General features: G+C 36.7%; 5 protein-coding genes and 1 long non-coding RNA gene across 10 annotated transcripts in view; 2 read left to right on the top strand and 4 right to left on the bottom strand.

The window, feature by feature from the left end:
- LOC113323706 overlaps window positions 1-1,302 on the bottom strand; it is a 3,241-nt gene extending 1,939 nt beyond the window's left edge. The window contains exons 1-3 of one of the 3 annotated variants that reach the window (XR_003347780.1): window positions 823-1,302; window positions 258-439; window positions 1-176 (exon numbers count right to left, since the gene is read on the bottom strand). The exon at window positions 1-176 is cut by the window's left edge and continues 1,432 nt beyond it. This is a non-coding gene — a long non-coding RNA (uncharacterized LOC113323706). The remainder of the gene's footprint in view (window positions 177-257; window positions 440-822) is intronic. The other 2 variants (XR_003347779.1, XR_003347781.1) reach the window with 2 other exon arrangements.
- A 25,451-nt stretch (window positions 1,303-26,753) lies between these two features.
- Window positions 26,754-27,377, top strand: LOC113324115. Its single transcript, XM_026572451.1, has one exon. The coding sequence runs from the start codon at window positions 26,754-26,756 to the stop codon at window positions 27,375-27,377; it is 624 nt and encodes a 207-aa protein (XP_026428236.1).
- An 11,299-nt stretch (window positions 27,378-38,676) lies between these two features.
- On the top strand, window positions 38,677-43,408 carry LOC113321213. Its single transcript, XM_026569090.1, has 8 exons — window positions 38,677-38,845; window positions 39,265-39,459; window positions 39,555-39,949; window positions 40,040-40,267; window positions 40,353-40,577; window positions 41,047-41,226; window positions 41,385-41,576; window positions 42,310-43,408. Exons 2-8 carry the CDS (start codon window positions 39,279-39,281, stop codon window positions 43,018-43,020), a joined length of 2,112 nt encoding a protein of 703 aa, XP_026424875.1. The 5' UTR covers window positions 38,677-38,845; window positions 39,265-39,278; the 3' UTR covers window positions 43,021-43,408.
- Window positions 43,409-43,513: 105 nt separating this feature from the next.
- Window positions 43,514-46,769, bottom strand: LOC113324114 (B3 domain-containing transcription factor VRN1-like). Its single transcript, XM_026572450.1, has 8 exons — window positions 46,752-46,769; window positions 46,449-46,529; window positions 45,354-45,696; window positions 45,040-45,203; window positions 44,660-44,775; window positions 44,427-44,520; window positions 43,898-44,290; window positions 43,514-43,738 (listed from the first exon to the last, which is right to left on the bottom strand). Exons 1-8 carry the CDS (start codon window positions 46,767-46,769, stop codon window positions 43,514-43,516), a joined length of 1,434 nt encoding a protein of 477 aa, XP_026428235.1.
- A 5,877-nt stretch (window positions 46,770-52,646) lies between these two features.
- Window positions 52,647-57,143, bottom strand: LOC113321368 (B3 domain-containing transcription factor VRN1-like). Of its 3 annotated transcripts, none has more exons than XM_026569276.1 (6): window positions 56,611-57,143; window positions 55,411-56,456; window positions 54,777-55,212; window positions 54,528-54,691; window positions 53,787-54,188; window positions 52,647-53,600 (listed from the first exon to the last, which is right to left on the bottom strand). In XM_026569276.1, exons 2-6 carry the CDS (start codon window positions 55,459-55,461, stop codon window positions 53,196-53,198), a joined length of 1,458 nt encoding a protein of 485 aa, XP_026425061.1. In that variant the 5' UTR covers window positions 55,462-56,456; window positions 56,611-57,143; the 3' UTR covers window positions 52,647-53,195. The 3 variants fall into 3 exon arrangements, with proteins under 3 accessions (XP_026425061.1, XP_026425063.1, XP_026425062.1); XM_026569278.1 differs by lacking the exon at window positions 56,611-57,143 and having other exon boundaries at window positions 52,647-53,050; window positions 53,465-53,600; window positions 55,411-56,520; XM_026569277.1 differs by lacking the exon at window positions 56,611-57,143 and having other exon boundaries at window positions 53,826-54,188; window positions 55,411-56,520.
- LOC113324113 (B3 domain-containing transcription factor VRN1-like) lies at window positions 56,190-57,895 on the bottom strand. The gene is made up of 4 exons (XM_026572449.1): window positions 57,845-57,895; window positions 57,144-57,359; window positions 56,611-57,003; window positions 56,190-56,456 (listed from the first exon to the last, which is right to left on the bottom strand). The coding sequence occupies exons 1-4, from the start codon at window positions 57,893-57,895 to the stop codon at window positions 56,190-56,192; spliced, it is 927 nt and encodes a 308-aa protein (XP_026428234.1).
- Between the last annotated feature and the right edge of the window lie 14,194 nt (window positions 57,896-72,089).

Genomic DNA, 72,089 nt, shown 5'->3' with positions numbered 1-72,089 from the left:
TTATTAAGATGAGTTCGGGAAGTATAAGCTACAATCCAATAAGCTGGCAATTCAGTTCCATATTTACCAGAATCTAGGATGCCAATGATCACATCATCTTTAGATTCAATTTCTGTCAGTTGGTCATACTGTGGAATAGGAATTTCCAGGAATGAGTAGTATGAATTTGGTTAATCCTACATTCAAAAGAAAGTAATGAATTAGTAAATACAACGACTCTGCATTAGGTATAAAAATTGAGTACAAATCGAGATTACCATGAAGCTTCTGTCCTACGGTATAGATGATGTGAATGAAGTGTTAATGGTGAACGGAAAGTTAAGATGATCTAAAATGCTCCTCGTTGAACTTTTATCAAGCAGCTAAAGTGCAGGGATTGTCTTGGTCCAGAGATGTCCTCTGCTGATTGTTTCCAACCCCTTTTAAAGCCAATATTTGCCTGCAAACACATCACATGAAGACTCAATGAAGTGATTGTTGAACTCTGCTTCTTCTTGTATGTTTAAATGAAGTGCTTGTTCAGAGCTCAATGGCTATCAAACATTAAAAAAACAACAAAAACAAAGGCAAGGTTTTGTTTCAATTTCAAAAATTTACTAAAAAGATGGTTTTATTTTAGGATTTGAAGACAAACAAAGATATCAACAGATTTGGGTTTGTGAGTAACCACCGAAGTTGATGTTTCGGCTTTGCGGAAAACCCATGTTGTAAAATTCCTTCATTACAGTACCACAATTTGCAGAATGAAGAAAACATGAGAAAATCAAAAAAAATAAAAAAAAATAAAAAATAAAAAAATTATAACAACAATGAGGTTTATACAATTATACATGAGGAGATCTTCTTCTTGGGTCTTCATCACCACCAGAAATAGCAGCAATAAGAGTACATGATGTCGTCGATGATGGATCTATATCTTCAGATCGAATTAAATAATACGAATCAAATCTAATCTAATCAAATAATGACAATCCCAAGTAAAAACTAAATCAAAGTTAAAAATTAGTTCAGTGATCTCTAGTTCAATATCTTCTTCTTCCCATTAATCAAACTAGATTTTTGAATTACAATAAAAAGTGTTTGCTTTTCATTTCTGCTGATTCACGAGTTTTGATTTTGAGATGCGGTTATGAATAAGCTTCGATTTGTGAGATTGAGGTTCGATTGAATTTGAGATGGGATTATGAATAATCTTCGATTTCCGAGATTGAGATAGAAATTCGATATGTGAGAGAGGGGTTTCATTAGGAAACTGAGAGAGAACTGAGGCTGTGAGAAAGAGAGAAGTGATGGAAGAGGCAGACCGGTAGAAACAATGTAGATAGGATTTCTTTCTAGAAACTCATAGAAACAATTTTCTAACGCAGACTTAACTGAAGTGGGACCATAAGAACAAGTTCCCCCAACAGTCTTAGTGTAGGTCCACGTGGAAGTATATACATTTCCTAAACTTCCCCCATGTATTAGGACTGCTATGAAGGCTAGATTTGCTTTTCGGTGAAAAAAGACTATCTTGGGAAGCCCAATATATAAAGAAAGTCTGGGAAAGTCTGAATTATAAATCTTAAGCAGACTTAAAAAACTCATTTTCCACTAGTGTATGGCTAAGATGAATAAGGTTGATATGAGAGTAATTATATGGCCAACCTCGGTTAATTATTTGTGAACCAACATGGTGTACACGTTTGGGTACGGCTACATAAACCTAAATGAGGGTACATTTCATTTGTGTGTAACAAGCTAAGTTAGATCTAACGGTTGAAAGATATTATCTTGGTTGAATCAGGTTTTTCATCTAACGGTGAATATTGAATGCTTTGTTACCAAGGCAACTTAGATTGCAAACCCTGGTTTGAAAACTATATAAAGGAGAACTCTAGTAACTGGGAAACCTAATCCCCACACCTCTTGTGTGCTACTAGTTGCATAACTAGAGTCGATTCTCCTTTAACCTTAGGTTTCTTCTCGAGACCCTGTAGGTTAACGACTTGAAGACTTCATTGGGATTCTGAAGCCATACCCAACTATTCTCTTTATGGTTGTGTGATTTGATCTTGTTGTTTCTATCGTGATTGAGTGCAATTGTAAAATTGGCTTGAGGTGATTGATAATACTAGGTTGTTCCACAATAATAATCCCAAACACCTTCATCTCATCGTTTGTGATTTCACAATAACTTGTTTCTCTAGTCGATTAAGTTTATTGTGAGGTGATTGATAATACTACGCTGTTCTTCGGGAATATAAGTCCGGTTTATCAATTGGTTCCTATTCACCTTGATTTATCAAAACATGGAACAAAAACTCTTGGGTATATCTGTGGGAGACAGATTTATTCAATCCTATAGACTTTTCTGTGTGAAACAGATTTGTTTATCAAGTCTTCGACTTTGGTTCGTATCAACTCTTAGTTGTGGGTGAGATCAGCTAAGGGAATCAAGTGCGTAGTATCCTGATGGGATCAGAGATGTAAGGAGCACAACTGTACCTTGAATCAGTGTGAGATTGATTAGGGTTCAACTACAGTCCAGTCCGAAGTTAATCGGTAGTAGGCTAGTGTCTGTAGCGGCTTAATACAGTATGGTGTTCAATCTGGACTAGGTCCCGGGGTTTTTCTGCATTTGCGTTTTCCTCGTTAACAAAATTATGGTGTCTGTGTTATTTCTTTTCTGCATTATATTTTGTTATATAATTGAAATATCACAGGTTGTGCGTTAAGATCAATCGATTAGAATATCCAACCTTGGATTGTTGATTTACATTTATTGACACTTGAACATTGGTCTTTGGTACCGTTCAAGTAATTCCTCTTATATTCAATCGGGCTCGCAGATTTCTATTTGTTGATTGCAGAATGAATTAAGAGTTAGAAATATTAAACTCTTTGATATACTTTATTCTAGATTGAGTCTGACTGTCTAGTTGATTCTCTAGAAAGTATATTGGAGTAAGTCCTTTCAGATTTCCAAACGAATTGTTGGGTGTGGTTGTTAGGCCCCCGCATTTTCAAGACTCTTCTATGAAAAACAACCCTTCAACCTTTGTGGAGTCTGGAGGTCCAAGTAACACCAATGTCACATATATAATATATTCATGTGAAAATACAATCGATCCAGCTAACATCTTGGATTATCTCTCTTTGAATAATCTTAATAGGGAAAGTTTCTTGTTCAATAACACATCGAATGTAGGCGTGGATCTGGAGCCCAATCTTCTCAGAACTTATATGGAGATGGCTGAATTTGATGTTACTTGTGATAATTACAACGCTCATAACACATATCCATATTGTGCCCATCCAACTAGAGCTTTCAAGGAACCAATTCAAATTCCCATTCGTCATTTTGAACAAAACCAATCTGGTCAAAAAAATTCCAGTTAAAATGATCAATCCACACAAAACACTCATCTTGTCATCGATGATCAAAATCAATCACCTAATGCCTATCCTTCTTATCATGGGAAAGTGTATGAGCAGAAGTATTCTCAAATAATCATGGGAAAATCTTCAAGTGCTGGCGACCAGTACTACTCATTACTTATATTGAATCAAGTACTACACTCTCAATTCATAGTTTAAATTTATAAGAAAATATAATTCTGTTAATATACTCTAACTTCCCTCCCTAGTAATTCTAAAATTTCAACCATGAAAATACTAACTTGGAATGTGCAAGGTTTTGCTTCTAAGGATACTACAGATTTTTCATCTGATATTATTAAGAAATACAATCCAGATATTATTTTTCTTGTTTAAACAAAAACTAGTGAAGCTAGAGCTTATTGTTATCCAAATTCCTTGTTCATTAGCTTAATAGGTTTGTTTGGAGGTCTCATTTTGCTACGGAAGCAAGGTTTCCCATGTGATATAACTTGTTCTCAGGATAACATGATTCGCTTATTGGTTAATTCTAATCCTTCAAAGTAAGAATGGTTACTCTCTTGTGTGTATGGCTCCACTTATGAAAAACTCCAATGGGATTATATCAAGGATCTCAGTGAAAATGTTTTTCAATCTTGGATTGTAATAGGAGACCTTAATGTTCACCTCAAGAATAAGGGACAACCTTCTGATTAATCTTCTATAAATAACTGGATTTTCAATATAAATAGATGCAACTGGTCTCATGGAATTGGGGTTTGTAGACAACAACTACACTTGGACAAATAGATCTAATAGCAAAGGCGCTTAAAAAGAACTAGATTAGATTTGGCTCTGCATAATGATCAATGGAAAATTGAGTATCTAGATTCCAAGGTCTATCACTTGCCTTTTCTAGGATCAAATCAGTGTCTATTCTTCTAGTGACAGAAGCTGATTGCACAATACTTAGGAATTCCTGGAAACTTTACAGATATTGGTTAAAAGACTCATCGTGCTCACAGTTTATCTCTATCTATTTGATATCATCTTCAGATGGTCACTTAGATCAAAACATTAAACACAAGTTTGCTTACATAATTAAGGAAAAAATATATCCAGATGGAGAAGAGAACATTTTGGTCATATTGAGCAACATATTAATCAGTTGAAGAATCATTTATATTTTCTTCAACCTCAGCCAAATAGTTATCAAACTAGCCTTCAAATCTAAGACATCATTGATAAAACTGCATCATTGGAAGAAAGAAAAATAGAAGTTGAATTTTGGCAACAAAAATCAGGAGACCATTGGATTAAAGATGTTGATAATAATACATCTTATTTTCATGATTTCACTAATAGGAGAAGAGAGAGAAATCACATCACAGCTTTAAGATATTCGAATGGTCAATGGTATCACATTAAAACATAATTATTTAGCTTCCTCACTAAACATTTTTAGGATGTAGCACCACTACTAATCCCTTAATTAATGGTACCTTCTTCAACCACATTCAAAATGTTATTTCCTCGAAAAATAATGAAGCACTTTTTAAGGTTCCAGATAGAGAGGAAATTTACGATATGGTTCAGAGTCTGCCGAGCTGGAAGTCACCGGGACCTGATGGTTTTGTGGCTGGTTTCCTTCAATCTCAATAGGAACCAATGGGTGATGATATTACTAATATGGCTTAAAACTTCTTTGAAGCAAGAAAACTACCACCTAATATAAATAATACTTCAATTTGTTTGATACCTAAAACTCAATACTCAGCTTCTCCTAATGATTACAGACCAATTGATTATGTAATATTACTTATAAAATTATATCTAAATTGTTGGTTAGTAAGATGCAGCCTTTCATGGATAAAATCATCTCTCCAACTCAGGCACCATATGTTCCTAAGAGATATATAAATGATAATATCATAATATCTCATGAATTAATACATTCAATGAAAAGATCTAAGAAGAAAACATGAAGTATTTCCTTAAAACTAGATATGTCAAAAGCGTTTGTCTAGAATGAAATTTTCTTGACAAAATGTTTCAATCTTTGGGTTTCTGTGTTGAATGGAAACAACTGATTCACCAGTGCATCTCAACCAATACAATATTGAAAATGTGGGGATACCAAAATACACCACCAAATTTTTCTTAGGCAACCTGTATGACCAAACTTAAATACAATTCTGAGAGTTCAACTTAATGAATATCAATCAAAGAATACTATTAGAGTTATATCTCTTTCTCCCACAATCAGAAAGTTTACAGAGACACGTTCGTGAACCTAATTTGTGTGTGAGAGTACTTGGACGATTCCAAAGATCAATATCCAAAAATCAATCAAGTCGTATCCAACAAACAAGGATGGATGTATCTACTTTGATTGATTAACGTACGATATGTGATATTTCAACTATAAAGATAAACAATATAATTAATGCAGAAAAAGAAATAGGGTTATTTGGTTTTTGGTACTTAGGTTTTGACCCAAACCTGAGTTTGGTCTAACATTTATTCGGCCTTTGCGTTTGGTCTAAAGACCCACATTGACCCACGTTGACTTCGTCAAGTGATGATGTGTTTAACTTTTGACTTAATTAATTTTTAATGGACCCCTCGAATAATTGTGTACTCACTAACAGGGCCCCCAAAAATGAGTTATTTTCTCTTCTCCTTCTCTCTATTTTCTGCTGCTGTTCTTGGCAATCATCATCAACTACAGTACTCAAATCTCATACAATGGCAACCGATAACACCCCGCAATCTTCTCAGAAAATAACATAGCTGAATCACATGAAGTGAAATTCAAACATCAATAAACAATATCTTCTCGGAGCCTCAAACACAACCATCCAGTATAGACTAGCATCACAAGAACCAATTGGAGCACCAACGGCATCTCCTTCTTGAACTGAACCTGAAATCCCTGTCCTATCATACATCTAAATCCATTCTTTAGCAGCATTAACTCTTTATCTTCTTCTAATCACAGCCAAATACAACACCCTTGATTTTCATCTCCTCAATCCCATACCCTAACTCTCCATGAATCGATCAAACCCATTCAAAAAGTTCTTCTTCACCAACAATTCAACATAAAACCCTTCTCAGACTTCGCATAAACTACATCTTGTTTTTCACCACAGATTCATTGAAACCTTCAAAATACTCTCTTCTCTGCAGCATCATCTCCATCAAATCCAACACAATCTCACGAATCAGACAATATCAGAATATTCATCTCCATAGACCCATCTTATGTCTGCATCTTCTTCTAGAGTTTAAACAACTCAAACCCCAAAATCCATCGTATTCAGAAAACAAACCCCAAATTCCCAAAAAAAATTCAATTGTTAACATCATGAACAGATAATAAACCTCAAATTCCGAAACTGTTAACCCTTATTTCAATCAGAAAACCCTGATTCTATCGCTGATGGTTGATAAATCGATGGAGGAAAATGAAACTTGAGGAGATTTTGATGGAGGAGATGCTATAAAGTTCTTCATCTCTCCATTTCGTTGAAAACTAATCCTATTCCATCCCTAATTCTCTGTATCAAGTACTTTTATTGTTAAGGATCTTCTGCACTTACTTTGGAAGACCTAGAATCAGAAGAAGATGAAGGTGAATGGTTTCACCGAATCCGTTCAATCCAATGGCCAGATCTGTTGATAAAAATAGTTGGGGGTGTAATAAGAAAATAATTTATAATTCGAGGGTCCATAAAAGAAAATAATTAAGTCAAAAGTGAAACACATCATCACTTGACAGAGTCAACGCTGGTCAATTTTGGTCTTTAGACCAAACGCAAAGGCCGGACAAATGTTAGACCAAACCCAGGTTTGGGTCAAAACCTGAGTACCAAAAACCAAATAACCCAAATAAATAACACAGATACTATAAATTTTGATAACGAGGGAACCGTAAATGTAGAAAAATCCCGGGACCTAATCCAGATTGAACACCAAACTGTATTAAACCGTTATAGACACTAGCCTACGACCAATTAACTTCGGACTAGAATGTAGTTGACACCGAATTAAACCCTCACATCAATTCGGTTACAGTTTTGTTCCTTACGCCTATTGAATCCCAACAGGACTCCGCGCAATTGATTCCCTTAAATGACGTCCTTTACAACCTAAGAGTTGATTCAACTCAATTGAAGACTTTAAACCAATCTGCCTCTCGCAGATAAGCCTACATGTGTGATTTCCTTTTTGATCGTAGATCAAGGTGAGACTGGAAATCGATTGCAATAGATAAAGTCTAGGTAACCTCAAAATCTGGACTTATGCTTCCCAAAGAGCAGCTTAGATTATTACACCTCAAAATTATTAAACTTGTGGAATCAACAAAGTCTGAGACGAAGAGAACTTTGTGACTTCTATCTATCTTAATTGATGGAGTAATCTCAAAAAACAATCAAGATCATGATACTCGAACTATCAAGATAAAAGATAGATAGACCTGGCTTCACGAATCCATATGAAGTCTTTTTAGTCACTAAACCCTAAAAAGGTTTTAGGAAGAGGACGACTCTAGTTTACAACTAGGACACACAAAGATAGTGTCGGGATTCAAAGACCCAATTGTTTGAGGTTCCCCTTTTATAGGCTTTCAAAGCATAGGTTGCTTTAAGTTTAAGATAATATATCTTTGGAACCAAGCAAACAATATACACCCTTAAGTGAATATTTGAAATGGATTAACATAACAACATATACACTCTGGTTAGGATGATTCGTAACCGAACCGTGTACAAAGACATTCTTCATGGACGGTTAGCCGAAACTAGCCGATTGAACTATAAGCTTAATCATTTTCATTGAAACTTAAGACTTTTAAATTTGAATCCCAAACATAAGTTATAATATGATCATTCATGTCCATATAGTGTTCTTAGAGATTTGTTCAAATGCTAATTATCTCACAGAAATAATTTTATGTGCATCTGAAAATATTCGACAGGGTAAGTACGTGTACCAGATACATGTACTTCAACCTTACTCGTGACTATATTTGTCATGATACATGTAGGGGTATGTGTACCCTTAATACAAATATAAGTTTCGGAACATACAAAACTTTTCCGATTTTCGTACCGGGTATGGATACCACACCAGTTTCAAAACCAACAGTTCTTTTTCGGTATGCATACCATTCCAGGTTTACGAGTTCATAGAAATTTTGTGGTATGCATATGGGGTATGCGTACCACTAAGTCGCTGCCTAACTATAGCTACGCCAGTACGTATACTAGGTACATGTACTACGGCTCCAGACTTATAACAGTTTTCCCAGTTTGTGAAACCAGTATGCATACTGTCCTATATCGATCCAGATTTTTCAGTAGTTATATATTTCTCTCTAAATCAATTCGAAACATTCCCAAATAACATCAATGAAAAATATCATTGTTCTACACTATTTTCGAATGATAATCTTGAATCATAATTTAGATTACGAACAATAAATTGTCCGTAACCGAAATTCATCAAGTATGAACAAATGTTCATTAAGCTTAGCCCTATATACTTCGAGAACTAATTACCAAGATAAACTTAACTTGAAATTCTCGATATGCTTATTATAGTCTAATTAGTTATGCGACAATGTCTCATAGATAGAGAGATGAATATAACTTGACAAATAGGTAGTTCAGTCTTCACTTACCTTTTGCTGAAGAAGTTCTCCAAAAGCTTCGGTTGATCTTCGACTTCAAACGGTAAAACGCAGTGATGTCCGATTCTCAACTACATCTTCTAACCTAATCTGAGACTTAACTAATTGTAGACTAAAATCGAGATATACTTTTGATAAATAAATTTGACAACAAGCTTGAGATAGCGACACTTGTGAGTTCGACCGAGCAATACTCTAACAAGTATCAATCAGACTGAATGGTAGTTCTTGCGAAGAGTATACTCCTACAAGAGGATTAAGACAGGGGATCTACTCTCCCCTTGTTATCTCTTTATTATAGCCATGGAGTACTTATCTAGATTATTAGGCATTGCTGGAGATAGTCATCTCATTCAAGGAATTCGAGTTGTAAAAGAAGCTCGCTCAGTTAATCATATGCTTCTTGCTGACGATTGTTTGCTCCAATTTCAAGCTGACCAGAATAGTATCACCAATATTCTCAAGAACTTTGGTAACATCTTAGGTCAAATGATCAAATTTTCTAAATCGACAGCTTTCATTATGGAAGATATGTCACATGAATAAAAATTAATCATAGTTGAAAGACTGGGAGTAGAATAGCTTTTTTCTTCTGAGAAATACTTGGGATTACTTTTTTTGCTTGGCAAATCCAAAAAAAATCTTTTAACTCTATCAGGGAAGCCTTTGAGAACAAACTCAATGGCTGGAATTCTAAAATTCTTAACCAATCTTCTAGAAATACAATGATCAAATTAGTTTTAAATTCCATCCTAGCTCACTATATGAGCAACTTCAAGCTACCAAAAAAACACTCTTAAACAGCTAGATACAATTCAGAGGATATTTTGGGTGGAGTCATATGAATAATAAATTTCTTAACTTCATATCTTGGGAGTCTCTTTGTAATTTTAAAAGTGAGTGAGGTCTGGTTTTCAGGAATCTAGAACAATACGATGTGACACTAATTACTAAATTAGCTTGGAGGATTTGTACAAAACATTACCAATTATGGGTTAAAATCTTGAAGCCAAAATATTCACCGTACTGTGATTTTATTTATCTTCATAATTATCACTCCATCTCCTCATGGATATGGAAAGGGATAGATCAGGGGCTGACACAAGTTAGAAGGTTTTATAGGTGGGATATTAGATGTGACACAAAAACTTTAGTTTCGTATGACAAATATGTTAAAGTTCTTGACCATCCACCAGTTCCAAGTACTGAATATGCTGAACCAGTTAGAATAGTATATGTCAGTGATATAATGCTTCAAAGTCCTAGAAGATTAAATGTCCCTCTTATTCAAGATATTTTTTCGAATTATGTTTCTGATCTTATTCTTAAAATGCATTTGGTTTAATATGTTCAAGATTCTACGATTTGGGAACCAAATAGGATGGGAAAGTTCACTGTCAAATCTTCTTACAATTTTTTCACGTCAATATCTCAAAACAACAATCAATAAAGACATATTAATCCAAGAGATATATGGAGAAAACCGTGGAAAACCAAAACCCCACATAGAGTTAAACTTTTCATTTGGAAATGTCTCAGAGGAGTTTTTCCCACTATGGTAAATCTTAGTCACTACAAGCAGAATATCAACATCATGTGTCCCCAATGCAATTCTCAACCAGAAACTCTTGAACATCTCATCATAAACTGTGAGTCAACATCATCTATCTGGCTAACTATGAACATTATTCATAACATACAAGTTAACTGGACAATTTTTGTTTCTTGGATCAAAAGCTGGTTTATAGAGATATCTAACCTGGATGCCGAGTCCTGAAACTTGTGGGTTGCAACTATGATGATAACCACTTGGTACATTTGGAAGAATAGATGTACTAAAGTGTTTCAGAATAAGAGCCTCAACATCATAACGACAGTGAAAAATGTTACATACATAATTACTCAATGTTGCATTAACAACCATAATCAACTTTCTTCGAAAAGTCATTCTTACATCCCAGTTTAAATGAACACCACCTAATATTAATTAATCGATTTAAGATAAATATTGATGCTTCTTTAATTTGATGACGTGCATAAAGTTTTTGGTGTGGGACTGATTAATAGAGATCATACAGGTACCAGATATGGCATCAGAGGCAGATACTTCCATGGAGGATTAAACGCAGAACAGATGGAATGCTTGACGGTTAGAGAAGCTATCCTATAGGGCAAGACTATAAATATCGAAAATGTGATTTTTTAATCAGAGTGCTTAAATATAGTTAACTCTATAACAGGTGCAACTCCTTATGTACATTGAGAAAACCAGGGGATTATAATAGAAATAAAGAACCTATTGTATTGTTTAATTTCTAGTACAGTTGAATATGTTAAAAGAACAGGTAACAATGCAGCTCATAAACTGGCTAATAAAGCTAGAACTAGTAGAGCTTCTTTTGACTTTTTTGGTAACATCCCAAATGAATATGCAGATGTATTAAGGGATGAATAAGTTAGCTGGTATTATGTAATATCAATCCATAAATAAACTTTTCTTTATGTTTTAAAAGAATAAAAAAGAAATATAAGTACTCCAGACGACTTAATGTATTTTTAGTTATTTACTTAAGATATCTGTTTTAAGGGCTGCAAGAATTCAAAAGGGCTCCTCCAAGATTAATATGTCTAAGTATATGGATTAATATGTCTAAGTAGAGGGATATTGGGGTGTATTAGTACATGTTAATGTAATCATATAATACCCAGATCTTTGTTAAATTCAGAAATGACATTTATCGTATATGTTTTGATTTTCGAACTTGGTAGATCTTGTTACAAACAAAACCTTGGTCATGGCGCTTAAATAGTGGATATTCATATTCCTACAAACTCGTCCTAGAATATACATGAGCCAAGTACAAGGCTATTGTCAGTAGCAATCAGTTTGATGAAATTTGGGAAAAAAACATGATTAACTAGTTTAAAGTCTTATTTCGGATCAAGGAGTACTAGTAGCGCCGCCGGAGGAAAACTAGATTTTTGTTTAGTTTTTGTTGTTTGTTACTTGTTATTGAACTAACACAATTGTTTGTTCCATATACATTCTTTTCTGATGTAATGTCATTAAAGAACTTTGAATATCTCAATGATTAAGATTTCGTTAATAGAACTATTAATCTGCCAATGTTAACAAATTCCAGTTCATTTGAAAAATTATATAATGGAATCCAGTCGATTTGCAGGTTTTTACTTTTAAAGATTAAAAATATTGAAGACTTTGATATTTTGATGTTCCGTGACTTGATCCAATAAGTAGTTTACTTCGATAAACATAAATCTTACTGAACAAGTGATTTTTTATTTATCACATGTAAATTTTGTAATCAAGTGGGTTATTTTGATAATTGTAAATCTTAGTTAATCTGATTAAGAAGTTTCAGACTTTTTACATTCCTGGCTATTGAGCTCCAAATCAAAAGTTTTATATATGCCTAAATCTTGACCGGAATAATCCATATTTTGGTGATCGGGTCTTGATGCCAGAATAGTTAAATCACCAAGAAACCAAAATAGCCATAAATGCAAGAAGGAAACGCAGAAAATACGCAGCAAGAAAGGCCACGCATATGTGCCAGAAGGCAGAGAGAATGTCAGATAATAATAAATAAATAAATAAATAACTTAAAAAATTATAAACCATCACCGTCTATGCTATGAAAACAGTAAATAAACACATACTCCATGAAGTTATACCTCTTGCCAGAAATTTCTGTGCATAGAGAGAGATAAAAGAGAGAGAGAGAGTGTAGTCTAATTTTGAATATGATTTTTAAACCCAAGAAACCAAAGTAAAATAACCATAGATACAAGGAAGAAACCTGGGATACACGCAGCAATAAATACCTGCAAAAGTGCTTGACGACAGAAATGAGTTTAAAAAAATCTGAACCCTAACCTTCTAAGCTATGAAAATAGTAAACAAACACTTATATTGCCCAGATCCACTCGAAGAGCTGAAAGAGGAGCAGGTCTAAGCAGTCTTTCTGTGTACGAAGAGAGAGGAAATGAGAGATTGTATAATCTAGTTTTCAAAATGATTTCTTTTGTACTTGCTTTATTATCGGCTTTTAATTTTTTTTTAGAAACCGACGATTTTACACCGAACAAAGTAGGTTTATTTTTACATCAAACCATTTTGAATGTAGTTCGGTCATGTTTTTAAAACTTTAGAACCCGTATATTTCGGTTTTGGTTTTGGTGTTTAGTCTGAAACACGCAATCACAAGGTATGGAACTTTGGTATAGATATATTTAATGCAAACCATGATAACTTTTGGCTATTAAAAAGTTTGTATCTTGGTCTCAAAATGGTTCAACATGTAGGAGTTTGGGATATAGGGGATGAAAAAGGTATACTACTTTAGTCTCACAACTGGACTCCTCCAAGTACTCTAACACATTAGGTAGAAATGACATTATTCCCATTATTGGTAACACTTTCCGCAAGGTGAGTAATATTATTCTGAGTGATAATGGGTAATGGAACATCAGTTTTTTAAACCAGGTCATGCCTAGAGTCGTTGAAAACATTCGAAGTGTAAACCTTCATAAGAACGAGGCTGGCCCAAACAAACTAATTTGGCCATTGTCAAACTCTGAAAATTTCATTTTTTTTTTTTTGAAAGGGGTAACCATTTTATTTAAGTAGAGGAGGCTACAGTTCTTGGATAGGCCGTTCCAATTATGTCATTGAAGACAATATTTTGTAGGAAAGGTGGGAATTTAGCGTCCCAGCTGGTAGTCATTGTTGTTGTAGGTTGTTGTATTTGTGTCTTCACAACTTGGATTGCCAGCTCGTCCGTCGCCTGGTTTGCTTCCCGCAAAGTATGTGAGAGTTTTTTATTTGGAACGTCCTGCATGAGTGATTTGATTTCGTTGAGCATATTTGTTAGGTACCATGGGTTTGGTTGTTGGGAATGCACTAGTGATATTAGTGCCTATGAGTCGACCTCGAACCAAACCTCGTTCCGTCGTTGTTGTACTGTTATTCTAAATTCTAGTAGTAATCCTCATGTTTCCCTCAGATTTGATGTAGTTATCCCTAAAGGTGATGTTGTAGCTTTTAACATATTACCATTGCTATGTATGCATATGATTCCTGCTCCTGCTGGTCCTGGGATTTCATTCGATGCTCCAATTTGGTGCCGGTGCTGTCCATCTTATGTAGAGAGTAGATATGGTGGTTATTCGTTGTTGTTGTCTTGGTATTGTTGGTCCGCCTGCCATGATAGGTCCCGTATACTTTTGTGCCCTGGTATTCTTCAAACATTACCTTGATTATTTGGTAAGTCTGCAATGGTGTTTTTCGATATCTTTTGTACACTGTTGCATTTCGTGCCAGCCATATGTGCCATATTGTGAAACCCAATAAACTTTGCGTTAATTCTGAGTTTGTGTTTAAGATATCTTGGATGTTTGTTGGGCCAGTGTATTGGTGTTGTTGCTGATGCTGATGTTGGCGTTGTTGTTGATGTTTCCTTTGATGTTGTTGCTGCTGAACGTGATTTCCTCTTGCTAGGTTTGTCATTATTATTTGCCAAATAGATTTCGATTTATCACAGTCGAATATAAGGTGGTGCTCTGATTCTGGATGTTGTGGGCATGTGTTGATGGTGGTGATATTGAGCCCGTGTAGCCTTTTGAAGGTTGGGAGGCCGTTGTCGGCGACATTCCACAAGAAAAGTCTAATTTTTGGTGGACATCTTAGATTCTTCCAGATTGCTTTGACATTCACAGGTTGTGGATGATTGCTTTGGTTTGTTTGGGTGTTGTTGTTTGATACTGAGATGAGGTGGGTGTTGCTAGATTTTGAAGTGTAGTTTCCATGTTTTGTGTTAGGCCAAATGATTTTGTCAGGTATTGGGTGTCTCGGAAGGTGGATGTTGGTGATTTGTCGAGCCATATCTGGAGGGAAGTGGTGATTCATTTGGGTATGGTTCCATGTGTTTGATGGTTAGTCGATCAGGTAGTCCACTAAGGTGTTGGGTGAAAGGTTATGGCTCGTGAATTGTGCTTTGTATGGTGATGTATGAGGTACCCAATATTGATTGATCGTGGTGTTGCATCCATCTCCTATTTTTGAGAAAACTAAATCCTACAAAACAGAAGAAAGGTTAGCTAGACATTTCCAAAAGTGACGGGATGATGAGTGAGGTTTTGGGATTGAAGTTGAGGAAGTGGTCGGGTTGAGGTATCATGGAGTGCAAATGGAGGTCCATATTGAGTTTGAATGTTGTTGATGGCACACAAGTTTGAGCAGTAGAGCCTGGTTGTGTTCCTTGCTCTTTCTTATACCAAGTCCTCCCAAAGAAATTGGTGTGGTAACCCTCTCCCAACCAATAGGATGCAGTTTCCTAGTTTGGGTATCATGCCCAAAAAAAAAAAATCTCTGGTAATTTTGTCAATTTTGTTGTGCACTTCACTTGAGAGTTGTTGTGCCTGCATGATGTGGATCGTTGTAGGTGTCTGAACTGTCTTGATCAAGACAAGCCTACCAGCTTGGTTTACACACTTTGCAATCCATCCCTTAGCCTTCCTTTCGATTCTGTTTAGCAGTTCAACAAACAAATGTGAAGAGTTCCTTCCTTTCCTGAATTGTATACCTAGGTAAGTAGGTGGTTGAGATGTTGTGTTGACGTTGAAGGTACTCCTTAGTTGTTGAGATATCCACGGATCAAGACTAGGATGGTGTATAATGGATGATTTTCCTTTGTTAATAAATTTGCCAGCTGAAGTGGAGTACCTATGCAGAATTTGTTGAAGTGCCATGCACGATTTTTGGTTGGCAGTGCAGGTGATTAACAAGTCATCTGCGTACATGAGGTGCAAACTGGGTGGTGTTCTTTTTCCAATCCTTATGCCTTTTATTTCTCCATGTTGTTATTATAAAGTCTTTCTACACTCATCACCTAATCAATGGAAACAATAGTAACATTTAACATAGGAATACAAATGCGATCTGGATTTTTTTATTTTTTATTTTTATTCTTGGGATTAGGTTTGTTACTAAAAGTGGAGGTTTTCATATGGAAATGCTATATCATGAGATAATCATGGTCAATGATATCCTTAGTACTAGGATCCCGCTGATTTCTCATTTTTGTGTAAATTATGGAATAATAGTAAAAGAAACACCAATTCATATTCTGTTATACTGCATATTCAGTAAAACAATTTGGTTGGCTTAAGTTATAATATGAGTGGTTTTTAAGGAACAAATATTAGACAGTGATTGGAATCTTGGTAACTTGGTTTGCTAATAACCAGTTAAATCCTTTTGAAAATGTTGAGTAGAAGATTTATGTGCAATTAAATGTTGGTTTATATAGAAGGAATGATGTCTCAATTTTTTACAAAATAAAACTGCATCTCCATCAAAACCAATCACACTTATTTATAGCCATATCAAAAGCATCAATTCAAAACCATACATTTAATAATGAACATAAAACCAACTCTGACCAAAGTACATGACTTGCAGGTAAGAAGTCAGATACCAAACTCAACCATAATTGTCTACCGCAAATTTTTTAATTACTAAATATGTAAGGTGTACTTCTACTTAGACAAATGAAAAAGGTTAAATGGAAGGTGCAAAATCTCTCAAAAGAAGAGTGTCAGATATATGTGAATTCAGGTCCCTTGGACTGATTGAGGAAATAAAATGGCAGCAACAACGACGAAAGAAGAGTTGCAAGATGGAAGTAGAATACAAGAAGCTGGGACGTCAATGGTTGCAAAAGTGGAAAAACCAAATAAAAAAAACAAACTCATAAACAACAAAACTTTGGATGAATCCGCTAAATTGTTTCACCATCTTAGTGAAAAGACGAGGGTACCCAAATACACCACAATCTTTTATTTTGATCACAACTTATACAAGACCGACTGTGTATAAATCTCTTGGAGCAACAATCACTCAAGGAATATTTCAACACAGTGTCCACTTGATATAGGGTTAGTCCGAACTGCGCTAACTCGTGAATTAAATATCAAAGGCAAGTGGAGAAAACCAATACACTTTGTGTGATCGTCTATGGATATGGAATCGAGACAATACAACAACAAAGTGATCACTTGATTAAAGGTATGGTAATGACAGAAACCAATAGGATCAATACCAAGTGCCATGTTAACGTACAAAGTGCAATTTACTTTAATTATAATAAAACAATTATAATGCGGAAATATAAAGTAAATGGCATAGGAAGCTTTTGTTAACGAGGAAACCGCAAATGCAGAAAAACCTCGGGATCTAGTCCAGAACTGAATACTCTCAGAATTAAGCCGCTATACAAAATCAACACTAGCTTCGTATAGTTGATACCAAGAAACTAAACCTATAGTTCACCTAGTTTCTTCAGTATCCCTGCGTTTCCGACATTCAATAAGTACATGCAATGGAACAATTCCTTTGGATCGTATTCCAAAAAGTAAAGGAACAACAAATCTTTTGGTAACAACTCTATTGATTCTTTCCAATGAAGATATCTCAAGTCATATGCAAAGGCTCTTCCATTTAATTAATAAACTCCTTTGCCTGGTTAGATCAATCCAATCTTTAAATACCGAAGTAATAAGATCCGTATTTGTAACAATCAAATAGAACTCAAGAGATCTATTATTGCTACCGATCTGACGCAACTAATTAATCGAATCAATCTGATATTAGTTAGATCCCAGCCGATCAAGTTTTGTGCACCGAAGATATAGAAACCAAATCAGAAATCTTCTTTGTCTTCAAATCTTCTTAGATCTTCAATAAACACCCGCACAACACAACTTGAATCTCTTGTGATCAATCACGCACATAACGGAGTCTGTTAACAATGAATTATCACAAGACGTCTTTAGATCTACAAACAGTTCTAAAGATCCCGTCGATACTTCGATCTAGTTTGAGTGAATCTTATATCAGAAGAGAAGATTCTCAAGAATAAACAAACTATGTGAAATCAAAGTTCAACAACCGTTAGTCAATCAAATCAATCAAAAACTAATAATAAACTGCAATTATATAATTTCCCACCAACGGTACTCGTAGAGCTTCTTGATCCCACATAAATCTTTAAACGAGCAGTCGTAAGAGATTTCGACTAATTAGGGTACTTTCCTCTCCGGATAGACGGCTCCACCAGTAACAACACAACTAGGAAGTTTTGCTGGCTCTTAGGATAGTTTGCTCGAAATGCAAACTTGGGTATTTGTAGACCAAGGAAGTTTGGACACCAAGGAATTTCCAAAACCGAAGATTCTCAATATATGCAATATATTTCCAAATCGGGTTTCATAATTCCTTGAAATGCTTTGTCCAATATAACCGAAATCTCACAAGAAAATCTCCAACCGGTAAATGGACAATACTGTTTTTTATTCTCCAGATATTTGCAAAAACTAATAACCTTAATTAAAAGATTCTTAGTTTAGTTTATTTGTTCGGGATCTTCTTGAGTAGTTAAGGAATATCTTTGAACAATAAAAGATAAATATTACTGAGCATGTTCAAAGTATGTCGACATCTTTTCTTATGTAAATCCTCTTTCATATTTACAATCTTGGAACCGATTATACCACACTTCCAAACAAGTTAGAATTGGTTCATCTGTATTCCAAGATAACTATGTGATTGATCAAATATCAATCCACTAATCATGGGTTTACGGTTTTACCAAACACAAGGATCGGTTCTACCTCAATATGGTTACTGGGACCGGTTACATCAGTTACCAGGATCAGTTACGTCAATTACCAGGACCGGTTACCATATTCTCATGGTATTACATGTGATCGGTCACACAAATCACTAGGATCGGTTAAACCAATTACTAGGACCGGTTGCGCCAATTACAAGGATCGATTACATAATACTTTTGTGATCGGTCACACCAATTACTAGGATCAGTAACACCAATTACAAATATTCATCATACCATCTCAGGTAATTACTTAGGATCGTTACACTAATAAAAGTCTACCAATACATGCATGATTAGTTTTACCAAAATACATAACAAGTTATGATCGGTTCTACTAACTCACACATATTAATAATCCAAAGATATGCAATGAATAACAGTACCAATAAGCATAGCGATTTCCCTTTCGATTCATAAAACAAGTTCATGAATGTACTTCCTTTAAACAAATGCAAACATTGTTTCCTAGGATGAAATCTTCATCTTTACCCATACACATAATCACAATAGCATTCATACGATTATGCAATGTCTTATATACGAAGTTCAAAAGATAAGCGTTATACTTCATAAAACAAGTTCATGAATGTACTTCCTTTAAACAAATGCAAACATTGTTTCCTAGGATGAAATCTTCATCTTTACCCATACACATAATCACAATAGCATTCATACGATTATGTGATGTCTTATATACGAAGTTCAAAAGATAAGCGTTATACTTAGTGAAAAAGACGAGGGTACCCAAATATACCTCAATCTAAAACTTTTCCACCTATAAGTCCTTTCTCCGAAACTGATTGTCTATGGACTGAGTTGAGACAATACAACAAATCGGTTCACACTTCGTGTGATCGTCCATGGATACGAGATCGAAACAATACAAAAACGAAGTATGTTTACTTGATAAAAGTTCGGACTTAACCAAACACAATAGGATTACTTATCAAGTAAATACAAATTAATGTTTGTGTAATTTATTTTAAATTATAATAACAACAATTAAAATTGCGGAAAATAAAAGTAAATGACACAGTAAGATTTTGGTAACGAGGAAACCGCAAATGCAGAAAATCCCCGGGACCTTGTCCAGAATTGAATACTCTCAGGATTAAGCCGCTATACAAAATCAAAACAACTTCGTATAGTTGAGACCAAGCAACTAAACCTATAGTTCACCTAGTTCTGTCTGTATTCCCACGCCTCCGACCTGTAATTAGTCACGTACTTGGAACAATTCCTTTGGTTCGTATTCCAAACAGTAAAGGAACAACAAATCTGTTTGGAATCAACTCTTTTCAACCTAGTGATGTGAGTTCGACAAAAGGCTCTTCTGTTTATCTCAATAAGCTCCTTTGTCAGGTTCTTAGATCTATCTTGAAAAGAAGAGGGTACCCAAATATACCTCAAGCTAAAACTTTTCCTACCTATAAGTCCTTTCTCCGAAAGTGATTATCTATGGACTGAGTCGAGACTATACAACTAATCGTTTCACACTTCGTGTCATCGTCTATGGATACGAGATTGAGACAATACAACAACGAAGTATGTTACTTGATAAAAAGGTTCGGACTTAAACAAACACAATATGATTCACTTATCAAGTAATTAGGAATTAAAGTTTGTGTAATTTACTTTAATTATAATAAAAAAATTATAATGCGGAAATATAAAATAAATGACACAGCAAGATTTTGTTAACGAGGAAACCGCAAATGCAGAAAAAACCCGGGAGCTTGTCCAGAATTGAATACTCTCAGGATTAAGCCGCTACACAAAATTACACCTAACTTCGTATAGTTGATACTACGCAACTAAAGCTATAGTTCATCTAGTTCCGTCTGTATTCCCGCTCCTCCAACTTATAAATAAGTCACGTACTTGGAACAATTCCTTTGGTTCGTATTTCAAACAGTAAAGGAACAACAAATCTGTTTGGTATCAACTCTATTCAACCAAGTGATATGAGTCGGACAAAGGCTTTTCTGTTTATCTTGACATAAACTCCTTCTTCAGGTCCTTATATCTATCTTATGTTCAATTACCGAAGTAATCGTGTAAGATTAAGCCAATCAACACTATTAATCCAAGGAATTGTGTTGATGCCGATCTACTCAATTAATCATTCCAATATATCACAAGGATAAACCGATTATTAATTGGATTCTCTTTTACCGAAACAAGGATTGTGTACACCAAATATTATGAACCCACAAATCAGAAATCTTTAATATCTTCTTCGTCTTCAAATCTTCTTAGATATTCAATAATAACTTGTACACAATCACTTGAATCTCTTATGATCAGTCACGCACAGAACATAGTATGTTAACAATGGATTATCACAAGAATGCGTAACTAAGGTGACTGGTTTTCCAGTTTGTAAACTACAAATTCCAGCAGAAATTTTCGGTTAGAAAACTTCCGCCAGTACGCGTATCCAACCTGTCTCCTTTACCAATGTTGCATGCACAAGTGCACACAATTGGTTTTCGGCACATGGATTTATACACTAATGTGCGAACACGCTATATATGTTTATATCCATAGTTGGTTAATAATCTCAACTCTACATTTCAATCATTGAAAAATTCTTCTATAATGTTGTAACAATTGTTATTCATGACTATCGTCATCAAAGCTATTTTCAAGACTGCAACTTCATCATGACTTTCGTCACGGATAAAGATGAAAAGTGGTTAAAGCGAAAGCTTACCAACACGTATTTCGAGAAAAATATAGGCGAGTAAACTCGGCTCGAAAATGTGTATGTATGAAAACTATCATACTTATACGACTTTGTCTCAAGAGTAAGAGATAGAGATATAGACTTTTGAGTGATAGATAAGTTCAAGTCTCCACATACCTTTTAGTCGGATGAAGTTCCACTGGTTCCTCGAGTAGTTCTTCGTCTTCGTAATATGATCGTCATGGAGTCTGGAGCTCAACTACACTAATCTGTTCTAAACCGAGACTTAGCTATATGTAGTCTATAAATCAAGACATATAGTTTTGACAACTAAACTTGACAAACATGCTTGAGATAGCAACGCATGCGAGTTCGACCGAGCAGTGCTCTAACATAAACAAACTAGGTGCAATCAAAGTTCAACCACTGTTAGTCAATCAAATCAATGAAAGCAAAAGATAAACCGCAATTATCTAGTTTCCCACCAACGGTACACGCTAGAGATTCTCAATCCCAAAGAAGACTTTAAACTGAGCGGCCGTAAGAGATTTCGCCTAATTAGGTTACTCTCCTCTCCGAATAGGCGGCTACACCAGTAACAACACAACAAAGAGGAAGTTTGTTGTTACGAAGGATTAGTTTGTTAGAAATGCAAACTTCAAGTATTTATAGACAAGGAAGTTTGGACACCAAGGAATTTCCAAACCCGAAAATATTCTTAAGATATTCATTAAACCACAAATTCGGTTTCCATAATTCCTGGGAAATGCTCTGTCCAAAAATAATGATCGAAATCTCTCGAAAAATCTCTAATTAATAAATGCACATTATTAATTCTTATTTTCCTAAAAATGAAGTTAATTACCTTAATTAAAAGATTCTTAACTTATTTATGTTTCGATCCTGGGATTCTCTTCCCTTAGCTATTAAGGAATGACTTTGAAAAATTAAAGAAATAAACATTCATAGCACGTGTTTAATGTATGTCGACATCCTTACTTTGTAAGTTCTATTTCACACTTACAACCTTGAAACCGATTTGCCACACTTCCAAACAAGTTTAGAATTGGTTCATCTGACTTTCAAGAACTATGCGACTGATCAAATAACATTCAATCACAATCATGTGTTTAACGGTTCTACCAAAACAAGTTTCGGTTCTACCTTCCATGTGAGTACTGTGCATAGTCACACTAGCTTTCCAAAATTCAGTTGACTAGGTACTAGGATCGGTTCCCCACATATATATGGTATCTAACTTATATGCGTTGCACATGTCCATAGGATCGGTTCCCCTTTGCCTAAAAACTTGTTGCACATGTTCATAGGATCGTTTCCCCTTTCTTCTATAAACCTTACTGCACCTTATACAAGGATCGGTTCTCCTTTGTGATGTACTTCACCTCTTACTAGGATCGGTTCCCCTTTCCCATATTTGGTCAGACATAAAATCACAAACCCGATCATACCATCTCAGGTGATTACTTAAGATCGGTTTCACTAATAAAAGTCATACCAATACATAAGTCAGGCCTTTGTGAATAGTTCTACCAAGAACACGACAAGTCGTGAACGGTTATACTTAATCACACTTATTGTTTGTTCATAAGATATGCAATGAATAACAAAACCAATAACGCCTGGCTATTTCCTTTTCGATTCACAAACAAGTTTATGAACTTACTTCCTTAGAACACATGTAAAAAATTGTTCCCTAAGATGAAATCCTCATCTCATACCCATACATAATCAAAATATCATTCAAATGATTATGGCGATGTCTTATCTACAAAGTTTAATGCTTAAGCAATAAACCTCGTATTGTATTCCTTAATACTATGTCTATCTAGAGTTCAAATATGCTTCGCAGTTTTGTTTTTAATATGCACGACTTGAAATATACGTTAGGGAATGAAACAGTTCAAGTAAAATATCACTAACCTCAAGTGGAAGGATGATTGTTGTCGTTGTAGCTCCTTGCTTCTTCACATCTTCAAGTCTTCACAATACTTGTAATGTCTCATTATCCTAATACTTTCAAGCTAACCTATACGAAGTTGACTCTAGTACATAATCAAGCGACTCTTAACATGAGTTTTGATTCACTAAAATATGACAACCAAACTTTACATACCAACGCTTGGTGGGTTCAACCGAGTTATGCTCTAACATATCTTATTATCAACTACCAAAGTAATTGTTAAGATTTTGTAATCAATACTTTTAATCACAAAGAATTGTATTGATGCCGATCTACACAACTAATCAATCTAATCTACCACAAGGATAAACCGATTATAGTTGAATCCTCTTTTACCGAACCAGTATTGTGCAACCAAAGATTATGAACCCAAATCAGAAATCTTCAAAGTCTTTTTTGTCTTCAAATCTTCTTAGATCTTCAATAAACACCTGCACACAATCAAATTGAATCTCTTGTGATAAATCACGCACAGAACGAAGTCTGTTAACAATGGATTATGACAAGACATCTTTAGATCTACAAACAATCTAAAGATCCCCGTCGAAACTTCGATCTAGTTTGAGTGAATCTTATATCAGAAGAGAAGATTCTCAAGCATAAAAACTAGGTGCAATCAAAGTTCAACCACCGTTAGTCAATCAAATCAATCGAAAAACAAAAGATAAACCGCAATTATCTTGTTTCCCACCAACGATAATAATAGAGCTTCACAATCCCAAAGAAGTCTTTAAACTGAGCGTCCGTAAGAGATTTCACCTTATTAGGTTACTCTCCTCTCCGAATAGGCGGCTTCACCAGTAGCAGCACAACTGGGATAGTTTTGCTGTCTCTGAGGATTAGTTTGCTCGAAATGCAAACTTTCATATTTATAGACCAAGGAAGTTTGGAAACCAAGGAATTTCCAAAACCGAAAATATTCTCAAGATATGCAATATATTCCAGATTCGGTTTCCATAATTCCTGGAAATTCTTTGTCCAAATATTGACCGAAAATCTCTTGGAAAATCTCCAACTAGTAAATGCACATTACTAATTTTCATTTTTCAAAATAAAATTAAAAACATAATTAAATAAAAGATTCTCAATTTATTTTATTCGATCCAGGATTTTCTTCCTTTAGCTATTAAGGAATAACTTTGAACAATTAAAGATTAGCTACACATGTTCAAAGTATGTCGACATCCTTAGTTTCTCAGTCCTCTTTCATACTTACAATCTTGAAACCGATTTGACACACTTCCAAACAAGCTTAGAATTGGTTCATCTGACTTTCAAGAACTATGTGATTGATCAAGAACACTCAATCAGCAAACATGGGTTTCACGGTTCTACCAAAACAAGTTTCGGTTCTACCTCCATGTGAGTACTTTGCATATTCACGCTAGATACCAAAATTTGGTTGACTAGGTACTAGGATCGGTTCCCCACATGTATATGATACCTAACTTGTACTTGCTGCACATGTCCATAGGATCGGTTCCCATTTGCCTAAAAACGTGTTGCACATGTCCATATGATCGGTTCCCCTTTCTACTAATAACTTGCTGCATCTCATACAAGGATCGATTCCCCTTTGTGATAGGTTGCACCTCTTACTAGGATTGGTTCCCCTTTACCCAGAGTCGGTCATACCAATAACACAAAATCGATCATACCATCTTAGGTGATTACTTAAGATCAGTTTTACTAATAAAAGTCATACCAATAAAAAAGTCAGGCCTCTGTAAATAGTTTTACCAAGAACATAAACAACTCATGAGCGGTTATACTAATCACACATATTGGTAGTTCAAAAGATATGCAATGAATAACAATACCAATAATGTCTGGCGATTTCTCTTTCGATTCACAAAACAAGTTCATGAATTTACTTCCTTAAAACAAATGTAAAACATTGTTTCATAGGATGAAATCTTCACCTTATACCCATACATAATCACAATAGCATTCAAACGATTATGTCAATGTTTTATATACAAAGTTTAATGGTTAAGCAATAAACCTCGTATTGTATTCCTTAATGCTATGTCTAACTAGAGTATAATTATTCATGCTTCACAGTTTTGTTTTCAATATGTACTACTTGAAAGATACGTTAGGGAATGAAACAGTTCAAGTCAAATATCACTAACCTCAAGTGGAAGGATGATCTTGTTGTTGTAGCTCCTTACTTCTTCACTTCTTCAAGTCTTCTCAATACTTGTAATGTTTCATATCCTAATACTTTCAAGCTAACCTATACGAAGTTGACTCTAGTACATAATCAAGAGACTCTTTAAATGAGTTTTGGCTCACTAAAATATGACAACCAAACTTGACATACCAACGCTTGGTGGGTTCAACCGAGCTATGATCTAACAATCTCCCCCTTTGTAAATTTTAGTGACAAAACTCTTACATCATATGGATAAACAAATTACAAGAATTCATTGCACATACGCTTGATTCCCGAATTCGACGGCACAATAACCTGTATACATTCAATCCATAAATGACGTTGTTGACATTATAATAACAAAACTAATACTCCCACTAAAGGTATATTTTAGTCCATATATTTTCAATCCGTACGTCTTTGTTATTCCTTTGTAGTCCATATAACTACAAGTATCATATGATATGCTACTCCCTCTTAGTCTATGCTTTCGCTCTTTCGTTAGATAAACGTTTAAGCACCAATGTCCTTTCCCTTAGTGATACCAATCAATATAAATCAATACCAGTATCACTTGTTTACTCCATATATTTATCCCCCTTTTTGTCACAAAATGACAAAGAAACGAAAAAATTAAGGACAAAACGAAAGGATCTTGCAAATCTCAAAAGACTTGTAACCTATAGAGTTAAGCACAAGGGTTCCACACACCATTTTTGATAACCAATATCAAAACCGAAACTACAAAGTAATTTTATTTTGATATGTTACCAAGGAAACCATTGCCCGAAACAATTTTCCCTAATAGTTTAGCAAACCAAAAAATCATAAAATTTTGTAGGAGAGATGGCCGAGTGGTTGAAGGCGTAGCATTGGAACTGCTATGTAGGCTTTTGTTTACCGAGGGTTCGAATCCCTCTCTTTCCTTACCTTTGCCTAATTCAAGAGCGTTATTGACCACAATGGATCAAATAACAAACAAACAAGGAACAAGATTATTCCAAGAGGTAGACCTTTCTTTGAAATGAATTCTCTATTCCTAATTTGGAATGATCCTTTAGTAGAAACATTTGGACATGGTTATGTGCTGTTTTTTCTACTAAACTTCCAAGCTCATTTAAAGATATATGGAATTCTGCAAGAAATAAAAGCCCCATTGTCAGAGAAGCATGGATAACTATTCAGTGGTAAAAGAATTATGGTTCCAAAAAAATAAGAATTTTTTTGAGGAAATAAAGCCAAATGAACACCAATTCAAAAACAGAATAAAGAAGCTGGTGTTTGAAGGAGGTTACAGAATGAAGGGTAGTAAATGGAATCAATCTTATGATCTCCAGGTAATAAATTTCTTTAATTTGGGAATTAGACCCAACAAGTTTCAATGTATCAAAAGTTGTTACTTGTCTCCCCCTCCTATTGGATATACCATGTTTTGCTGTGATGGATCATCTTTTGGTAACCCAAGGGCAGCTGGCCTTGGTATTGTAGTTAGGAATCACTTGTGTCAGGTGATTGGTGCATTATCAGGAGGAATTGGTGTTACTACTAATTATATTACAGAAAATTTTGCTGTGCTATGTGCCACTGAATTGGCAGGTGAATGGAAACTTCTAAACATAGTCATTAGCTCAGATTCTAAGGCAGTTATTGATGGATTTCTTAAAGGGAAGGTTCCATGCTTTATAAAGAAGAGATGGCAGAAGGCTGTAAGCAGAATATCTTCAATCATTTTTCAACATTGCTTTAGAGAAATTAATTTCTCAGCTGATACTGTTGCAAAAAAGGGGAGCTAACTTGGCAGCAGGAGAAAGGCAGTTAACAATTGGAAGCCACATTTCTTGATCAGAGTAGAGATGCCTGATGTGGAGTACTTTAGATTCCGTTAAAGTAATTGGCTTTGTAATGTTTTCTTTTATTAGGCCTATGTAGTGGGCTTTTATTTTCGTGTTTAGTTTGGGCTGTATCTTTTTAAACTCCAATTTTTCAAATTAATGAAAATGTGATTCAGGGAACAAAAAAAGCAAACCAAAAAATCAACTAAGCACCTTAGTTCCTTTGCTGAAACGATTGTACAAATACAACTGCTTGTTCGACAAGACCAAAATAAAGATAACTCTATTTTTCTCATCAGGTTCTAGTTATCCATATAACTTAGACCTTTAAATTTTAAACAAGAAGAACTAGGTCAGTTAACTAGCATTTCTTGTTAAGACATTCGATTAGACTTGAATAGCCGAAACCTTCTCTTTGATAAGTCTAACTAACATCAGAATTAACTTAGTTTCTCTTATCCGGAATCGAATTGGACTAAACAATTCATCCCGTAAACCTTTTCTTTCGTTAAGCCATAAACAATTCATACAAACCAAATAAATAAACTTGCATAATTATTCACCTCAACCGGAAGCAATTGAAACAATCATAGACATTAAAGCACCGCAATTGCACCTAGATTTTGTAAGCCTAAACGATTGATACCAAACAATAAAGCAAGATAATAATAGTTTTTCTTAACCAGAAACAATTGAATCACACACATATCCATACACAAATAATGGAATAAAACATCAATTGTACCGTAATTTTGTTAAGCAAAAGCAATAAATATACGCAATAAACTCAGGCTTTTCTTAAACAGGAAAACGATTAACTAACAAACTCGTTACCTCAAATTTCGCATCCTCTTCTCCAATATGTTTGCATCTTCTTCCAAGGAGAATTGATATCGAAATATCATTATGTTGTCATCCTTATGCAAAACAAAATAATAACAACAACCAACCTTTACCATAGAAAGGTTGAAAACCGGTTTTTAACTATTACAAGCAAATGTTGAAAACCGGTTTTTAACTATTGCAAGCAAATGTTCAAAACCGGTTTTTAACTATTGCAAGCAAATGTTGAAAACCCCGAAACACATATGTTTTTATGCTAAACCAAACGATTCAACATATTGTGACTTTTTCACATATTGTTTCTATCAGAACCCCTCATGATCCTTTGATAAAGTCTACCAATATGGGCTAAACTTAATCCTGCTAAACCAAAAAGTCACTCAAACCATAAGGGTTCACAACATATGAGATCGAATATTAAGGTTATGACGACCGAAAAACATACATCTCATAAATCAATTTACCGTTTCTATCAAAAGTTCAAATATAGATAGAGAGGGTAAGAGAATAGAAGACAAGAAATCTCCCTAAAGATGTTAATTAATCATACAATAACCGAGAGATCATGTGCTCAGTTTTTCATGTGCTTCCTCACCTTTCAAAAGATTGAGCACCAAGGTGAGCATGCACATTCTAACACAACTAGGTTGTGTTGAGTTGAACCTTGTCTTGTTCGTCAAGAGTGACTAAGACAAAATCATCATTCTTGGCCTCTTTCTTGTTTTGTTTTCTCTTGTTCCATCTCTTGTTTTTCTTCTTTGACTTGTGATGAAGAGTGTCATTATCAGAACCTTTATTAGTACAAGAGAGTTCAGACATGGTGTCTTTCTTTAGTTTTTCAAGAAGACTCTTATAATTATTGTCACCAACAATTAACAGCTGAGAGTCATTCTTGTGACTAAATTTTGGTCCCTTATTGGCTATGGAGGACTTCGGGACCCATTTAGAGATGGGTTTAGCAGAAGTGGCCTTCTCCTTCATATCATTAGGACGATTGTCCTTTTGAATACTTTGCGAAACATCCTTTCTCCAATTTGGAACATCAGATCTTGTTTTTGCATTTAAAGAGTTATATCTCTTTCTATAATTGGGTCTTTTATGAAATGACCTTGTCGAGTGATATGCAAAATTTGAACTATCATTATAATAATTCTTTTTCCTAAACTTAGGACAATACCGATCTGAGTTCCTTTGGGGAGCAATCTTAGCCAATTCTTTTGATACACAAGAAAGTGCATCTTGCATCTTATACGAACTTTGCATCCCCATTGGAAGTGTCCTTTATTACTACAATAATAACAATGCTTAGTATAAACATACGAAGTATGAGTTTTAGTGTTACCTTTTTGTGGATCCTCTTGCATTGGACCTCGACGAGTTTTCTTCTTCTTCTTATCCTTGTTCAACGTTGTTTCTTTCTTGACATTAGCAGAAGCGGTCTCTTTGATTGCTACTGGTTGAACACAATTCTTAGGCTTGACTGGCTTTATTTATTCATAAGAAATAGTATCATTTTTGACAACAGTGGAAGCCTCTGGTTGAGAAGAATTAGTAGTTTTAACAAATTTTACCTCTTTGTTAATATTTGAAGCATCTATTCCCTTATAACCCAATCCTCGTGTATCACGATGATTTCTACTTGCTTCTAACATTAAAGTTAAATTGTTTGATCTAACATTGAACTTTTTAAGGTCCAAAATTTCTTCTTCCAACGTCTTGATTCTATCAAGAGCACCGGCTAGATCAGCCTCAAGATGTTTTTCCTGCGAGAGATATACACCTTCTTTCTCTTCAAAACTCTTTTGTTGAGAGTTAATCCTTGCATCAGATTCAACAAGTTTCTCTTCCAACAAGTGAATTTTTTCAAGAGCAACATCACGCTCTTTCTCTAACAATTTTGTTTTAGAGAGAACTAGCAGTGGCTGTTTCTTCAAGACCCTGTACTTGTCGAAAATTAAACATTGCTTCCGATTCAGCACGTTTTTTTTCTGGCAAAAACAATCATCTTCGATTTTCGCATTCTAATTTCTTAGAATTTAGATCGTTTGTACGATCTTTAAGAATATATTCGGCGGTGCGAGAACCACAATATTGTCCTTGAAAAACTTTTCTCAACTTCTTGTTCTGTCGACACAGAGGAGTTAAGAGATCAATGACATCAGAAGTTTTGAGTTTACTCTTTCCTAAAGGCTTCAGTATCTTGGAGTATTTTGAGATTTCATCATCCATATCTCGATCAATATCTGAGTCACCATCATTGGATATTTCATCCAATTGATTTTCTAGGCATGATTTCCAGTTATCACCAGTTTCTACATCATTAACAAGATGAACTTGTCTAGTATATTCCCTTTCATGAAGGTCTTCAGATATTGAATCGTAGATGCCATCATCAAGTGTTAATTCAATACTCTTGATGTCTTTCTTTATGTTAACTGAATCATTATCAGGTTCTATAAAAACCATTTTTAGATTCCAGTCTTATAGGTTGGATCGCACCAAACAAAGATTGTTAGATATTTTCGTGTTTGCCTGCTCTGATACCAATTGAAAAGACGAGAGTACCCAAATATACCTCAATCTTAAACTTTTCCACCTATAAGTCATTTCTCCGAAAGTGATTGTCTATGGAATGAGCTGAGACAATACAACAAATCGGTTCACACTTCGTGTGATCGTCTATGGATACAAGATCGAGACAATACAACAACGAAGTATGTTTACTTGATAAAGGGTTCGGACTTAACCAAACACAATAGGATTACTTATCAAGTAAATAGGAATTAGAATTTGTGTAATTTACTTTAAATTATAATAACAATAATTATAATTGCGGAAAATAAAAGTAAATGAGACAACAAGATTTTGTTAATGAGGAAACCGCAAATGCAGAAAAACCCCGGGACCTTGTCCATAATTGAATACTCTCAGGATTAAGCCTCTATACAAAATCAAACCAACTTCGTATAGTTGAGACCAAGCAACTAAACCTATAGTTCACCAAGTTCCGTCTGTATTCCCACGCCTCCGACCTGTAATAAGTCACGTACTTGGAACAATTCCTTTGGTTCGTATTCCAAATAGTAAAGGAACAACAAATCTGTTTGGTATCAACTCTTTTCAACCAAGTGATGTGAGTTCGACAAAAGGCTCTTCTGTTTATCTCAATAAACTCCATTGTCAGGTTCTTAGATCTATCTTATTATCAACTACCAAAGTAATTTTTAATATTTTACAATCAATACTTTTAATCACAAAGAATTGTATTGATGCTGATCTACACAACTAACCAATCTAATCTACCAAAAGGATAAGCCTATTATAGTTGGATCCTCTTTTAACGAAACAAGTATTGTGCACACTAAAGATTATGAACCCTAATCAGAAATCTTAAAGTATTCTATGTCTTCAAATCTTCTTAGATCTTCAATAAACACCTGCACACAATCAACTTGAACCTCTTGTGATCAATCATGCACAGAACGGAGTCTGTTAACAATGGATTATCACAAGACTTCTTTAGATTTACAAACAGTCTAAAGATCCCCGTCGAAACTTCGATCTAGTTTGAGTGAATCTTATATCAGAAGAGAAGATTCTAAAGCATAAACAAACCAGGAGCAATCAAAGTTCAACCACCGTTAGTCAATCAAATCAATCAAAAAACAAAAGATAAATCGCAAGTATCTAGTTTCCCACCAACAGTACTAATAGAGATTCTCTATCCCAAAGAAGTCTTTAAACTGAGCGGTCGTAAGAGATTTCGCCTAATTAGGTTACTCTCCTCTCCGAATAGGCGGCTTCACCAGTAGCAGCACCACTGAGATAGTTTTGCTGTCTCTGAGGATTAGTTTGCTCGAAATGCAAACTTTCATATTTATAGACCAAGGAAGTTTGGACACCAAGGAATTTCCAAAACCTAAAATATTCTAAAGATATGCAATATATTCCAGATTCGGTTTTCATAATTCCTGTAAATGGTTTGTCCAAATATTGACCGAAAATATCTTGGAAAATCTCCAACTAGTAAATGAACATTACTAATTTTAATTTTCCTAAAATAAAATTTAAAACTTAAATAAAAGATTCTCAATTTATTTTATCCAATCCGGGATTTTCTTCCTTCAGCTATTAAGGAATAACTTTGAACAAATAAAGATTAGCGTTACTACACATGTTCAAAGTATGTCGACATCCTTACTTTGTAAGTCCTCTTTCATACTTACAATCTTGAAACCGATTTGCCACACTTCCAAAAAAGTTTAGAATTGGTTCATTTGACTTTTAAGAACTATGTGATTGATCAAGAACACTCAATCACCAAACATGGGTTTCACGGTTCTACCAAAAGAAGTTTCAGTTCTACCTCCATGTGAGTACTTTTCATAGTCACGCTAGCTACCAAAATTCGGTTGACTAGGTACTAGGATCGGTTCCCCACATATATATGGTATCTAACTTGTACTTGTTGCACATGTCCATAAGATCGGTTCCCCTTTGCCTAAAAACGTGTTGCACATGTCCATAGGATCGATTCCCCTTTCTACTAAAAACTCGTTGCACCTCATACAAGGATCGATTCCCTTTTGTGATAGGTTGCACCTCTTACTAAGATCGGTTCCCCTTTACCCAGAGTCGGTCATACCAATAACACAAAATCGATCATACCATCTCAGGTGATTACTTAAGATCGGTTTCACTAATAAAAGTCATACCAATACAAAAGTCAGAACTTTGTGAATAGTTTTACCAAGAACATAAACAAGTCATGAGTGGTTATAATAATCACACATATTGGTAGTTCAAAAGATATGCTATGAATAATAATACCAATAATGCCTGGCGATTTCTCTTTCGATTCACAAAACAAGTTCATGAATTTACTTCCTTAAAACAAATGTAAAACATTGTTTCCTAGGATGAAATCTTCACATTACACCCATACATAATCACAATAGCATTCAAACGATTATGTCGATGTCTTATATACAAAGTTCAATGGTTAAGCAATAAACCTCGTATTGTATTCCTTAATACTATGTCTAACTAGAGTATAATTATTCATGCTTCGCAGTTTTGTTTTCAATATGCATGACTTGAAAGATAATTAGGGAATGAAACAATTCAAGTCAAATATCACTAACCTCAAGTGGTAGGATGATGTTGTCGTTGTAGCTCCTTACTTCTTCACTTCTTCAAGTCTTCGCAATACTTGTAATGTCTCATATCCTAATACTTTCAAGCTAACCTATACGAAGTTGACTCTAGTACATAATCAAACGACTCTTTAAATGAGTTTTGGCTCACTAAAATATGACAAATAAACTTGACATACTAACGCTTGGTGGGTTCAACCGAACTATGCTCTAACACTTCGTATCCTATTCCTTAACACTATGATCATATGATCATGTCCTACTACTAGAGTATAATCATTTACAGCTTCTCAGTTATGTTTTCAATATATGACGACTTGAAAGATAGGTTAGGAATGGAACATTTCAAGTCAAAGTATGACTAACCTCAAGAGGAAGGATGATGTTGTCGATGTAGCTCATTACTTCTTAACATTCTTCAAGTCTTCGAGTAATACTTATATGTCTCACAATCCTATACTTTCTAGTCTAACCTATACAAAGTTGTCTCTAGTGCATAATCAAGCGACTCTTTAATTGAGTTTTGATTCACTAAAATATGACAACCAAACTTGACATATCAATGATTAGTGGGTTCAACCAAGCTATGCTCTAACACTTAGAACAATTAGTTATAACCCCATCAGACAAAACTGTTTACCAAAAATTATTTATCTATTTGAACTATGCTTTGATGTCTGAAAAAATATTAATGAGAGGAAAGATAAGCCGAAACATGTAATATTGCAGAATTTTTTGATTATTAGGTCACAACTATGCTTGACCAGTTTCCTAGTTTTATCCACTTCAAACAGGGGCGAAGCCACCTGGAGGGGTGGATGTGCAATTCCCTACCCAGCTCAGCTGGTTCCCAAGTCCAATTTTGTCTATTTTAACTAGGGATGTCAATCACTGTCCAAAAATCCGTCATCCGTTATGATAATAAGGAATCCTGTAGGATATTATCCAACATAACAGATATCGGATGTAGAGAACGGAACTCTTATCAGATATTATTGGGACACGGAAACGGAATCAACTGATCCACATTCCATTTTGATAAGTTCCGATAAGAGTTTTAATAAACCCATTATTAGAAGATTCATCTCAGTCACCACCACCGTCGTCATCTTCATCTTTTTCTTCCTCATTATCAAAATTTCATCAAATTACAATTACAGTATTCTCTTTGGTGAAAAACCACAAAGACTTTCTGCAAATAGGTTGTGTCTATCTTATTGTCTGTTTGTAACTCAATTTCTTCCTACAAATTCAAATTCCCTATTCAAGGAAATATCAGACAATTTTACATCCAAATATCACTAGTGAACACATCACCTCTTCCATGTTGTAATAACGAGAAACATCACCAAAAGCCCAAGAAAAAACTTCATTGTTTCTCACTGATAATTCAATTTTGCAACAAGCCTAATCTTTCTAAACCCTTACAACTTCTAAGAATTTTTAAATCCACTTTATCCATCATCAATTTTGACTAGTTACATGATCCAAATTTCGTTTATCGGAATTTATCGGGATAATATATGATACCCGAAAAACCTTAAAAAAATGAAACCAACCGAATTTTCCAATCATCCATGGAAAGTTATCGGCTATTATATATCTGATAAAAGTTATCAAAACGGAACCGGCTGAGCCAGTAGCCATTTCGATAAATTCCATTTACTTTAACCGATATCACCCCTAAAATAGAAGGAAATGGAATCATGATATGTTGAATCTACTTCCCAGCACATAGTTCAACGAATCGTCAACATTCTCATCCCACAGAACAACCAACCAGACAAGATCATTTGGCCTTTTACCAAAAGCTATACGATGACATCAGGGTATAACTGCCTCATCAACGACTCTGCACAAACCCATCAAAACTCTCTCCCACCAACTACCTTCCTTTGGACACTCCCGTGTCCCCTAAAAGTACAACTTTTCTTGTGGAAAGAAATTAATGAGGGTCTACAACCCCTCAACATTCTCAACCGCATCCAACTCACCAACTTTGTTTCATTGTCAAACAACCATTGATTCCTGGAATCTTCTACTAGCTCATCTCACAAACAACCAAAATTCTACTCATAACATACCTACCTCATTGACCCATCAGACGACAGTCTCTCTGCTCCTCCAAATAAAAGCTTCTACCCCAGTCACCACAGCCTTTTGCTTCTTTTTTTGGTCCTTATGGATAACTAGGAGCGACGCAGTCTATCGCCAGCAACTGCCAAATCCGACGAATATAACGCAGATGAACATTAAACTCCAACAAGAATATACCTGGGCTCAAAACCACTTACCACCAGTACTGCATGGGATGCAACTTTATCCAAACTCATCGCAAAAAAATCTAGCAACAACAACCATCTTCGTGGGATGGACCAAACCCCACTTAGATTGGATTAAAATTAACACGAATGGAGCAGCAAGGGGATATCCTGGAATAGCGGGAGAAGGTATTATATGCCGAAACGAGGAAGCCGGTACAATCTTAGCAATTGCATAACCATTGGGTATCACCACTGCACTTGCAACGGAAACTTGGGCCATGCTCATCGGTTCTAGAACGATAACGGAACGGGGAATGACCAAAAGTTCAATTTGAAACAGACTTGGAGAACGTAACGAGATTTTTAACCTCAGACGCCGACGCTCCATGGTATATTTCTAACCAGATTGCAGAAATCAAGTATAGGTTTACCCAAATTCAGCAATATACTATTAGGCACGTCTACAAAGAAGGAAATCAAGCAGTAGACGGTCTGGCAAATCGAGCGGCGGATGATTACTCTATAGGAAAGCTTGCAACAATAGTGTGAGACAATATAATTCCCCCACCTATAAGTTCTATTGTAATAGCAGATTTTATGGGTATACAATTCCCACGTGCAATCTCAATGAACTATGATTTTGGGCATACTGAAATCTTATTAGGCATACTGAATAAAGACAAAAAAAGTTGTGAAATAACAAAATCAGAAATCCCCTTAACCAATTTTTTTTAATGGCAAATTTACCCTTTACGTATTAGTGTTAGTAATCTGGATTAGTGATTAAAACTTTTGTTTAGTGATTAAGATAATTTTCAGAATTATAAAGGTTTGTTTAGATGAAAAAATTTGGGGAAAAAAAAATCAAAGTTTTTATTGAGAAGGAGAGAAGGAGAAAGTGAGAAAATTTTTCTTCTTGATTCAATGGAGGATGAGGAGGGTCATTCTTCATCTAAAAAACCTAGGAAAATACATATCAACTACAACAATGATCCAGAAATGACTGATTTCTTAGATTGTGAGAATGATTTTACACAAACTCAAACTCAAGATGATGATTTTTATGAGCCAAATCCATATGATGAATACATAGATGAGGAACCCAATGCTTCACATATGTACACTTCTATTTTATGTTTAACCTCATTTTGTAGCTTGAAATCATCAAAAAATTATATTTTTCATCATGGTTCGGCGAACCAGGACTATGTTCAGCTTAAAAATATAAGCCGAACCCACTAAATTGATGAAAATTTCGGCTAGTTGAATTTGTTAACGTTATACGCCGAACCTTCATTTTCCAACTTCCAACCTATTTGCAAGATCCTAGTTTGGCTTATATTAAAGTCTAATAACAAGCCGAACTTATTCCTGAGAGTTAGGTTCGGTTCTCACTCTAAATATCGTATCAGCCGAAATATATATTTTTCCAAGTTCGGCTCATATTCAAAAAATCACATCAGCCGAACATGATACTGATTTTCCATGAAACACTTAAATTCATATACATTTAGGGGTTAGGCTTTTTATTACATATGTTTTCAATTGTGCATACTTTTCATAGGATGAACCAAACAAAAAAAGTGGAAATTACTAAAAGTGTTAAGAAAGTAAAGTCTAATGATGGAGAATACCAAGGTCCATATTAAACTTATTAAAATCAATTAGATCTTATTTTCAACTTCAAGAGAATGAAAATACAAATACAACGCAAAAAGAATGAGATCATTCCGACATCGGACGAAAAAGTTATGGCCAAAACAAGATCGAAAAACTTGAGTGTGCAAAGAGAAGGTTCGGCTGATAACTCAACAACACGAGCTAGCCGAACCTAGAGCCTGCAAATCAATATTTTCGAAGTGTTTACAGAGAGAGGTTCGACTTGAAAGTGATCTAATCGAGTCAGCCGAACCTAACAACCAACTGGGGTAAATTTCACTTCTCAGGTTCGGCCGGGAAGGTTTGCAAGGTATTAGCCGAACCTGACACTGTTCTGGGACGTATTCAATACACATTTTGGGGTTCGGCTAAAAATTGATATTTACGGTTTATCCGAACTGTTCATAGACACTTTTAGGGTGAAATTTCAAGAACAGTTCGGCTCAAAACTCAACTCAATTATCAGCCGAACCCGCTACTGTAACCGTCAAAAACCCTAAGTTTTTAGCAATTTAACCCATTCAATCCATGAAAAGCAACAAATAAAATATTGGGTTTGCAGGGAATACCTTCTTATCCTCATTTCAGTATTTGAAGCTTCAAATGGTTGAATTTCCGATTCAATTTCCGGTTCAATTATAGTTTTTACACCTTCATCTTCAATTGGTTCTTCTTCTTTAATTCATGGATTGGAAGAGGATTTAGATCACCTGCCGTTTTCTTTTTTCTTTGTACGATCCATTATATAGTTCAATTTAACCGATGATCGAACTTTCACGAATCGATAATTAATTACAGTGATGAAAAAAAAATCTGAGAGAAAAAGAAGGTGGTTTAGCTGGAGGAAGAAGAAGGGATGTTTAGGATAGTTTATTTTTCGATTTTAGATTCAAAGATATATAGGTAATTGAACTACCTAATAGACACTCCTTATAAGGTCACCTAGGATGGGAAAACTATTTCGTATGCCTTGAAAGTTTTTGGTATGCCTAAAATCATAGTTCATCTTAATAAAATGCATGCTTTTGAAAAAAGAAAATAAAAAAAATACAAGCCCATTGAAGCTTGTCACTCATCTAAACTAAAACCTGGGTCCGCCCAGAAAACAAAAGTCCAAACTTTTTAGCTTCTTAACAGGTGTTGAAACCTGAAACACTCCTGGCTCTCGAACTACGAAGTGTACTGAAAAGTGAAAAGAAAACCTGCAGCTACCGGCTACCGCCATTTGCAACGAAATATCCAGAAGACTATACAAAAAGTCCCGTTACAAATCCGACACGTGTCGAGAACCCATCTAACAAATGTTTGTCTCTTTATTCCGCGTTTCAGTCATCAAAGCACTGCCTTGATGTACTGCACTCACTTCACTTCAGTCTTCAATAATACTGCCGCTCTGCTCTTCTCCTCTGTTCTATTGTCTCTTATTAAATTTATCCGGTGAGATTTTCAAGAAGAACGACATGTATTCCGGTTGAGGAGCTTTAATAACCCCGGCACTCACTACCAGGTATGTAAAAGATCTCCATTTTCTAGTATTCAAGGTTATGTAAAGAATCTCCACTTTTTTGTTTTGTTTCAAGGTTTTCTTAGAGCTTCAGGGTTTCATTTCTGTATCTATCTACATATGATGTGGTGGGTTTGTGTTGTTTGAGTTTATGTTTTGATGGTTTCTTAAAAGAGTAAGAAAAATTGGGAACCCCCCATTTTACATAGGGATTTCATATTAGCCTGTCTGGATTGAAGGTAAGAGGGGGCAATTGCCCCACTTGCCTTCACCTCAGTCCATAGAATGATTGATCGCTGTCTTACTAAAGCCCTTGTTTTGTAAGAGGGGAGCCTGAAATTTGAGTTCTGGGTTTCTTGAATCTATGAAATGTGAAGTTCTCTTGGCTTAGTACTTATTGTTTTTTAAACTGGTAATTGTAGGTTCAGGTTTAATTATGGCGACTGACTTACAGGAAGAGTTAAGCAGACTGCAGGATGTTGCTCTTAGATTAACGGCGGAATTAGGTGGAAAAAATGAGAAATTGAAACACATGGGAAAAATGTTGGAAGAAAATTCGACATCCCTTAGTCGAATAACGGAGAAGAGAGATCACCTTAATCAAGCTTATAATGAAGGTAAGCTACTATTCCGTGCGTGCACATTGGTTCAGTTAACCTTTTTTATTTAGGTATTACCTGATTTAACTTCAATGGTCATCTTGAATTTTCAGAAAAGAGAAAAATGAAGAGGACTATGGATGAAAACGAAAGGTTGATGAGAGAGTTTGAAGCTCAAAGGAAAGAAATTGAACAGCAGGCTAAGGAAATTGAGAAGCGTGATGCGCAATTGGATTTCAAAAACAAGCAACTTCAAGTTTTAAGAATGCTGAAAAATGGGACACAGGATTCACAAAAGATAACCACTGTACAAGAGAAGCATGGAGGAGTGGAAATCATGAGTGGTCGGGACAAGGTTCAGGTCCAAATTGATACGAATGGTCTGCACAGTGAACTGGAAGTGAAAGATTATGAATTGGATAGTGAGCTTAGCGGGAAGAAAACCCTTGTTAGCAAAGAGCACAAGTGTAACCATGATCCACAGGAGGAGCGCAAAGTTTCAATTGAGGTAAGAAGTTTATAGGTTGTTTGTCTTATTCTGCGTGCACCGAAAAGTTTTCATATTCTAGTTTTAAGAATGCTAAACACTGTGTCACAGGCTTCAAGAAAGATAACCACTGTGCAAGAGAAGCCGAAGCATCAAGGAGTGGAAACCGTAAGTAGTCGGGACAAGGTTCAGGTCCGAATTGATACGAACGGTCTGCACCATGAAGTGGCAGTGAAAGATTATGAATTGCATAGTGGGCTTAGCCGGAAGAAAACCCTTGTCAGCAAAAAGCACAGGAGTTTATATGATCTACAGAAAGCGCGTAAAGCTTCAATCAAGGTAAGAAGTTTATAAATTGACCTATTCGGCATGCACCGAAAGCTTTCATCTTCTAGTTTTAAGAATGCTAAACAATGTGTCACAGACTTCAAGAAAGAAAACCACTGGGCAAGGGAAGCATGAAGGACTGGAGAACATGAGTAGTTGGCGGGACAAGCTTCAGGTCCAAATTGATACGAATGGTCAGCACAATGGAATGGAAGAGAAAGCTTATGAATTGGATAATGAGCTTACCCGGAAGCAAATACTTGTTGGCAAAGAGCACAGGAGTAACCATGAGCTACAGGAGGCGCACAAAGTTTCAATCGAGGTAAGAAGTTTGTAAATCGACTTATTCTGCATGCACCCAAAAGTTCTCATATTTTGCTCGAAAAAGGAAGTTATGATTTTTTAAGGGCGATATTCGAGGTGATTTTGTCCTAATGCTGGGATAGGACTGTTGGGGAAACTGAATGTGAAAACATTCGCGAGGTACTTGCAATCAGATGTTCTCACCTACGGAACTGGAAACAAAATCTGCTGAGTTATGTTCATTATAGCAGAACAAAATACAAAATTCAGAGAGGTATGCTTTTTAGAATATCATTAGGAATCAAAACCTTTATGTGAGTAATCAGCCTACATAACTCTCCCGTTTCACTGGTTCTCATGTCTACATCTGTCGTATCATATCCTCCTACCTCTCTTCTGTCCTTGGCAATTGGTGTATGTAATTTAATCTTCAATTTCAAACGACCATCACTGAGGAGTTTGAACAATACCAAACTTGTCTGGTGCAGGAAGATACAAGGGAAGATGATGAAAAGTCGATAGGGCTGATAGAGGAATGGGGCAAGGGAGATATTGAAGGTAGTAGAGGAGATATGTTTCCTTCAATCCCACCATCAGAATATTTGGTTGATCCGTGCAATGATATGCCGAATAACAGCTCAGATCTTTCCAGTGTACTCCCTGGTTTGGTGAGTTTCTTTTTGATCATATTTGGTTCCAACAATCATGACATGCAGTTAGCCTTAGATATTCACTAATTATTTTATCCATTTCTAAATTTAATCTTCGATTTCAAACGAGCATCACTGAGGAGTTTGAATAATATTACCAAACCTGTGTGGTGCAGAATGTTACAAAGGAAGATGATGAAGAGCTGGTAGAGGAACGGGGCAAGGGAGATACTGAAGGCAGTGGAGGAGTAGAAATCAATGCCGTACAAGATATGTTTCCTCTAATTCCACCACCAGAATCTTCGGCTGATCCATGCAATGATATGCTGAATAACAGCTCATATCTTTCCAGTGCACTCCCTGTCCCGGTGAGTTTCTTTGGTTGAATTTGGTCCCAGAAATCATGATGTGCACTTAGCCCTTGATATTCACTAATTATTTTATCCATTTCAAGAATAATTTTAATTTGCAATAATTCTTACTTCAAAATATGTTAGTCTTAAGTTATGTTCCACCTACATATTCATCTGATAAATGGCTTTACAATCTCTGATCACCTTGTAAATGAGACTCCATTGGCCCAGTTTTTTATTGTCTAAAGCTTGCTTCTGCAGAGTATCCCACATCACTGGTTATTTAATACAGATTGCATCCCGGGGTACATCAGGCGTCCTCGCTAGATATTCAAATTGTCTATTTGTCCATTTACCGAGACTTAAAACCCTGAGTAAATCATGAGAACTGTTAATGTGAGCTCATATCCGCTAATCCGCCTACATGATCTGTCTCAACTAAAAGGAGCGAAAAATAGACACCTTTGTTGACCTTGTCAGTGAGATCTTGTTAACACATTTACGACACATGTTAAGAAGTCTCCTTATGTTAATTTTAGGGAATTAGACTGTTACACAATCACTGAGATGCCAGGGTTGACTTATGGTATCTGATCTCCAACATTAGATGCTGGATGACCAAATTTAACTTGGCTGGAATTGCATGTACACATGTAGCAAATCAATTATGAAGCAAGTCATTCAGTGAGGCTAAGTTGGTCCATGTAACTAATTCTGGTACTCACTTCTCATCCGTTGCACTTCTCAGGATGATGAAATTGCTGAATTGGAATGGTTATCCACCTTTGTTGATGATTCTTTGTCAGCTGGAGGCATCACTGTGGACAAAGACTACTCGAACAACAATGAGAAGAATGACTCTGCTACGGTCCTTAAGAATAGCAGCTCTTGCTCTGGTGGAAAGACAATGCCTCTCAGTCCTGACACTGTTGTTCCTACACCTGCACGGAGCAAGCGCCCACGATCAGCAGTTTTCTATGAACAACCCGCTCCAAAGTTAGCCTCTCATGAATCATGTTTGATTGACGTCGAAATCCAACTAATGCCCAACTCCTCCTATATATCTTCAGCATCAGAGTGTTTGGTAAAATCCCATCCATCATATACACCCAATGTTAATGGAAAAGAACAGAAGAAGAAGAAAAAAATGAAGAGGCCGCCACCATGTATGCCAAATCATAGCTCAGACCGTAACAATTCGCTTCAACAACAGGAGCAGCTTGGGCTTGCATACCAAAAATGTATGCATTGTGAGGTAACAAAGACCGCAGTATGGAGAGGAGGTCCAATGGGTCCCGGAACCCTCTGCAATGCTTGTGGTGTGCGTTACAAGTCCGGGCTCCTCTTCCCTGAATACCGTCCTAAAGCGAGTCCAACATATGTAGCTTCAATGCGCAGAAACTCTCACAACAAGGTCCTGGAAACGAGAGTCAACGGTACACCTGCCACTGCCAGATGAGTTCAGCTCCAGAATTCTTGCTAGCTAGAAATGCCCATACGCTTCATTGCATATATAAGTAGGGACCTTGGAAATAGACCCTTCACCTTTTGTTCTGTTATTTTATATGTTGTATGTTGTATAAAGTTGGGGGGTGACGGGGTGGAGAGGAGGATAGGAGCAATATATGACTAACAATATGTTAGCTGCCAGAGAGAAATATAACTTGAAGAAGGCTTAGGTGTAGGATTTAAAGTGTTTCAGGGAACAAGAAGAAAGCTTTAAATCCTCTTTTTTTGGTTTCGAAATACTTCACAGAACATATATATCCCTGTAGGTATTGGAAGCTTTTTTAGTTGCTTGTAACATAACCTAATTAAACACTCTGAAATGATGTTTTAGAGTACTTCTTAATACTTCTGCCACTACAAGATTACTATGCACGCGTGTGCGTTCTCCGGTGTTCATACTCTAGTCTATACCGTATCTCGGACAAGTCGGAAAATGTGAACATTCATCTGGATTTTTCCCGAAAATCAACTAGTTCAAAGACGCAAACATCTCCTTCCTTCAAACCATTATCCGCAACAAATTCACGCCAGCCCAGAGATATCCTTTTTTCAGTTGGTGTTCCAGAAACATAATGGACTTCCCAGGTTTTCTCATCTGAAACCTTAAGAGTGATCACCATCCGTGTTATGTCTGTCAAATGTTGGGTTGCAAAAACCGCAGGTACCGTCTGCATTGGAAAGAAACTAGGATGAACCATCAAAAATGCACAAATATTTTTCAACGAAGATGAATTGTAGTTAGGAGTAACCCCTCTCCATAAATGATTCCAAACTCGATCACTGAGATCATTTCATTTATCTCTAGCCCTGCGTGTCGAAAATCTTACCATCGTTCCTTTTTTTATGTGTGCGGCTTGCATAGCGACCTTGAAGAACGGATTCTGAGACGTAAACTTTTCGGCTGCGTCAAGCGTTGCGTAAAATTCCGCAGTATACTTACCTGATTTAGGAGTAGGCTTTCTGGCGGATGGTTTTTGTTGTCCAAAAATGTGAACAAGCATTTTGATATTTTTTCTATCAACTAGTTCAAAGACACAAACATCGCCTTCCTTCAAATTATTATCTGCAACAAATTTATGCCAGCCTTGAGATAGCACTTTTTGCTTTGGTGATCGGGAAACATACCGGAGTTCCCAGGTTCTCCCATCGGAAACCATAAGAGTGATCACCATCCGTGTTATGTTTGTGAAATGTGAGGTTGCAAAAGCCAAAGGTACCCTCTGCATTGGAACAAAGATTAAGTAATGTAGTAATCCCTTGATGAACGGTTCACATATCTGACATAATTTACTGAGATCATTTAATTGGAAAGCTTACCACCATATGTGTTTGTATATACGAGGCGTGCATAATAACCTTGTAGAACGGATTCTCAGACGTAAACTTTCTGACTGCTTCACGCATTGCCTTGAATTGCGCAGCATGATATCTTATTTTAGGATTAATCTTCCTAGCAAATGCTTTTTGTTGTTTGAAAAATTGAACATTCATCTTGATTTTTTCCCTATCGACTAGTTCAAAGACACAAACATCGCCTTCCATCAAATGATTATCTGCAAGGAATCTACACCAGCCCTTAGACAGCGTACTTTCTGTTTTTCATTATATATCCGACTTCCCAAGTTCTCCCATCTGAAATGCTAAGAGTGATCATCATCCGTGTTACGTTTCTCAAAAATAAGCTTGTGAAAGCAATTGGCACCTTCTGCATTAGAAAGAAATTCAAGAAGCACCATAAAACATCACAGATATTTGTCTACAAAGACGAAATTAGTAGTTGCTAGTCAGGCCTATCAGGGATTATAAATGATTCTCGAAGTGAAAACTTTTACCGAAATCATTTCATAGGTTAATCTATGTACCCCTGGCCAGTATACCAAGCTCTTGAATCAAAGGGCCACTAGCCAAATGTAACTAACTTACTAAGAGGCGTAACGAGAAATGTATGGTTTAGTGTCCGAATGCTTACCACAGTTCCTTTAAAGTGTAAGGCTTGCAGAATGAGCTTGAATGATGGATTGTCAGACTTAAATGCTTCAGCTGCTTCAAGTGTTTCCTTGAATGCCTTGGTATGAATTCTTGTAGGTATAACCGTCCTTTGTTTTGCTGTTTTTTGGGAAAATTCTTGTCTCTCTACATTTTGATCAAATAAAACCATCAGACGGAAAAATTTATGTAACTAGACAAGAAACCCAAGTTTAATTATCAAAGACTTACCAGGTTCGGCTTTTTAATCGTAAGAAGATTCGCTTGACATGGAAGGTTCATAATTGCTTTGAGTACCGCCAGAATGTATTGAAACTACTTCATCTTCATCCATATGAGTTGATGTCATTTCGACTTCATTATTGGCATTTTCGTTTGCATGAGATGGATATTCTATCTCAGTAGCATCAATGCCAAATATATGAAGTTGAAATTCTGAATTCCCATCATATCTGAAAAGTAATACATGTCCAACACAAATGGAGTAAAACTCCATAAATTCTGGCCAACCACTCTGAAACAATATTACACCTTCAGCATTCCTTAATCCTATATGCCAGATACCACCATTGGGAACCTTAATAATTGCATTGTCAGACAGTTCGGTCCCGCACTTGTCGGTAAATTCTTTTGGAAGCTCCTGTTATGCATTGTGCACAGACTGATTAAAACCGAAACCACCAAACAAACAAAAAAAAAAATACATTAAAGGTAATGGATATCTCTATAGCACTGGTGATGCAAATCTGACTCATCTGCATAGACGTTCTAGTTATACTCTAGTTGGATTTCTCAAGTCAAATGGTTTGAAAAATGATTCGAGTTCGGAATCGGACGAGTTATCAGAAATCAAGCACCCTAGAAACGGAAAAAAATTTAAACAACCTCCTCTTAAACCATCGAAGTAGACCTACTCAAATATTCTTGCATGTCCGAATTAAGAATCGTGACACTTCTAATTATTTATTTTTTACTATAAACTAAAGAGAAGAAAATTAAATTTTATACTTACCAATCGTTTGTCTTTATGGCTGGAAATGTCGAGTATCTTGAAAAAAATGCATTTCTGATGATGATGGCCAAGTTATATATTCTCCTAGTTAAAATCTTGCTGCCTCTCCACAATAGAAAAGGAAAAACAAAGCTAAGCAGGAATGCGTGCTCAATCTCACTTTCTTTGTTTTTCTTTTTCTTCAAGTTGCTGTGGAAGTGCCACATGTTGCTGCATTCACATATTCAGCGCAGTGCAGGGAATAGTGATCTGATTTCGTACGCTCTGGGGTCTAATCTAGTCATATCCTGTTTCCAATGTCGTCAACACTTGAACACACCGTTGTTATAGGGAACCTGTTATATTATTATATGGGGCACCTGGTTTTGTAACGACAAAACCTGGAATTCCGGTTGCCTTCTCGCCATCTGGTCAGCTGCATAACAACACAATTGTTTAGTACCGGAAATGTGGAAATCATTCTGGTGAAAGACACCATAAAGACAGAGTTACAGATATAGTTTCAGAGAAGAATAATGCAGCCCACGTTAAGGATTGATGTGGTGAAGGATAACAGGCTGGCACAGGCTGTCACTCATATGTATGTCGCACGTGTAAATGTCGGTCAGATTTAAAATGCATTTCTTACGCATTATTCTGGTGAAAGACCCCATACAACTATTGTTACTGACATGGTTTAGTACCGGAAATGTGGAAATCATTCCGGTTGCCTTCTCGCCATTCGGTCGTCTGCATAAGAGCAGTTCTTATGGAATGAATAAACTTGGAGTTTGTTCATTTTGCTCTCACTATGGAATGAACAAACATGGAAAATGGATGTTCAAATCAATATATTTGTTGATTTGAACATCGAGATGGACAGTCCAGCGCGCGCCTGTGATAATGACGGGCGTCCTTGCTACGAACGCTGGCGCTTGAAAGAAAAACGCTGGCGCTTGAACTTCATGTTAATATTATCCTCATTTAAGAATATGTACTCTTTCCTAGTATATAGGATCCTTGCTTTATCATAATATTGTGCTCCATATATTTAAGAGCTGTGTAACCGGATTTTATGATTGTCATCATAATAAGAATTATTATCTTCTCGATCCTATATTTGTGAAGATGGTATCTATGATCTAGGGTTCTTGAATCACGGGTAGTGATTCAGAATCATCTAACCAAAATAAACCAAAACAAAAAGAGCAGATGGAAAACAAATATGCTCCTATTATCGTTCAATCTGAAGGTGCAACATTCAAGGCAGGGATTGTTCTTGATGAAACAAACTATGATTTGTGGTCACAAATCATGGAGATGCATATCGCTGAAAAATAAAAAAGCTCCTTTATTATGGGAAAGACAAAAAACCCTACTGAGGAAGATCCAAGATATGAGAAGTGGTACACAGATAATCAAAAAGTCAAGAGATGGTTGTTCATGTCTATGTCACCAGAAATCATGAAGATATATATTCGGTTACCTACTGCTCGAGAGATTTGGGATGCATTATCTAAATCCTTTTATGATGGAGATGATGAGATGCAGGTATTTACTCTAAATCGACGAGCGTTTTCGGCAAAACAAAATGGCAGAACACTCTCGATTTATTATGGGGAACTAACTAAAATATTTGGAGAGCTGGATCATCGTGACAGGGTGGTTATGGAGAATCCAAATGATGTTGAAGCCTATTGAAAATCAATTCAGCGCCTAAGGGTGCATATCTTCCTTGCTGGATTAAATGAAAGTTTTGAGCAGATCCGTGGTGAAATCTTGAGAAATGATCCTATTCCTGAATTAGAATCATGTTATGCACTGGTTCGTCGTGAATCAATTCGACGTACAACGATGGCAAAAGAATCAAAAGAAGTTGAACCTGCTGCTATGGCAACTCGAAACCGGTACAATCAAAAAGGGTCTTTTCAGAGATACTCAAAGACTGAGGTGGACAAGTCATCACTTAAGTGTACACACTATAATCAATATGAACATACAATTGACATGTGTTTCGAGCTGGTTGGATATCCAGATTGGTGGGATCACCATCTTGAGAGGAAGAAGGAGACAAAGAAAAATTCTGGTGCTCAAATGGCTTCAACAAAGAAAGGAAAGAATTCCATGGTAACATCTACATCAGTAGCAAGGGCAGGTAACGATGGTAAGGTTTTAAATGTTTCTTCACTTGTTTCGAATAATTCATGGATAGTTGATTCTGGTGCCACAGACCATATGACATGTGAATCTAAACAAATCTCTTCCCTTAAACCAACTTTACAAAAAACAGTCTCTACTGCAAATGACCCACAAGCTCCAATTACTGGTGAATGGTCAATATCTCTCACTAAAACCTTAAACTTAGATTCTGTCTAAGTAGTTCCTACATTAGACTGTAATCTCCTATCAGTTTCCCAAATAACTAATACTTTACGTTGTGTAGTAATATTTTGGCCCGACTGTTGTGTTTTTAAGGACATCAAAACAAAGCAAACGATTGGTTATGGCGTTAAGCGTGGGAAGCTATATTATCTGGATTTGGTGCCTAGTAGTTCGGATAAGCTGCGTCAAACTCTTCTTGCTGATGGTTCTGAGAGGGAGAGACAAAAATCTCAAATTTTGTTATGGCATGGACGATTGGGACATGCGTCGTTTGGTTATTTGAAAAAATTATTTCCTAGTTTGTTTGCAAAAATAGATATTTCTAGTTTTCATTGTGAAGTATGTGAACTTGAAAAAATCCATCGTGCTTCTTTTCCATTATCATTCAATAAAAGTCCAGTTCCTTTTATGATCATACACTCTGATGTTTTGGGACCATCTAAAACTACTACTCTGGGTGGTTCAAGATGGTTTGTTACTTTTATTGATGATTGCACTAGGATGACGTGGGCGTGTCTTATGAAAAAAAAAAGTAAAGTTACTGCCTTGTTTCAACAGTTCCGTAAGATGATTAAGACTCAGTACAACAAACATATTCAAGTACTTCGTAGTGATAATGGTGGTGAATATATGGATTCTGATCTTCAACATTATTTGGAAGGATACAGAATTATTCATCAAACTACTTGCTCTAATACGTCTCAGCAGAATGGAGTAGCAGAGAGAAAGAATCGTCATTTAATGGAAGTGGTACGTGCTTCATTGATAGAAGCATATATGCCATTGCTGTATTGGGGTGAGGAACTTACTTCTGCAGCATATCTTATAAATCGAGTTCCATATAGTACCATTGTGTTTCAAACACCCCATTAAGCTCTTGCTGAAGCAGTTGTGGCTCCAACTGTTCCGAATCTGCCACCTCATGTGTTTGGTTGTGTAGCTTATGTTCATCTAAACAAGAACCAACGTGATAAGTTGTCTCCTAGAGCTTTTAAGTGTGTATTTGTGGGATATGCAGCAACAAAAAAGGGATACTATTGCTATTATCCTCCAACCAAAAGAATGTTTGTTACTTTGGATGTTGTTTTTCATGAAGATTCCATGTATTTTTCATGTGAGTCTGAACTTCAGGGGGAGTACCATAAGGAAATTTAGACTCTTAACTATGATGAAGATATATCAGAAATTGATGTATCTGTTATTAGCAATTCTGATGATATGGTCAGAGAATCTGTTGATGAAGGTTCTTCAAGAGAAGAAACAAGAAGTACAATATTGGATCATGGTATTGAGATTCAAGATGAAGTTATTATAGAAGAGATTCCAGAGTCTACGTTACCTCAAGAAGATTAAATACCAAACCAATCGTCTGCTATGGATGTTCTTGAAGAATCAAGCAAACAACTTCCACAACGTGTAAACAGAGGTATTCCTAAACCCAGATATGAAACTGAAATCTCTAGTAAGGTTAAGTACCCTATGAGTCAATTGTCTCTCACCATCGTTCGTCTAAAGCTAATAAGGCATTCGTGAATCAACTATCTACTGTTTTTATTCCTAACAATGTGCAGGAAGCATTAGCTGATCCAAAATGGAGAGCAGCTATGGAAGAAGAAATGAGGGCCCTTTTACAGAATGGTACTTGGGATTATGTTGATTGTCCAGAAGGAAGAAAGATTGTGGGGTGTCGTTGGATTTTCACCATTAAATACAAGGCAAATGGTGAGATTGAACGTTATAAAGCAAGATTAGTTACTAAAGGGTACAACCAAACTTACTGTATCGACTATACATTCTCCACTAGTGAAAATCAATACAATACGAGTCTTGTTATCGCTTGCTGCAAACTTGGATTGGCCTTTGCAGCAGTTTGATGTAAAGAACGCCTTCTTGCATGGTAAATTAACTGAAGAAGTTTACATGGAGCTCCCACATGGTATTTCAGTTCCAAGATCTCATGGTAATAAGGTATGTAAGCTAAACAAGTCATTGTATGGACTAAAACAATCTCCAAGGGCCTGGTTTGATAGATTCACCAAATCTATGAGGAACTTTGGATATCGTCAGAGTAATTCTGATCATACTTTGTTCATAAAGAAAAGGAAGGATAAAATTACTGCTCTTATCATATATATAGATGATACGGTGGTGACTGGAAATGATCCAGAGGACAGGAAATCTTTGCAAAGATACTTATCAAAGGAATTTCAAATGAAAGATCTTGGTTCGTTCAAATACTTCATTGGGATTGAAATTTCTCGATCTGGTGAAGGCATTTTCTTGTCACAAAGGAAATATGTTCTTGATCTGCTAAAAGAAATGGGCATGTCAGCCAGTCGATACACCTTTAAAAGAAAAGGTAAGTTTGTGTATTGAACCTGATCAAGTTCCTGCTGATAAAAGAAGATATCAAAGACTTGTGGGGAGATTGATGTATCTATCTCAAACAAGGACAGATCTTTCATATGCACTCAGTGTTGTTAGTAAATTCATGCACAATCCAGGTGAACAACACATGAATGCAGTTTTACGTATTTTGAGGTATTTGAAGTCTTCTCCTGGAAAATGAATTTTATTCTCTAAAAATGAAGATTATAGAAAGGTTGTGGCATATACAGATTCTGACTATGCAGGAGAAATAGATGGCAGACGTTCTACTGCAGGCTACTTTACCTTTATGGGAGGTAACTTAGTTACTTGGATAAGTAAGAAACAAAATATTGTTACACGATCAAGTGCAGAGACTGAATTCAGAGGTATGGCAGATGGCATTTGTGAAACTTTGTGGCTGAAGTTTCTCCTTAAGTATTTGGGGGTTCCTATCGAGGATCCTATTACTGTGTATTGTGATAGCAAAGGTGCGCGTGATATTGCTCATAATCCTGTTCAGCATGATCATACTAAACATGTGGAGGTTGATAGGTTCTTCATCAAAGAGAAGGTGGACAACAACATTATTGAGCTGCCACCGGTTCGGTCTGAAGAACAACTTGCAGATATTCTCACACATGGAGTGTCAAGCAAGAAGTACTTGAGTTTTCTGTACAAGTTGGGCATGTGTGATATCTATGCACCAACTTGAGGGGGAGTGTTAATATTATCCTCATTTAAGAATATATATTCTTTCCTAGTATATATGATCTTTGCTTTATCATAATATTGTGCTCTATATATTCAAGAGCTCTGTAACTAGATTTTATGATTATCATCATAATAAGAATTATTATCTTCTCGATCCTATATTTGTGAAGACTTCAAACTCCCGTGTTAATGCCACAAACGCTGAGTGCAATTCATTTTCCTGAGATTTCTTTTACTACAGCTCACATGCTACATTTCATTTTTATATTCTTTAACTTATTATTATATTATAAAAGTCTTACAACTCTTATACTTTTAAAACTTTTATTATTACTATATTGAAGTTAATGGGCGGGAAATGGAAGAAAGTAGTGCTAATGATTGAAAAGTAGCAGTGGGCGTGAATTGTTTGAGCGCACGACTGATCTTTTCGCACCCGCGTTTGTCTGTTCAACGCGCGCATTTTTCTTTTAAACTCCAGCGTTTGTCTCGAACTCGTGCGCTTAGTTATCTAACAGCCAGTGCTTTACCATAGTGGAAAAGCCAGTTTGGCCATTCACCTGGCTCAACAAAAAAATGGATTTGGCCATTGCCATAGGAACTGCTCTAACAACACAATTGTTTAGTACCGGAAATGTGGAAATCATTCTGGTGAAAGACACCATACAGCCATTGTTACTGACATGGTTTCAGACACTGGTCGATGACTGGCTTGCTTACTCGAACTTACATCATTTGATCCCAAAATTTTGGAAGAAAATATTAGAACTTAAGCAAGAAGATCAACTGAGTATTTAATTTGTTGGCATGGTTAGGTTGTCTCTTGAAGAAAGGTGATGCCTGTATTCCAAATCTTCGAAAAAACCCTTCAGTGACACAGGTTGTCACTTGGAAAGAATCGAGAAGTTAATGTTTTTTGTCACAGTTTCTTGAGGAGTGAAAGAATAGGTTCTTGCTTCTGCAATAACAAAAGTTAGCCTGACCCAGTCTTAACCTGGCCAAAGACTGGGTCAAATCATACTACCAACTGATCGGTGTCTTGAGCGTGGCCATACTGTCAATGACCGCATGGGGAAGTAATCGATTGCACTTTCTAAGTATTAGCTCAAGCTAATCAAGATCTCACGAGATAGACATAATCAGTTAATAAACTTTCTAGTACAATTTACAAACAGAAAATACAACTACAGTACTACTTAAATTCTTCTGCCATTACAAAATTACTATGCATATATGTGTGCAAGCGTGTGCGTTCTTCAGTGTTCATACTCTAGTCTATACTATATCTTGTACGAGTCGGAAAAATGTGAATATTCATCTTCAATTTCTTCCCAAAATCAACTAGTTCAAAGATGCAAACATCGCCCTCCATCAAATCAGTATCCGCAACAAATTCACGCCAGCCCAGAGATATCCTTCTTTCAGTTGGCGTTCCAGAAACATAATGGACTTCCCAGGTTTTCTCATCTGAAACCTTAAGAGTGATCACCATCCGTGTTATGTCTGTCAAATGTTGGGTTCCAAAAGCCGCAGGTACCCTCTGCAGTGGAAAGAAATTAGGATGGACCATAAAAATGCACATATATTCATTAACAAAGATGAGTTATAGTTTTGAGTAATTCCTCGATAAATGATTCGCAAAGTCAATTACTGAGATCATTTCATTTATATGTATCCCTGCATGTCTAAAATCTTATCAGCATTCCTTTTTTCATATGTGCAGCTTGCATAACGACCTTGAAGAAAGGATTCTGAGACGTAAATGTTTCGGCTGCGTCAAGCGTTGCGTGAAATTGTGCAGTATATTTACTTGATTTAGGAGTAAGCTTCCTGGCAGATGGTTTTTGTTGTCTGAAAATGTGAACAAGCATTTTGACATTTTTCCTATCAACTAGTTCAAAGACATAAACATCGCCTTCCTTCAAATCATTGTCTGCAACAAATTTATGCCAACCTTGAGATAGCACTTTTTGCTTTGGTGATCGGGAAACATATCGGACTTCCCAGGTCCTCCCATCGGAAACCCTTAGAGTAATCACCATCTGTGTTATGTTTTTGAAATGTGAGGTTGCAAAAACCAATGGTACCCTCTGCATTGGAATGAAGATGAATTATTAGTTGGGAGTAATCCCTTGATAAACGATCACAAATCTGACATAATTTGCTGAGATGATTTCATTTAGCTATATAGCTCTGTGTCAAAGCTACCTAAGGAATGCCTAAATGTAACCTACTAAAGACACGATTAAAAATGTATGGTTTAATTGGAAAGTTACCACCATATGTGTTTGTATATACGAGGCTTGCATAACAACCTTGTAGAACGGATTCTCAGACGTAAACTTTTTGGCTGCTTCAAGTGTTGCCTTGAATTCCGCAGTAAAATATCTTATTTTAGGATTAATCTTCCTGGCAAATGCTTTTTGTTGTCGGAAAAATTGAACATTCATCTTGATTTTTTCCCTATCGACTAGTTCAAAGACACAAACGTCGCCTTCATTCAAATGATTATCTGCAAGGAATTTACACCAGCCCTTAGATAGCTTACTATTTGTTTTTTCATTATATGTTCGAGAAACATATCCGACTTCCCAGGTTCTCCCATCTGAAATGCTAAGAGTGATCACCATCCGTGTTATGTTTCTCAAAAATAAGCTCGTAAAAGCAATTGGCACAATCTGCATTAGAAAGAAAATTCAAGAAGAGCGATAAAACATCACAGATATTTGTGTACAAAGACGAAGTAGTGGTTGCCACTAATCCCTCGATGAAGGATTCACTATTGGCTGTGACCTTGGTTAATAAATTACTGCAGAAAGTGGATAGGCCTATAGCTGATTATAAATGATTGTCAAAGTGAAATCTTTTACCAGAAATCATATCATAGGTTTATCTATGTACCCCTGGCCAATGTTAAAAGAACCAAGATCTTGAATCAAAGGGCGACTACGCAAATGTATGTAACTTAATTACTAAGAGATGTGAGAAACTGTATGGTTTTATGTCGGAATGCTTACCACGTTTCTCTTTATATGTGTGGCTTGCAGAATGAGCTTGAATGATGGATTGTCAGACTTAAATGCTTCAGCTGCTTCAAGTGTTTCCTTGAATGCCTTGGTATGAATTCTTGTAGGTATAACCGTCCTTTGTTTTGCTCTTTTTTGGGAAAATTCTTGTCTCACTACATTATCATCAAATAAAACCATCTGATGGCAAAATCCATGCAACAAGACAAGAAAACCCAAGTTTAATTATCAAAGACTTACCAGGTTCGGCTTTCTGATCGGAAGAGGATTCACTTGACATGGAAGGTTCATAATTTCTTTGGCTACTCCCAGAATTAAGAGAGGATTCTCTTGACATGGAATGTATTGAAACTACTTCATCTTCATCCAAATGACTTGATGTCATTTTGACTTCATTACTGGCATTGTCATTATTATGAGATGGGTAATCAATCTCAGTACCATCAATGCCAAATATATGAAGTTGAAATTCTGAATTCCCATCATATCTGAAAAATATAACATGTCCAACACAAATAGAGTAAAACTCCATAAATTCTGGCCAACCATTCTCAAACAATATTACACCTTCAGCTTTGCTCAATCCTATATGCCAGATACCACCATTGGGAACCTTAATAATTGCATGGTCAGACAGTTCCTTCCCGTACTTGACAGTAAATTCTTTTGTAAGTTCCTGCATGTCATGCATTGAGTCATATACAAACTGATTAAAAACAAAACAGTGCAAACTGAACTTAGTGTGCAGCCACAGTGACTAACGGATGTCTCATGAAATCTCATAGAAATGGTAATGTGGCTAGTTTAACTGGATTCCTCAAATCAAATTGAAACTAAACTAGAGAGAAGGAAATTAAATTGATTTTATACTTACCAATCGGTTGTCTTTATTGCTGGAAGCGTCAAGTATTTTACAAATATGCATCGTGGAAGATGATAGTGATATGAATCTTGCTGTTACGACTGATCTCCAAAGTGAACAACGAACAGAAAAAATGAAGAAAGCAAAATAAGCAAGAATGCATGATACACATGTGGCATCTCATTTTGTTTCTGCAAGTTGCTGAGGAAGTGACACATGTTGTTGCATTCAGAAATTCAGAGATAATCTGATTCCGTACACTCCGGTCTGATCATCTCCTGATTCCAATGTCGTCAAAAACTAGAGGACACCGTTGTTATAGGGAACATGTTATTATCTATAGGGGGCATCTGGTTTTCTTTGTGTATGCTAAACATCACAACAAAACCCATGACTACCTTTTGCTTACGCAAACTTGCATCATTTGATTCAAAAATGGTGGAAGAAATTATTGAGAGGACGACATTAGAGCTTACAAAAGAAGATCAACAGAGTGTTTTTTTGAAATGGTTAAGTTGTCTCTTGAAGAAAGGTCATGCCTGTATTCCAAATCTTCTAAAAGCCTTTCAAGGCTGGTGCAGAAAGAATCGAGAAGTTTGATGTTAAATGTTTTTTTTTTGTCATAGTTTCCTGAGGAGTGAAAAAGAAAAAGATATAACCAGTTAATAAAATCTAGTACAATTTTCAAGCAAAAAATACAACTAGAGTACTACTTGATACTTCTGCCATTACAAATTTACTGTGCGCATATGTGTGCAGGCGTGTGCGTTTGTTTCTCCGATGTTCATGCTCTAGTCTATACCATCTTGTTCAAGTCGGAAAATGTGAACATTCATCTCGAAATTTTCCCTGTTATCAACTAATTCAAAGACACAAACATCGCCTTCCTTTAAATCGTTATCTGCAACAAATTCACGCCAGCCCTGAGATATCCTTCTTTCCATTGGTGTTTGAGATACATATCCGACATCCCATGTTCTCTCATCTGAAACTCGAAGAGTGATCACCATCCGTGTTATGTTTGTCAAATGTGAGGTTGCAAAATCCGCAGGCACCCTCTGCATTGAATAGAAATTAGGATGAACCATAAAAAATTTTCAGATATTTATCAACGAAGATGAATTAATAGTCAATACCTAAGAGTTACCTAAATATAAGATACTGTTATAGTATATATGATTAAAAATGTATGGTTCGTATTGAAAAGCTTACCACCGTTCCTGCTTTTATATGTGCATCTTGAATAACGACCTTGAAGAACGGATTCTCAGACGTAAACTTTTCAGCTTCTTCAAGCGTTGCCTGGAATTCCGCCGTATAATTACTTGATTTAGGAGGAAGCTTCCTGGAAAATGGTTTATGTTGTCTGAAAATGTGAACAATCATCTCGATTTTTTTCCTATCAATTAGTTCAAACACACAAACATTGCCTTCCTTCAAATCATTATCTGCAACGAATTTACACCAGCCGTGAGATAGTCTTTTGTCAGTTGGTGACCGAGAAACATATCTGACGTTCCAAGTTCTCCCATCTGAAACCATAGGAGTGATCATCGTCTCTGTTATGTTTCTCAAATGTGAGGCTGCAAAAACCGCAGGTACCCTCTGCATTGGAGAAGAAATTAGGATGAACAGTAAAAAATCACAAATGCTCATCAACCAAGATGAATAATAGTTGGGGACTAATACCACGATAAGTGATTCACAAAGGGACATAATGTAATGAAATCATCCATGCCAAATACATGAACTTGAAATTTTGAGTTCCCGTCATATCTGAAAAGTAGTACATGTCCAACACAAATAGAGTAAAAATCCATAAATTCTGGCCAGCCGTTCTCAAACAATAATAAACCTTTAGCTTTCTTCAATCTTATATGCCAGATACTATTGAGAACCTTAAGAATCGCAAGGTCAGACAGTTCCGTCCCGTAGTTGTCGGTAAATTCTCTTGGAAGTTCCTGTCATGCATTGTGCACAAACTGATTGAAAACAAAAAAAAAATACATCTGCGCTAGCATTTTCATGGATCTAAATATCTCCATTCATTGCTTACAAACTGAACTTAATGCGCAGCTGCAGTCATGCACTAAAGATAATGGATGTCTCTATAGCATAAGGTTTTGGTTTTGTTGATGCGTCAGAATCTGACTCATCTGCATTGTCTTTCTAGACTACACTCTAGTTGGATTGCAGAAGTCAAATGATTTGAAAAACCACTTGAGTTCTGATTCGGACGAGCTAATTAGCAGAAATCAAGCACCCTAGAAGCAAAATATCGAACACCTTAGAAGCAAAATATCAAACACCCTCCTCTTAAACCCTCCAGATAGATGATCAAAGTATAATCTTGCAGGTCCGAATTAAGAACAACAAACACTTCGAGTTATATTTTTTTTACTAGTATAACTAAAGAGAAAGAAATTAAATTGAGTGTTACACTTACCAGTCGTTTGTGTTTATTGCTGTAAGTATCTAGTATCTTGAAAAAATGCATTTCTGAAGATGATAGTGAAGCCGTCAAGTTATTCTCCTCAGTAGAAAATTAAGGAAAAACAAAGCTAAGCAGGAATGCATGTTGCATCTCATTTTGTTTTTCCTCTTCTTCAAGTTGCTGTGGAAGTGACACATGTTGCTGCATTCAGAAATTCGGAAATAATCTGGTTTCGTATGCTCTCGTCTGATCGTATCCTGTTTCCAATGTCGTCAAAAACTAGAAGACACCGTTGTTATAGAGAACCTGTTATATTATCTATAAGGGGGCACCTGGTTTTCTTTGTGCACACACGAAATTCTGGTTGCCTTCTCACCATCTCATCAGCTGCATAATATCACAACAGATTATGACATTGATTTGCAGAAAAACATTTAATTAGTGAAACAGTTCTTGCTTGATTATTGATTTGCTTTCATCTTGTAATAGTGAAAAATAGGTTCTTGCTTCTGCAATAACAAAAATTAGCCTGACCAGCACTTGGGTCAAATCATACTACCAACATGGAGCAATAACCTGTGACATTATGATATTTCTACTAACTTACGTACTTGGAGATGGGAAGAGCAAGTAGGCATACTAGCAATGACCGATTGCGCTTTCTAAATATTAGCTCAAACTCATAAATACCACTGCCCTATAACCGTGTACTACTGGAAATCCAGTAGTACACCCAAATGGAAGGTAAACATGATCTAAGACACCACCACGAATCAAATAAGAATTTCTTTATTAAACAACAACCAAAACCGATTACAAGTTTGAGATCTCATGAAATCCTAATTTCACCCTTAACACTTAGCCTACTCCTTACTCTGAAAATCCGATCCCCTATCCTATGCCCAAGGGTTCCTATTTATAGGCCAAATGACCTTAGTGGGATACAACTCAATCTTCTTCGCTCAAGGTTACATTTTCTTCGCAACCCTACTTTTTACTTCGCATAATCCACTTTTGACCAAGTCTTTCCTCCTTTTCGCTGATACCTCTGGGAGTTTGTCGGGACAACTGTCTCTTTTCTTGTTCAACAGTTCATCGTCTTTGCGGATCAACTTTATTGTCAAGTAATCTTACTTCGCCCATCTTTATTCCTCGCTAGTTGACTTCCCGACTAAGTAACCTTACTTCGTCTATTATATTTCATGCATGTTATCTTGTTGGTTACTCCAACTTCCCCCCTGTGTAACTTTTATCTCGTTAGATCTTCTCGTGTGCGCATCCTTACTTCGCGTTGCAGGTTGGTGGAAAGGTGATTTCAACTTTGATTTGTCAAGTCATTGACATGAAAACTTAGGGAAATGTAATAAGATCTTTTGGTCAGATTTTCATTTTCACTTCGTGTCTTTAGGTACGTCCACGTGGCGAGATGATTTCATGTCCCTATATTTTGCCTTTTTTTATTCTGTTTGAGAAACGTATAACGGAATAAGAACCGCTTAAAACCCATATTGTCCACGTTCTCTTCTTCCCTGGCTTCCACGTGGCCACGTTCTTCCGGTAACCGGCCAGTACCAGTCAGAATTTCTCGAACGCGTCGCCCACCTGCTTCCACCGGTCATCCTCTCTTACCTATAAATACCTTGATTTCTCATAGCATTAGGTCTTTTCTATCTTCTCTTCTTCCTTGCATCTTACTCGAGCCATCTCTCACCTTGCTGCTGCTTCTACTGTTGCTTCTATTCCGTTCTTTCGATCTTCCTAAATTTTCTACCTGTTCCTATGGCTTCCAACAAAGTTTCAACTCTTACCCCTCTCGAGGTTTTTAGTGAATTTCAATCCTCCTTCCAGAAGATGGGTCTTACTTTATCTATAGCCATTGATTCTTCTGTGAACCCTCCTCTTTCCGCGTCTCCGGACATGGAACTGAACCTGCGGTGGATTGAAGCTGATACCTGGTCATCTAATAAGCTGATTGTCACTCTCGGTCAACTGTGCATAGGGTTTTCCTTTCCTCTGTACAACCCCTCTAACCCTGTTTTCCCGAGATTCTCAACAAACTTTCGGTGTGGGGTTTTTCAGCTTTCGGGTAATACAATCCATATCTCGAACGAATTCAAGGTTCGCTCCGAGAGTGGTACTTCGCAGATTTCTTCGGTTTCGGAGTCATTCGATCCTCGTGACTATAACGTGGATTCCTTCATGGCTAACTATTCTGCTAGATTCTCAAGCGCAAGGAAACATCAAGAATGGGGTATCGAACTTGTCCGAAGACCTATTTCTGCTCCATCAAAAGCTCTCCTCCTCGATGATGATCCTCTTGATTATGGACGAAATGACCAACTTTACCCCCATGTTGACGAGGACTGGACAATGTTTCCTCTAGTGGTAAGTGGTTCCTGTATCTGGGGCATCGAAGAGAAAGGGGTTCCTCACGAAGGTCCCCTTGCTAAGCATTGTTATCTCGCCGGTTGTCAACCTTGGAAGCTCCACTGGTCCATTCCCAGCGAGGTATTGTCTCCTCCCTTGTTCTTTTACTTCTCCATGTGCTTGATTTGTTCTCTTATTCTCTCTTTTCCTTCATTAGTAAGAGATGCCTGTTGCTGGTCTTCTTAAGGGCCACAAAGAAAATGATGTAGTTACTGAATCGTCTACTCCCCAGCAGGTACTTACTTCCCCTCTAATATCCTATCTTGTGTTGTACCCTTGAATACTGACCTCATGGTCTTCGAAGGAGAAGGATCCCCTTGCCAAGCAGCCTGTTTCTACTTTAACTCAAGGGAGGAAGAAGCGTGAACATCCTTTTCCACCTCCTCCTAACCAGGTATCTTTCGATTTGCTATAAGTTGCTACTTCGTATTTTGTCCCTGTGGTCACATCTGACTGGTTATTTTTCGGACTGGCACTTCTGACATTGCCTCCCCTGGCGAGCCTAAGAGAAAGCGTAGGACTTTGGATGTGGCTAGCTTGACGAGTTACAAGAGTGCAACTGTCTCTCCAATTCCTCCTGTTACACTCCAACCTACTCGTTCACGATCAATCGTCCCTTATAAGGCTCCCATTCCTCCTCCTTCAGATGAGCATCCTAAGAGGTCCTCTGAAGTTCCTATTACTGACAAAGCGGGGAAGCAAAAGGTTTTGTCTGTGGTGTCCCAGCCTATGTATGATCCATATATGAAGTTCTTGCAGGATATTTACAACAAGGCTGGCGAGGATCCTGCCTTGAGATCCAGCGCCCTTGAGTCCCTAACCCTCTTTAGCTCGGAATCTCGGATGACTTCCTTTCTCAAGACCCATCCGTCCTGTTGAATGCCTCCATGAGTTTATCCCTTCAACAACACTCTGCTTTGATGAACCAGGTGAACCTTCCCTAGTCTTTGTCAACCTTTCCCCAGGCCTCCTCGTCTCATTTATTAATTATGACTCTCTACTTCGCAGGAGGTTAATCGTCATATGGGGAGCATAATCGAGACCAGGCTTACTCGTGAGAGGATGCTCAGATCAAGGCTCTGATAAAGGAGCTCATGGAGGAAAAGGAGTTCTCGAGAAAACAGGAGAAGAAAGTGAAAAAGTTACTAAGTAAGCTCCTTCCCTTGTTTATCTGTCTTCTTCCTTTGCCTTTGCGTCTGTTATTTTATTATTTCGCGTTTCATCAAGCTCAATGCATGAAGTACCAAAATGATGCTTCCGAAGTGTCTACCTCGCTGGAAGATATTTGCGCTGAGAACCTGAACTTATTAACTCAAAATGACTGTTATGTGGGGGGAAATGTTGTCCTGAATGAGAAGGTTGAGACCCTTCATTTGCAAGTAGATCGTTTAGCTGTCGATTGCTCTCGCAACGAGGAGTTGAACAATCATCTTCATACCGAGAATGAACGTTTGAGGTTAGAACTTCGACGAGTCAACAATTCCGTTACTGCTTCGCAGAATCTCTATTCTAGGACATGGATTTTAGTTAAGAGTCTGGAGGAGGACAAATCTCGCGTAATTAACATGAAGAATCAAGTTGTGGCAGATCTACGTAATTCTCGTAAGGAGGTAACTGGCTTGAACGAGGAGATCGATTGCTTGAAGAAAAAGGTGGAGTTTTTTCAGGCTCAGCTGGGGGTTCCTCACGCCCAAAGTCTCCTAAGTCTTCCCCTCAAGTCAAGCCTGCCTCTACTCGCAAGAACAAGAACGCTCTCGTTATCCAATCAGACAAAGATACCTCAAAGTCTGGTCATGGCAAGGGTTGGGATAACTCGTACCACGAACTGTGTGTCCAACTTAAGGAATCCGACCTTGAAATCTCCAGATTAGATCATCTGTATTCTGACATTCAAGAAACTTTAAATGTTACTATCTCACAAGCAGAAGGTAGTTTGGATATTACGAGTAACCTTGATTATACCAACTTTCTAATTTCTAATAAGATTTTATTTCGCAGTGGCTGAAGAAAGCTTTCAGAACCAGATTCTTAATCTTTCTCGTGAGAGGGACGAGTTTCACAATGAGGCTTCTCGTCTTAAAGTGGAAGTTGAGGACTTGAACCCAGATATGGATGGCATGGTGGAGGACTCCGCGATGGTGGCGAGGGTTGCTCGTAAAAACACTCAGACTCATCTGATGTCTCTCTTCATCAACTACTGTGATAAGCAAGGTGTTCCTTACCCCACATTGCCTCTCGAGATCTTCCCTGATAAAGAACCTCTTTGTGGTGAAAGAGTTATTCCTACTGGCGAAGATGATGGCGAGGAAGCCAGGTCCGAGGGGGATGGTAGGGAATAACGGATTGAAGAAGATAAGCCGACTGCAAATGCTTGTACTGGTGCGAATGTGAGCGAAGACATCCCCGAGATTGAAATCTTCGAGGGTCAACCTCTTCAGCAACAACCTTGATCCTTTTCTTCTTATCGATTTTGCCTTCCGTCTTTGAAATTTTAACTCTTTTTCGAACAAAATCTATCTGGGTGCTCCCAAGCTTGGGGGGCAGAATATTCCTTGCCTTATTGGTTGTTTGATATATTAACTGTTTTTTGGTGGAATTTGATAAGTACGGTTGTCATGAATGCATCGTAATTGTAGTTGACCGACCCATCTTTCCAAGTATCATGCTCTTACCGGCCATCTTACCAAGTATATACTTGTCAAAGGAGCACATAAGAGAGTAATACTTGCCTCTTGTGTTCATTTGAATAATCTATCTTACTTCATGCTTCATGGCTTTAGTGACACGAAAGCTGAAATTACTTGATGTAATCTTGTTCATCTCTTCCTTTGCGTTGTTTTGATTTAAGGTACCGATGCTAGCTCTTCCCCTTTTCTCATGTTTTAGATTTGTCAAGTTTTGCGAGGATAATGCTCTTAAGAACACAACATATAGAAAGTATATACTTACCTCTTTTTCTTATTGAGCATTAGTTGATCAAAACCATTATTATTGCTTGTTCTTATTGCTCGAGGATTCAATATCAGCTCTCCTCTCGATTTGTGCCTTCCTTTCGGCTTTGAACAGGAGTGGGTAAGATTTGGTAATCAAGACGGATACTTCAAGATACGCTTCTTGTTTTATTGATACTAGTATATAACCCGTGCCGTAACGCCCCGAGAAATATCGATGATTGATACAATTTACGTAGAGCTGGAATTTAAACTAATAAAAGGGATATAACTTAAATTTCGAAGACAGTTACAGAAAATAGACTGATAATATATGCAAATGTTTATTGATCAACTCTAATTTCATGTAGCTCTTGTTAAAAATTTGTTTATACGTATTTTTTAACAAATTAGAAGAACTTTTGTCATATTCCTTTGTGAAAACTTATTGAAACAGGATATCCTCAATAAACAACTTCAGGTAAGGGATAGATCGAAGTATAAACTTCGATAAATGCATCAATTTTGCTTCATAAAAGCTAATTATGGCATGGTTCAATCCTTAACAAAAAAATAGAAAACAATTAAGTGGTCTGATGTTCTCATGCTCCCTCACAGTCGAGATTCGAACTCTTGTAATCGCCAAAAAATCCTAAATAAATGAATATATGAATAGTCTAGGGAGCACTGTGCAATGCTATAAAAACAAAGAAAAAAAAGAAAATCCTTAATAAAAATCCATAAACCTTTCAGTTTTTATGTTCCTACTATTTTTTTTATCGGATATTTGTTGGCTAGTGTGATTGGGTGGAAGATTGCTACATAGTGTACCAAATCCATATAAAACAAAACCATCATAATTAGGGGATGACAGACCCGGTGTAATTTGGTACACCCTCTTATCAATCTCATTTGATAGTGCCAGAATTCGTGTGAGTTTGGTTGCAGAATTCACAATACTGAGAATTTTATAATTCCACGAATTGTCTTGTTTTAAAGGATTAAAGGCCATGTACTGTTTGGCCTAAGAATCTTATGATTCCATGAGAATTTTATCCTAAGAATCTTAAGATTGTATATACAATAAAACCTCTATATAAGAATACTATATAAAAGAATAAACTCGATATATGAATAAAAAGAATTGGTCCCATTTTAACTTAATCAGTGCGAAAACTACCTCTATATAAAAATAACCTCTCTATAAGAATAATTTCCAAAACAGTGTGATTGGGAGGAAGATTGTTATAGAGTGTACCAAATCCATATAAAACAAAACCATCATAATTAGGGGATGGCACATCCGGTGTAATTTGGTACACCCTCCTAGCAATCTCATTTGATGGTGCCAAAATTCGGGTGAGTTTGGTTGCAGAATTCATAATACTGAAAAATTTATAATTCCATGAATTTTCTTGTTTTAAAGGCTTAACGGCCATGTAGTGTTTGGCATTATCCTAAGAATCTAAAAATTGTATATACAGTAAAACCTGTATATAAGAATACTATATAAAAGAACAAACTCGATATATGAATTAAAAAATTTGATCCCATTTTAACTTAATCAGTGCAAAAATACCTCTATATAAGAATAACCTCTCTATAAGAATAACTTTTAATGGTCCCAATAATATTCTGAAACAGAGGTTTTACTGTATATAGAATCTAGGATTAAAAGACGGACTAACAAATCCTTTAATAAGTTTCCTAGCAAATATCAGGAAAGAGTTCAGACTCCATACAGAGAATTTGCTGGAAAGTGAATCCTATATGATATCGTGATTTCGGAGTATTCGGACAAACAAACATATTGTACGGGTGGAAAGTTAATTCCACGGAATCCACTTAACCATAAAATCCACCTTTCAAAATTTCATCATGTTTTTGTCTTTAAATCATAATTAAAATTAATTTTAAAAGTTGGTTTGTGTTTAGCCGCTAGTTTTCCATTGTGTCGTAACGGTGACCCTGTAATAGGCATTTATGTTGCTTACACACCCATTATTCAATTCATAAGCATTTGAGATTTAAGAAGAGGTAATAAGGGAAGTGGGGGTTAAGTTGAAATACACGGTTAAGATCAAAAAACAAATAACTAAAGGTGATGCGATAGCAGAACATTCATATCAATAAGAGACCTCCAGTTTCTACATGGCTAGTATTGGTTCCGTCCTGATAGCCGTCATGGACAATCACTTTCTTTAAATTCTAAACTGAAGTCGCAAATTTCCAATTTTGTACAGTATTGCCATCACAAACCCTTCTCCCATTAAATATGGCCAAATGAAGATTCCCTCCTCAGATGCAACCAACGAAATCCTACATCACCTGTAATGGACGCAACTCATACTGTTGAATTCATTTCCCTGCTATCTTCCATGTACAGAAACCAATTGCAAGATCAAGATATTGAGCATCTCTATCTTGTTCACAACCGTTGAGATGTTCAATTTTTTCTCCACTCTAATGACTTCCAAAACCTGGATTCGCTGGACGTTATGCCATAAGTAACCCCAAAACAACAAAATCATCAAAATCAATGACATAATAAGAGAACCCCAAGGATGAACTTCCAGGACAACTCGAAAATGTGTGGTGAGCTTGATGTTTGTGCTATATTTTTATGTGATTAATAATGAGATTACCGATTCAGACAACCTTTGAAGTTTAAACTAATGCATTTTACCACAACTAATCATGCCCACTTTATGTTGTAATAAAATTTTTATATAGACGTCCTAGCATACTGTTGTAATGATAGGACTGATATTTAGCTATTGTATAAGCACAAATGATATGGTGAACAACTAACACTGAAGTACTGTGAAATAATCTTACATGTCCAGAGGAAGAGCCAACTCTGTGTATTTGTTTGTAACAACAAAGTATCGAGATGAACACCAGATTGGAATCCAACGACAACACATACAATTATTGCCCGCATCAACATATCAGAACTACTTTCTAGAAATGAATACATATTTAAGAAACTTAATATTACCATTTCTTTAAAGATAATTGTTTTCTCAGGTACCAAAGCATGGTCTGCTTCCTTCAATTTCGCTAACGAACTGCTCATTGTACTCTTGTATCCGACCGACTACCCAGCTCCAAAGCCAGGGAGACCACACTGGAAGGAAATGACTCCATCTATATGAAACAATAACGGAATTTAGTGTATATAGTATGTCATACCTAATGCAAATGCATTTTGATTGCATCCACTTCTACATAGGAATCTCATCTCTATCCCTGCTATCAAAATACTCATTCAATTGGGTTAATCCAATTTCTCATAATGAAAAAAAAAATCATTAACGAAAAAGCTTGATCGCATATAAAATTTTCAAAACAAAGACTAAAACTAAAACAGGAAATTTTTTTGGAGAACATACCATAATTTCTGCTCTCGGCATGGTTGTGGATTTAAGATGTGACATAAGATGAGGATTATGACTTCTAAATCGTTACTTTTTCCTCCTACACATGAAGGGCTACATAAATTAGTCATTCATTCCCAATTTCATATCATGATATCCCTTGCAAAACCCCCGTTTTCACTCAAAATCCATCTCCATTTTGTTCCTTTAACTTCATGAAAAATACCACCAGGAATTTGGTGTATCCCACCCAAATAACATGACAATAATTAAATATCGAACTCATAACTGAAAACTGGTAAAAAGAAAAAAAAAATATAATTATCAAATAAGCCAAATCAGAGAGAGTAATACCTGAGATAAAAGATTTGTTCATCTTAGTTTGTGTGGGTTTATATATGAGACCGTATCATAATTTTGATTCCTAAGAAGATGCGAAACGGATGTTTTGAATGATGAGATGAATGAATTAATGTCGAAAGTAATGGTGGTGTTAATGGTTTGCATTTTTCGGTAACGGAAGAAATAAGTTAATTTCGAACGCAAGATGTGGTTATGGAAGAGTCTCTTGGCTCGCCAAACGCCGTTTTCTAAGCATAGTCAATGGCGTTGTTAATGGGATATAATGTGATTATTTGGTTGTAACGTATAATAGTAAAAGAATATGGAACGTAGGATGATGGCGCAGAAGGGGGAATCATTTTGGGCCACGATTTATCTCTTTTACTTTTCCATATCTTAGGAGAAGTGGGAGTCGTCGATCGCTGTAAGAGGTCCATCCAGAACCGTTAGATTTGGAAAAACACATTTTTTTTTTGTAAGATAGATTTAATGTGTGTCTTATTTTTCCTTTGTCTTTCTCGAGTTGCTTTTCCACATTGTGCTTGTTGGGCCGACCGAGCGAAGCGAGGGAGGACCTTTATATGGCCACTTATTTGTAAAATGTAAGTGATCAATTGACACAAAAAGATTGGAAATGGTTAGGGACGGAAAACCAAAAATGTCCCTCCCTTTTAGTCCAATTACTATAACTTCTAGTGTATCCTATCTTTTCAGGGGTATAATTTGAAAGCAAACTTTAGTATAACATATCTAAAAATCCGTGCCTTGGAATTTTATAAATTTTATCTCATTAGAAGTTTATAAAAAACTCTACGCAACAAGTACAAACAACAATATCAAATTTATAGTTTTTACGAAAAAATTGGAAGTATTTATCATTTTAGGCATAATTTTATAAAATTTGTATATCCATTATGCAAACCACAAAGGATATATAATACTTTATGTAGAAAAATTTTAGTTTATGCATCAACTAATTTTCCATTGCAACTAATAAAACGATGTACTCCCCCGTTTCAAGAAAAATGATATTTTCAGTTTAGGCACAATTCTCGAAAATTGAATGCATAGCCATTACGCAAACCACCACAAAGGATGCATAACACATCATGCAACCATATTTTGGTTTATGGATCGACTAATTTTCCGTTTCAGAAAAAGTAATACTTTCCCTACGTTTCAGGAAAAGTGATACTTTCGCCCCTTTTCGGAAAAACTGATACTTTCGCCATGTTTCAGAAAAAGTATCTCATTTTTGCCGAAACAGGGAGAAAGTATCACTTTTTCTAAAACGGGGCGAAAGTATCACTTTTTCAGAAACATGGTGAAAGTATCAGCTTTTCTTAAACGGGACGAAAGTAATCGCAGACAAACCCATTTTCAGATTCTTCTTCGGTCGTCCCTCCCACCATGGCAACGGTCGTACTAGTTATATCATTGCTCCCTTCTGTTGTGACTTATTACGGATAAATCTTCGTGATTCTAATTTATTTGTAGTCTCACGAGGTCTTATTGCGCCTCCTAATTAAGGTCTTATTGTGCCTCACCCTGTCATAAAGGGTCTTACTTCGGCGAGGTTTCAGACACTCATTATTCTTGCGAATAACAACCCCTCAACCTCGCCTGATCATTTTTATTGGTAATTTCTGCGATAATACGACAAGCCTGGTTATTCCCATGAATAAAAGCCTCATGATATTGCCGTCTTTATTGGTCACTCAGCTCCCTAATCTGGAGGGTGTCATCCCTTTATATCCCCCCTGATTGCCCCTTCAAGGAGGTTAACCCTAACATGCATTTTGGTCTCCTCTCATCCAGTTATTACGACATCAGTTGTTTTCGTGACTTCTTATCCCTTCGCCGATATGGCTCATGGTTACGAAGTCACACCCTAGGTGGGGTTTATTTGAGATCGAGTGCATCGTAGACAAGACTTGCCATACGGTCATGACCGAAACGCTCCAGACGTTCCGGGCACCCTTAGCTCAATCGAATACGTCGACGCCTTGATCTTATTTCTGCACCCCTCACCGAAGGCCATCATAAAAGGGACCCTCAGCGTATCGGTCTTATCATTGACCCTATCTTATCTTTCTCAGAGTTGTTCACGACACGCGTTATAACTTGCCTCTTGCATTTTCATGTGAACTAGGGTGCATGCCGTGGATTCTCAGCTTTCTTAGGCGAATGTTTTAGGTTTCCCTGGAAACTTTTATTTCGTTAACTTTGTGCCTCATAATGTGAGGTCTTATTTGTTCATTTTGCTTTGCTTGCTTTTGTAGGTATGAAAATTCGTATTCTTGAATTAATTCATCAAAATTCAGAAATTTTATTATTACCACTTTCTTGAACCTGATACATCTCCTTTTAATATATTAATTGAATACATGTTCTTATTTTCGTGTTGCTCCCTCAATTAGTGATCTCCTCCTTCCATGCGGATATAATCGTGTTGGTATTCCTTCAACTCTTTCATCCGTATCCCATTCCTGACCTTGAATAGTACCGAGAATAACGGTTGTCTTGTTGACAACGCATAGATGAATGATCGTACAAGGTCCTTCTCAGATATCCTTCCTTTCAGCTTGTCGCAAATTACCTCCCATCTCGCAACAATGCTTCGTAAGCTCTCGTTTTCCCTTTGTTTTAGGGAGAATAATGCTGCAGTTTCTGGTTTGCAAGGCTCACTGTTTGCACACTTGTTCATTATTTCGGCTCGTGCTTCAGTCGTCATCCTCGTTATTGGGATATTACTTGTTGCCCTTCTTTTACTGGTTATTGCTGACTGCTGCGCCCGATGTTCTTTCTCTCTAAATTCTCTTTTGCTATCTTCTATCGCTTTTCTCAGACCCTGCCACTCTTATTTTCCATTTCCTCCGGTTCTTCGCCTATATTCATGGCGCCTTTCAGATTCTAACCCTTTTCCCGAAGTACTTTCCTCCCTTGGGTGGATTTTTCTCGCCCGCTCCTTTCTTAGGTATTCATTCTTAACCATAAGTTTTTCATTTCGCCTTTCCAACCTTGTTTGTTCCCTTATTAAATCCTCCTTTTTTCGTCTTTCGTAGTGGAGTTATTCATTTATTCGTTCCATCTCTTCGTATTCCTCGCAGTTTCCCTTTTCCTCATTCTTTGAATTTACTGTTTCATCGCCTCCGGCGCCTTCTGCAGCCCCCTGACTTTGATGTTCTTTTTCGCTTAATGATGTTTGCCTCTATTTCGCCTCGCGGGGTTCGTTTGTCTTTGGTAACAGGGGTAGGTTTTTCTCCTTTTGCCGTCTGTCCCCTCCGGCTGTTTTCCCTTTTTTTGTCCTTCCGCTCTTCTTAGTTTCTACTTAGATTTCTTTCTCAGGGGTTGTTTCACGGTCCTTCTCTTTTACTGTGTCCTCTTTCTCTGTATCATTTCGTGGTTCGGTCCGTTCTTCGCTCCTTTCAATGACATTTATCATCAATCTTTCCGCCTTCTTTGCTTCCAAAACCTTCCTCTTCTATTGAAGTTTCTTGTTTAGTTTCTCCTCATAATTGAGAACATCCTTTTTGTTACAATCCTGTGCATCCTTCAGGTCTCCTTTTATCTCGCCTACTGCACTGGGAGTAAGGAACCGTATGGCTTGGTGCTATGTTGACGCTACTCCCTTTATCCGGTGTATCCATGGTCGGCCTATGAGTGCATTATAGGGTGAGTCTACGTCTATCACACATACGGTGACTTTCGTTTCCAACTCCCCTGCAAAGATCTTTACAACCAACTCTCCTTTTGGCCTTGATGCAACCCCATTAAACCCGTATATGTTATATGTTGAAGGTATGAGATCGGAGTCTTTGTACCCCGTAGTTCTAAATTCATGGTAAAAAAGTATATCAACGGAGCTTCCCGTTTCTACCAAGATCCTATCTATGACCCATATTGTCTCTTTCTTACCATGTTCTTATTCCCATTTGGAATACTTCCGAAAATTCAAAGTCACAACCAGTGGATCTGTATGCGAGCCTCCCTCTTCGGGAGCATCTCGCGCCCATAATGTTATTTCCCTCTTTTGTCATTCTTCTAATGGCTCATTATTTGCGATACTGAATATCTCATTCCCTTCGAAGTCTCTTTTATATACTCGTTTGAGTATGTTGTCATGAAAATTCTGGATGTCTTTAACTGAGTGTATTATTGAATTACAATTCAACTTCTGGGATCCCCAATCTATATCGATTCGATACACTTTTTGAGGGTCACGAGGTGGTGGAGTGGGTGGTACATAACCTTCCAAGAAGTGGGCAAGCTTCCCTTGATCTACCAGACGAAGTATGATTCTTCAGACATTTCGACAATCACCCGTATTATGCCCATGAAAACAATGATATCTGTAAAATTCATGGATCCTTCCTCTTTGGGGGGAGGAGGGGGGGGGGGGGGGGATCTCTCCCCAAGTTTGGTGGTGGTGGGATTTCCTCCGTTAATATTATTGCCTCCCATACCTTCTATACAGTCGTATTCAGTCTAGGAAGTTTTACATCTTCAAAAGCTGGTGCGTTCGGCTTTCTTTCTCCAAACCTCGGTCCCTGATTGTTCCTTTGTTAGTACCCTGTGTTGTAGACTCACGGTTCGTAATTCCTTCGTCTTGACTCCTCATACCTTTGTTGGTCTATCCATTCATTATCCCCACTTGACACAACTACGAGCTTCACGGGAACTGGCTCTGTATGTTACTTCTTTCCAGGATTGTCCTCTTATTATACAGTATGTACTGTTCTAGGTAATAATCTTGAGTTTCCTTCCTTCGCCGGGATCGGTGTTATTTCGCTGACTTGCCTTTACTTTTCTTCCAACGCTATGTATTCCTCTTGATACTCTCTTAATTCGTTCATTGTCAATAAATTCCGAATTATGAATATCTGGGTGTACAACAAGTCGGTCGGGATCAAGGAATTTACGAAAGCCAGGATAAAAATTTTCTCATCAACACTCCTTGCCAGTTCGCTACATACTGTCCTCCATCTCGTTACCAGTCCTTACAGACTCTCTGCTGGTCTTCGCCTTAGTTTGAATAAGGTCTCTATTCACGGCGGCAACATGTTTTTACTTATGTAGGTTGTCAAGAATATCCTCTTCAAGTCTTTGAATGACTAAATCGACCTCTCTGGTAGCCCGTCGAACCAAGCCAGTTCTCCTCCGGTTAAGCTCGCGGGA

This window comes from Papaver somniferum, chromosome 11 (genome assembly GCF_003573695.1).
Source record: "Papaver somniferum cultivar HN1 chromosome 11, ASM357369v1, whole genome shotgun sequence".
NCBI lineage: Eukaryota > Viridiplantae > Streptophyta > Magnoliopsida > Ranunculales > Papaveraceae > Papaver > Papaver somniferum.
The sequence above is the reverse complement of the archived record's forward strand: the minus strand, read 5'-3'. Positions and strand labels throughout refer to the sequence as shown.

Coding starts and splice junctions, on each gene's coding strand:
- LOC113321213 (XM_026569090.1), top strand. CDS start 39,279: ATGGCGACTGACTTACAGGAAGAGTTAAGCAGACTGCAGGATGTTGCT. Junction 39,460..39,554: donor TAATCAAGCTTATAATGAAG/GTAAGCTACTAT, acceptor TTGAATTTTCAG/AAAAGAGAAAAATGAAGAGG. Junction 40,268..40,352: donor CGCGTAAAGCTTCAATCAAG/GTAAGAAGTTTA, acceptor AATGTGTCACAG/ACTTCAAGAAAGAAAACCAC.
- LOC113321368 (XM_026569276.1), bottom strand. CDS start 55,461: ATGCATATTTGTAAAATACTTGACGCTTCCAGCAATAAAGACAACCGA. Junction 55,213..55,410: donor GCAATAAAGACAACCGATTG/GTAAGTATAAAA, acceptor CATGACATGCAG/GAACTTACAAAAGAATTTAC. Junction 54,692..54,776: donor CGATCAGAAAGCCGAACCTG/GTAAGTCTTTGA, acceptor ATGATAATGTAG/TGAGACAAGAATTTTCCCAA.
- LOC113324114 (XM_026572450.1), bottom strand. Junction 44,521..44,659: donor TATATAATGAAAAACAGAAA/GTACGCTGTCTA, acceptor AGCATTTGCTAG/GAAGATTAATCCTAAAATAA. Junction 44,291..44,426: donor CTGAGAATCCGTTCTACAAG/GTTATTATGCAC, acceptor GTTCCAATGCAG/AGGGTACCTTTGGCTTTTGC.
- LOC113324113 (XM_026572449.1), bottom strand. CDS start 57,895: ATGCATTTTTTCAAGATACTAGATACTTACAGCAATAAACACAAACGA. Junction 57,360..57,844: donor GCAATAAACACAAACGACTG/GTAAGTGTAACA, acceptor AATGCATGACAG/GAACTTCCAAGAGAATTTAC. Junction 56,457..56,610: donor ATATAAAAGCAGGAACGGTG/GTAAGCTTTTCA, acceptor TATTCAATGCAG/AGGGTGCCTGCGGATTTTGC.
- LOC113324115 (XM_026572451.1), top strand. CDS start 26,754: ATGGATAACTATTCAGTGGTAAAAGAATTATGGTTCCAAAAAAATAAG.